Source organism: Pongo abelii, chromosome 10 (assembly GCF_028885655.2).
Source record: "Pongo abelii isolate AG06213 chromosome 10, NHGRI_mPonAbe1-v2.0_pri, whole genome shotgun sequence".
Taxonomy (NCBI): Eukaryota; Metazoa; Chordata; class Mammalia; order Primates; family Hominidae; genus Pongo; species Pongo abelii.
The window spans coordinates 53,151,243-53,223,331 of NC_071995.2; the positions used below are offsets into that span (position 1 = coordinate 53,151,243).

The 72,089-nt window shown below is 36.0% G+C and overlaps 3 protein-coding genes and 1 pseudogene across 3 annotated transcripts; 3 read left to right on the plus strand and 1 right to left on the minus strand.

The window, feature by feature from the left end:
* Positions 1–7,899: 7,899 nt before the first annotated feature.
* On the plus strand, positions 7,900–8,836 carry LOC112135834 (olfactory receptor 6C75). Its single transcript, XM_024257182.2, is given in 2 exon segments — positions 7,900–8,468; positions 8,470–8,836. Coding segments are annotated over 2 exon segments (936 nt in total).
* Positions 8,837–19,339: 10,503 nt separating this feature from the next.
* LOC112135864 (olfactory receptor 6C74-like) lies at positions 19,340–20,279 on the minus strand (annotated as a pseudogene).
* An 8,869-nt stretch (positions 20,280–29,148) lies between these two features.
* LOC100462639 (olfactory receptor 6C76-like) lies at positions 29,149–30,078 on the plus strand. Its single transcript, XM_002823365.3, has one exon. The coding sequence runs from the start codon at positions 29,149–29,151 to the stop codon at positions 30,076–30,078; it is 930 nt and encodes a 309-aa protein (XP_002823411.2).
* A 13,914-nt stretch (positions 30,079–43,992) lies between these two features.
* LOC100431551 (olfactory receptor 6C65) lies at positions 43,993–50,991 on the plus strand. Its single transcript, XM_063711971.1, is given in 4 exon segments — positions 43,993–44,779; positions 44,782–44,873; positions 50,936–50,966; positions 50,969–50,991. Coding segments are annotated over 4 exon segments (933 nt in total).
* The last annotated feature ends 21,098 nt before the right edge of the window (positions 50,992–72,089 follow it).

The window sequence follows — 72,089 nt, forward strand, 5'->3', positions numbered from 1 at the left end:
TGCTGAGAGATTTTGTCACCACCAGGCCTGCCTTACAGGAGCTCCTGAAGGAAGCACTAAATATGTAAAGGAACAACCAGTACCAGCCACTGCAAAAACATACCAAATTGTAAAGACCATCGACAGTATGAAGAAACTGCATCAACTAATGGGCAAACTAACCAGCTAGCATCATAATGACAGAATCAAATTTACACATAACAATATTAACCTTAAATGTAAATGGGCTAAATGCCCCAATTAAAAGACACAGACTGGCAAATTGGATAGAGTCAAGACCCATCAGTGTGCTATATTCAGGAGACCATCTCAAGTGCAAAGACACACATAGGCTCAAAATAAAGGGATGGAGGAATATTTACCAAGAAAATGGAAAGCAAAAAAAAGCAGGGGTTACAATCCTAGTCTCTGATAAAACAGACTTTAAACCAACAAAGATAAAAAAAGACAAAGAAGAGTATTACATAATGGTAAAGGGATCAATGCAATAGGAAGAGCTAACTATCCTAAATATATCCAATACAGGAGCACCCATATTCAAAAAGCAAGTTCTTAGAGACCTACAAAAAGACTTAGACTCCCAAGCAATAATAGTAGGAGACTTTAACACCCCACTGTCAATATTAGACAGATTAATGAGACAGAAAATTAATGAAGACATTCAGGACTTGAACTCAGCTCTGGACCAAGCCTACCTAATAGACATCTACAGAACTCTCCACCCCAAATCAACAGAATATACATTCTTCTCAGTACCACATCACACTTATTCTAAAATTGACCACATAATTGGAAATAAAACACTCCTCAGCAAATGCAAAAGAACGGAAATTATAACAAACGTCCGCCAGACCACTGTGCAATCAAATTAGAACTCAGGATTAAGAAACTCACTGAAAACCACACAACAACATGGAAACTGAACAACCTGCTCCTAAATGAATATTGGATAAATAACAAAATTAAGACAGTGATAAAGATGTTCTTTGAAACCAATGAGAACAAAGACAAAACGTACCAGAATCCATGGGACACATTCAAAGCAGTGTTTAGAGGGAAATTTATAGCAGTGAATGCCCACAAGAGAAAGCACGGAAGATCTAAAATCGACACCTAACATCAACATTAAAAGAACTAGAGAAGCAAGAGCAAACAAATTCAAAAGCTAGCAGAAGACAAGAAATAACTAAGATCAGAGCAGAATGGAGGGAGAGAGAGACAGGAAAAACCTTTCAAAAAATCAGTGAGTCCAGGAGCTGGTTTTTTGAAAAGATTGACAAAATAGATAGACTGCTAGTCTAGCTAATAAAGAAGAAAAGAGAGAAGAATCAAATAGATGCAATAAAAAATGATAAAGGGGATATCACCACTGTTCCCAAAGAAATACAAACTACCATCAGAGAATACTATAAACACCCCTACACAAATAAACTTAAAAATCTAGAAGAAATGGATAAATTCCTGGACACATACACCCTCCCAAGACTAAACCAGGAAAAAGTTGAATCCCTGAATAGACCAATAACAGGCTCTGAAATTGAGGCAATAATTAATACCTTACCAACAAAAAAAAGTCCAGGACCAGACGGATTTACAGCCAAATTCTACCAGAGGTACAAAGAGGAACTGGTACCATTCCTTCTGAAATTATTCTAAACAATAGAAATAGAAGGAATCCTCCCTAACTCATTTTATGAGGCCAGCATCATCCTGATACCAAAACCTGGCAGACACATAACAAAAAAAGAAAATTTCAGGTCAATATCCCTGATGAACATCAACGCGAAAATCCTCAGTGAAATACTGGCAAACTGAATCCAGCAGCACAACAAAAAGCTTATCCACCATGATCAAGTCAGCTTCATCCCTGGGATGCAAGGCTGGTTCAACATACACAAATCTATCAATGTAACCCATCACTTAAACAGAACCAATGACAAAAACCACATGATTATCTCAATAGATGCAGAAAGGCCCTCAACAAAATTCTACAGCCCTTCATGCTAAAAACTCTCAATAAATTAGGTACTGATGGGACATATCTCAAAATAATAAGAGCTATTTACGACAAATCCACAGCCAATATCATACTGAATGGGCAAAAACTGGAAGCATTCCCTTTGAAAACCTGCACAAGTTTCTGTCTCACCACTCCTATTCAACATGGTATTGAAAGTTCTGGACAAGGCAATCAGGCAAGAGAAAAAAATAAAGTGTATTCAAATAGGAAAAGAGGAAGTCAAATTGTCTGTATTTGCAGATGACATGATTGTATATTTAGAAAAACCCCATTGTCTCAGCCCAAAATCTCCTTAAGCTGATAAGCAACTTCAGCAAAGTCTCAGGATACAAAATCAATGTGCAAAAGTCACAAACATTCCTATACACCAATAACAGACAAATCATGAGTGAATTCCCATTCACAATTATTAAAAAGAGAATAAAATACCTAGGAACACAACTTACAAGGGATGTGAAGGACCTCTTCAAGGAGAACTACAAACCACTTCTCAAGGAAATAAGAGAGGACACAAACCAATTGGAAAACATTCCATGCTCACGGATAAGAAGAATCAATATCGTGAAAATGGCCATGCTACTCAAAGTAATTTATAGATTCAATGCTATCCCTATCAAGCTACCATGGAATTTCTTCACAGAATTGGAAAAAACTACTTTAAATTACATATGGAACCAAAAAAAAGTCCACATAGACAAGACAATCCTAAGCAAAAAGAACAAAGCTGGAGGCATCACCCTACCTGACTTCAAACTATACTACAAGGCTACAGTAACCAAAACAGCATGTTACTGGTACCAAAACAGATATATAGACCAATGGAACAGAACAGGGGCCTCAGAAATAATGCCACACATCTACAGTCATCTGATCTTTGACAAACCTGACAAAAACAAGCAATGGGAAAAGGATTCCCTATTTAATAAATGGTGTTGGGAAAGCTGGCTAGCAATATGCAGAATGCTGAAACTGGATCCCTTCCTCACACATTATACCAAAATTAACTCAAGATGAATTAAAGACTTAAATGTTAGACCTAAAACCATAAAAACCCTAGAAGAAAACCTAGGCAATACTATTCAGGACATAGGCATGGGCATAGACTTCATGACTTAAAACACCAAAAGCAATGATAACAAAAGCCAAAATAGACAAGGGGAATCCAATGAAACTAAGAGCTTCTGCACAGAAAAAACAACAACAACAACAACAACTAACATCAGAGTGAACAGGCAACCTACAGAATGGGAGAAAATTTTTGCAATCTATCCATCTGACAAAGGGCTAATATCCAGAATCTACAAAGAACTTAAACAAATTTACCAGAAATAAACAAACAACCATATCAAAAGATGGGCAAAGGATCTGAACAGACACTTCTCAAAAGGAGACATTTATGCAGCCAACAAACATATGACAAAAAATCTCATTATCATTGGTCATTAGAGAAATGCAAGTCAAAACCACAATGAGATACCATCTCACACCAGTTAGAATGGCGATCATTAAAAAGTCAGGAAACAACAGATGCTGCAGAGGATGTGGAGAAATAGGAATGCTCTTACACCGTTGGTGGGAGTGTAAACTAGTTCAACCATTGTGGAAGACAGTATGGTGATTCCTCAAGGATCTAGAACCAGAAATACCATTTGACCCAGCAATCCCATTACTGGGTATATATCCAGAGGATTATAAATCATTCTACTATAAAGACATATGAACATGTATGTTTATTGCGGAACTGTTCACAATAGCAAAGACTTGGAACCAACCCAAATGTCCATCAATGATAGACTGGATAAAGAAAATGTGGTACATAGACACCATGGAATACTATGCAGCCATTAAAAAGGATGAGTTCATATTCTTTGCAGGGACGTGGATGAAGCTGGAAACTATCATTCTCAGCAAACTAACACAGAAACAGAAAAACAAACACCACATGTTCTCACTCATAAGTGGGAGCTGAACAATGAGAACACATGGACACAGGGAGAGGAACATCACACAGCAGGGCCTGTCAGGGGGTGTGGGGCTAGGGAAGGGATAGCATTAGTAGAAATACCTAATGTAGATGACAGGTTGATGGGTGCAGCAAACCACCATGGCATGTGTATACCTATGTAAAAAACCTGCATGTTCTGCACATGTACCCTGAACTTAAAGTATACTTTAAAAAAAGACAGAAAAAAAGTGGGCAAAAGACAAAACATTTTATTTTTTAACTGATAAATAAAATTGTACATATTTATAGGTTACATAGTGATGGTTTGATACATATAATGTGTAGTGATAAGATCAGAGTAGTTAGAAAATTTGTCATCTCAGGCATTGATAATTTCTTTATGTTGGGAACACTTGTTTATTCATCTTTTAGAGACTAGGTCTCACTCTGTTACCCAGGCTGGAGGGCAGTGGCGTGATCACAGCTCACTGTAACCTTGAACTCCTGGGCTCAGGAAGTCCTTCTGCCTCAGCTTCCTGCGTAGCTGGAACTACAGGTGTGTACCACCACACCTGGCTAATTTTTTTAAAAAATGTTTTTAGAGACAGGGTCTCACAATATTGCTCAGACCGGTCTAAAACTCCTGGCCTCAAGGAATCCTCCTGCCTCTGCCTGCTGAGTTTCTGGGATTACAGGTGCAAACCACCATACCTGACTGCATTGGAAACATTCAATATCCTCTTTCTAGCTATTTGAAACTGTATAGTGTATTATTATTAACTATAGCCATCCTACCATAGTATAGAACACGAGAGCTTATTCCTCTTACCTAGCTGTAATTTTCTTGAGATATGAAAGTCCAGGGGAAGCAGCAGTGACCTATCCCCTGAAACAGAGGCAATGGGTAATACCAGAAGCAGCAGCTCCTGTGAGAACAGGTTCAAGATATCCTCTGACAGGACAGTAATGGACATAACCTCTGGACAAGGAGCACAGCAGGAAGAACTCAAAGGACCTGTGAGGATGCATGAAGTTAGCACCTCAAGGAAATTCATAAGTTACCCAAGGACATTAAAAGAGAGTACATTCCTATCTAGGGACATGGACATTTGAAGTCTTTAAGTATTTTTTTAATGAAGGTGCAACCTTATTTTATACTTACAAAAAAAATGTAGAAGTTTCACACTTTTCTACAAGAAGTAAAAATTATGCTAAGAGCTGTCTTTATCATCTCTGCATTTCACAACCTAAGGCTGAGCCCAACACATTACAAGCTTTAAAAGGTAAATATTGAATGAATAAATGGTAGTGATTATAATCACAATCTGGTTTTCTATGTTATCGTCAATGGAAAAATTTAAAACCTTAAACACAAGTCTGACATCTTTTATGATGTGGAATAATGGAGACCACTGGCCAATTCTAAAACATGAGAATGAATTCTTAACATTTCCCTAAAATAGAGAATCAACTCATTCACAGTTTAGTAGTTTACCATTTAAAGACTACGAATCTTTTTTACTTCATTATTTATTTTCTTCTATTACTGCAGTTTTAGATTATTATAAAAATGTAAATTCTTCTATATATTTTTCTGCTCTAATTTCAGGCTTCTGTGTCACCTAAATATTTCATTCCAAATTGTATACCAATTTGGACTATTATTTAGTGGTTGGTGTCATGAGAGCACCAATCTTCATGGTACCTTTTATTTGTTCATTTAACTAATCCCCCTGAATCCGTTGTAAATACAGTAGATAAAATCATGGCTAGCCTGAATAACATTGCTTCTGCACAGAAGATCATTTCTTCTTACCTGTCAAGCTTGGAAAGCCACTACATTAGCCTTCATTTCAACTAAAATTTATATCAAGATAATACTTTTTAAAGCAGCGATAGGTAGGATATCCTGAGACCTCAGATCCTTGGTGAAATTTGGGTTGATGTATAAAAATGTATTTATGTATGCCCTTCTTGTAAACGTTATAGAGAAGCTCTTGAAATTGTTATTATCAATATTTTGGATATTTTGTTACAAGACGATAGAGGAAAAACAGATTGCAAAAGCTCTTGAAAAATCCAAAAGCATTTATGTTTAAGCAATGAATAAACCTTTTGAAATAAGATACACTAAACCATTCATATTTACCATAAAAGTATGTTTTTTCGGGAATATAATTTTTGCTTTAATAGCTTATATGTTTTATATAAATTCAGTTATTCACATTATATATAAGTAAAATTAAACCACACAATTTAAATGAAATATATAAAGAAAAGATAATGTAAAGAATGTGATATCTTCTGTCCACTAAACACTTCTATATACCATTATCAGGGACATGTCTCTGGATGACTGAGTTGTCTTTACAATTCAGTCAATTATAAAAAGAAGATTATAAAAATTTGAACGAGAGTGGAGAAAGAGATGCTTTCTTTTTTTCTTTTCTTTTGAATAAGCATCTCTTTCTCCACCTTCATTCAAAAGAAAAAGAACAAAACAGATGAAGAGAAAAATAACAACAAAAAATTTTCAGACTACCATAGTATGCTGGCTATGAATTCTCACGAGCTTCATTTGAAAATGCCTTAATCTCAGAAGTTTTAATTTCTTTTTTCTTGTTTTCAGGGAATATACTGAAACATTTAGAAGACAGAGATTTATTCTGAAATATATAAAAATATAATGAAGGAAATACAGAAATTATTTATTTATAAGGTAACAACAGAATTTTTAAAATGTATTTGGTATCTATGTACTACAAAACCATTTTTCTCTATAAGCAAAAAGCAACAATGAGGTTTTTTTAAGTCCTTTTTTTTTCCCCCCGAGACGGAGTCTCCCTCTATTGCCCAGGCTGGAGTGTAGTGGCACAGTCTTGGCTCACTGCAATCTCCGCCTCCTGGGTTCAAGCAATTCTCCTGCCTCAGCCTCTGGAGTGGCTGGGACTACAGGCGTGCGTCACCATATCCGGCTAATTTTTTTGTATTTTTAGTAGAGACGGGGTTTCACCATATTGGCCAGGCTGTTCTCGAACTCCTGACCTCAGGTGATCCATCTGCCTCAGCCTCCCAAAGTGCTGGAATTACAGGCATGAGTCATTGCATCCTGCCTAAAGTTAATTTTTTTACATTTAGTTTCTTTTCCTTTTTTTTTTTTTTTTTTTTTTTTTGAGACGGAATTTCACTCTTGTTGCCCAGGCTGGAGTGCAATGATGCAATCTCAGCTCACTGCAACCTCCACCTCCCAGGTTCAAGCAATTCTCCTGCCTCAGCCTCCCAAGTAGCTGGGATTACAAGCCCCTGCCACCACACCCTGCTAATTTTTTGTATTTTTAGTAGAGACAGTTTCACTATGTTGGCCAGGCTGGTCTCGAACTCCTGATCTCAGGTGATCCATCTGCCTCAGCCTCCCAAAGTGCTGGGATTACAAGCATGAGCCACTGCACCCAACCTACAGTTAGTTTCATTGTGTATATTTAAGGTATATAACATAATCTTTCTATATGTGTATATATAGAGAAAGGATTACTATGTCCAAGCAAAACTATTCTATCCATCACATCCCATAGTTATCTTCTTATACATTATTAACTGCAGCCTTTGTGCTATACATTAGCTCTCTAGATTTATTCATCATACATAACTACAAATTTAAACCCTTTGAAGATATTGAATATATACATATGTATTAAATAGATAGATGCATCAGTGGATAGCTAGACACAATGGAATGTTATCCAGCCTCATAAAAGAAGGAGATACTGCCACACTGCCATTTGTGACATCACAGATGAACCTGGAAGGCATTATGGTCAATGGAAAGAGCCAGACAGAAAAAAAATACTAATTTTATTTACTGGTGTCATAGCTTTCTGGTTTCTTCACCTATTTTACAGCAAAAATACAGAATACTTTTCTAAAGAAAAAAATAATGAGAAATTCCACAGTAGTAACAGACTTTATTCTTCTTAGATTGACAAGTGACCCACAGTGGCAGGTTGTACTTTTCATATTTCTTCTTGTTACCTACGTGTTAAGTGTGACTGGGAACCTGATCATTATCACCCTCACCCTTTCAGATCCCCATCTGCAGACTCCCATGTATTTCTTCCTTCAGAACTTCTCATTCCTGGAAATTTCATTCATGTCTGTCTGCATTCCCAGATTCCTTGTCACCATTGTGACAGGAGACAGAACCATTTCTTATAATGGGTGTGTGGCTCAGCTATTTTTTTTCATCTTCTTGGGGGTGACAGAATTTTACCTTCTGGCTGCCATGTCCTGTGACCGCTGCGTGGCCATCTGCAAACCTCTTCATTACACAATCATCATGAGCACCAGAGTGTGTACCCTTCTTGTCTTTAGCTCCTGGCTTGCAGGGTTTCTGATCATCTTTCCACCAGTAATGCTTCTGCTGCAGTTGGATTTCTGTGCCTCCAATGTAATTGATCATTTTATCTGTGACTCTTCTCCAATGCTGCAGCTCTCTTGCACAAACACACTTTCTAGAACTCATGGCATTTTTTTTAGCTGTGGTAACATTGATGGTCACCTTGACATTAGTTATTCTCTCCTACACAAACATCATCTGGACGATTCTGAAAATTTCTTCTATGAGTCAAAGGAAAAAAGCCTTTTCCACTTGCTCCTCCCATATGATAGTTGTCTCCATCTCTTACGGTAGCTGCATCTTCATGTACATTAAGACTTCTGCCAGAGAAAGGGTGACTTTAAGCAAAGGAGTAGCTGTGCTCAATACCTCAGTGGCTCCTTTCTTGAATCCCTTCATATACACACTGAGAAATCAGCAAGTGAAGCAAGCCTTCAAGAGCATGGTCCAGAAGATGATCTTTTCTTTAAATAAATGAATGTGATTATGTAAAAAATGTACCCCCAAAGGCAAAGCCGAATGAAAAACTCTCTACCCTTCTCTACATAAACTCTTTCTAAACACCTTATTTCACACTTTTAGTTAGACATAGTTACATATCATCAACACTTCTTAATGAAATTAGCCTAAAAACCAAGATTTAACTCTTCTAAACTATATAGAAAGTGTTCAATCTCTCACCTATGTAACCAAATTTTAGGTAAATTAATAATCACTATTGTTTATTATATAAAGGCAAAATAGATTCTTAATTCATGCATAAAATAGAGGTAGCTATAAATTAAAAACTTACTAAAACCACATTCAACTATGAAATTAATTTTATATGAAATGTTTAAACTATGTATCTTAATTAATATATCTAAAATTTTTTCTTCAATGTCACCAGGAAAAACATGTTATAAAACTAAAAGCATCATTAAAATGTCTCCTTGTATTTGTCAATAAACTGTAGTTAAAATGTGTGTAAACATTAAATAAAAGTGTAAGACAAATGTGCAGAGATATTATCTCTGTTGTTTGAATTAAGGCTATATTACTTTTTGTCTTAGCTTTCCTAGAAAAAAAGAGCAAAGCATAATCAAAGAGTTGATATTATTTATCTTATATTTTCCTTTGATAATATTTCCTTAAAAATAGATTATTTAACAGAGAACTTTTCTGTTTCTGCCAATATTTTAAAAGAAAAACCATGATCTATAAAGACAATTCATATTTGTGTTCAGATTCCTTATATTGATACAAAATTGCCTTTCTACTGATATGATGAAGAAAATGACAAAGTAAGAGTCTACAATGGTGTGATACTGCCTTTTTATAAGGTATTTGGCAAATGATGACGTCAATTATTAATGTCTTGGTTTTTCCTTTTCTAGTAAACCTATAATATTTTATTTATCTTTCCATTGTCTCCTTCATAGGTTTCACTCCCCTCACCTATATCCAAGAAAATGACTTTTAGAGATATTTGAGAACTGTAAAAAATGTGTTCAAGCCCACTTCCTATAGTTAATGAGTCCCTCAACTCCCATGTATCATTAAGAAAATTGGTTGTTGAATCCAGCAGCACATCAAAAAGATAATTCACCATGATCAAGTGGGCTTTAAACCTGGATGCAAGGATGGTTCAACATACACAAATCAATAAATGTGATTCACCACATAAACAGAACTAAAAACAAAAACCATATGATCATCTCAATAGACACAGAAAAAACAGTCAATAAATCCAACATCCCTTTATGACAAAAACACTCAACAAACCACGCATTGAAGGAACATAGCCCAAAATAATAACAGCCGTCTATGACAGACCCACAGCCAATATCATAATAAATTAGCAAAAGTTGTACGCATTCTCCCTAAGAACTGGAACAAGACAAGGATGTCCCCTCTCAGCACTCCTATTCAACATAGTACTGGAAGCCCTAGCCAGAGCAATCAGGTGAGAGAGAAATGAAAGGCATCCAAATAGGAAAAGAGGAAGTCAAATTATCTCCGTTTACTGAAAATATAATCCTGTACCTAGAAAACTTTAAAGGTTCCTCCAAAAGACTCCTAGACCTGATAAACTACTTGAGTAAAGTTTCAGAATATAAAATCAACATAGAAAAATCAGTAGCATTTCTATACACCAATAACATTCAAGCTGAGAACCAAATAAAAAACACAATCTTGGCTGGGTGTGGTGGTTCATGCCTGAAATCTCAGCACTTTGGGAGGCCAAGCGGGGAGGATTGCTTGGGCCAGAAGTTTAAGACCAGCCTTGGCAACATGGTGAGACTCTGTCTACACAAAAAAATTTAAAAATTAGCTAAACATGGTAGCATACACCTGTGGTCCCAGCTACTCAAGAAGATGAGGTGGGAGAATTGCTTGGACCTTGGAGGTTGAGGCTGCAGTGAGCTCTCATCATGTCACTGCACTCCACCCTGGACAACAGAGTGAGACCCTGTCTCAAAAAAATAAATAAATAAAAGTTGTCCAAACATGGTGGCTCACGCCTGTAATCCCAGCACTTTGAGAGGCTGAGGCTGGTGGATCACTTGAGGCCAGGAGTTCAAGACCAGCCTGGACAATATAGCAAGACCCTATCTCTACTTAAAAATAAAAATAAAAATACAAGATGCCTGTAATTCCAGCACTTTGGGAGGCCAAGGCAGGCAAATTACTTGAGTACAAGAGTTCAAGACAAGTCTGAGCAACATGGTGAAACCCCAATCTCTACAAAAAATACAAAAATTAGCTGGGCTTGCTGGCATGCACCTGCAGTCCCAGCTACTTAAGAAGCTGAGGTGGAAGAATCGCTTGAGTACAGGAGATGGAGGCTACAGTGAGCCAAGATTGCACCACTGCACTCCAGCCTGGGTGATAGAGAGAAACTCTATCTCTATAAAATAAAACAAAATTAAAAAGTTATTTTAAAATTTCTAAAACAAGAAGAGAAAATTGGCTGTCTTGGGACAATAGCTATGAATCTGACTAGATACAGGATAAATGGATTTTAGTTTGATTCCTTGATTTTCAGCTTTGTCTGATAATACAGGTGAATGTAAAGAGCTCTACAGGTTTTTTAAGTCCATGACAAATACTTTCTTTTATAGATGTGAGCGTCCTTCAGCACTTGTCTATTTCTTACCATTGTGTTTTATGGAATGGCATACTTTTTTTAAAAAAGCAGATTCTAATATAATATCATCACAAAATGAAAATTACATGATAATTACATAATTATCTCATTATGAATTCTTTATTGTGGCAATTTGTAAAGAAGTGAGACATTGTAAGTTTGCTTTTATTAAGATTACAACAAGTAAGAAGAAATGCAAAAGTGAAAATCAGGAGTGTGGAAACAACATACAAACGTTAACTAAGTGAAGATAAAGTATATATACATATATAACTACATGATAGATAGATAAAGAGAGAGAGGGAAAGAGAGGGAAAGAAGAAGAAAAACTGGAAAATTAGAGAGTAAGGGAAAGTAGATTTTCTTAATCAACAAAAACTTATCTGAAGAAGTTGACTCTAATGTTCAATAAATGTAAACCCATGAAAATCACTATGAATCTTTCCTTATGTAGTATTATTATGCTGTAAGGTGAAATATTATTCACTATTATTTATTATTTATTTTTATATAAATATTATTTTATACATAAAATAGGTCAGGTATTTAGAGGTTTTTGATTAAAAGTTTATACTCGTATTTAATGTTCATATTGTACTATTCCAAAAAATACTTTTATTTTAACAATGTGAAAAATTACATTTGTATAATGCTCACAGAAAATATATCTGGGTCATAACCAGTTTTAAATTACATGGCAATTATTGTCACTTTATTTTTTTGAAGTTATAGAGATCATAAATAATTATTAAATTTCATTGGTAAAAAATCATCTTGGAAATTGATTCTAGCAAATAAATGGTTGTTAAGAATGAAAATGTCAATGTTACTGTAATTTGGAACTTCATTAATTCATATTCTCTTGGAATATTACTCAAGTCTTAAATATTAAAAATGCTCTCAACAGAGTAATAATCATTCATAAACCACTGATTCTCTTGGGATCATAATAACAGGTAATTATTGATAAATAAAAATGTTATAATCATTAACCATAAAAGTGATCATAAAATCTAAGTAAAATCATGCAATCAGACAATTTTAGTAAATGCTTTATTTTAGTATATATATATATATATACACACTCAGAAGGAAAGGTAAATTAAATTAATAGATAATTAGGATAGAAAAATAGGACACCAGTAATGTTTTATCTTGCATGACATTTCTGTCTTGATTTTAATTTGAATTTAATCAAGTACAGATGCTTGTATTTAGTTAAATTTCTTTAAGTAAGACTAGAGTAAATGTCTTAACATTTTTCTGATATTCCACATAATCATATTTTTATAAAAGACAAACCACATTTATCATTTGTTCAAAAACAATGTTATAACTCAGGAATGGTGGTGGTATTTTCGACTTGTTTGAAACTACTTTCTATATTATCTCTATGCCTTCATAAAAATTCAGTTATTTTCTTTGTGTCTAATTCACAAGATGCTAAGTGAAACCTTTAAATAGTCATTCAATAATTCTACCTTCAATCCCTCCTGAAATTGAAATCATTAATACAGATCACTCTATAAAAAGATAGATAGAAATAGGTAAAAAGACAGGGGAGGAATTGCCTCAGAGCACAGAAAGGTTATCAATTTTGCCATCAGTAAGGATTTTAGTTTGATATACAAATGAGATTATTAACAATTTAAAATAGTGTAGAGAAAATTGGACAAAGCAGTCTGTTTACTCTCTTTCTATGGCCAAAAATACTAATAGGCAAAGCTCCACATGAAAAGGGTTACTATCAAGAATGATGTATTATTTAGGAATCAGGTAAATAAATTTATAGCACATTCAATTACTTAAATTTCCCTCGTGTTATTTTTATAAGACATATTATTAAAAAGCATTAGATATATTTTTATTTTTGTTTTTTATTTATTTTTAAATTGACATAAAATTGTGCACATTTATTGTATAACATTATGTTTTGAAGTATACATACTTGTGAGATGTCTAACTCTAGTTAATTAACATATTCATTACCTCACATAGTTATTTTTTGTGGTGAGAACACTTTACATACACTCTCTTAGCACTTTTCAAGAAGACAACATATTGTTATTAACTGGAGTTGCCATGTCATACAACAGATTTCTTGAACTTATTCCTTCTTTTTGACCAACAACTACCCATCCAATCCAACTACTCCCAACCCCAACTACCCTAGATGCTGGTAACCACCATTCTGCTCTCTCCTTCTAGAGACCATTCTGGCCAGCATGGTGAAACACCATCTCTACTGAAACTGCAAAAATTAGCTGGTCATGGTGGCGATGGCAGGCACCTGCAGTCCCAGCTACTTGTCAGGCTGAGGCAGGAGAATCGCTTGAACCCAGGAGGTGGAGGTTGCAGTGAGCCGAGATTATGCCATTGCACTCCAGCCTGGGTTACAAGAGTGAAACTCCATCTCAAAAAAAAAAAAAAAAAAAAAAAATCTCATGTACTCCATAATTATATATCCCTACTATGTACCCACAAAAATTAAAAATTAAAAAAGAACTAATGAGGTTGAAGATAGGCTATTTGAAAATACACAGTTAGAAGAGAAAAGAGAATAAAAAGCAATGAAGCATGTCTACAAGATCTAGAAAATAACATCAAGAAGCCAAATCTAAGAGTTATGTTTTTTGACTTTTTAATAATAGTCATTCTGACTGGTGTGAGATGTTGTCTTATTATGGTTTTGGTTTGCAAGAAACTTATTTTTTCACAGTTCTGAAGGGTAGCAATCTGAAATCAAGGTGACAGCAGGGTCGTGCTTCTGAAGGCTCTAGGGAAAAATCCTTCATTCCCTTTTCTAGCTTTTGGTAGTAGAAAACAATTCTTGGCATTCCTTGGCTTGTAGCTCCATCACTATAATTTCTGCCTCCTTCTTCACATGTCTTTTCTCTGTGTGTCCATGTGTCCTCTTCTAAGGATACCAATCATACTGGAGGGATACCATTAAGGAGAAATACCTAATGTAGATGATGGGTTGATGGGTGCAGCAAATCACCATGGCACATGAATACCTATGTAACAAACCTCCACTTTCTGCACATGTATCCCTAAATTTAAAGAATAATAAAAAAAAGAAAGATACTACAAAACTTCATTCTTTGTCCCCACGTTCAGGGGATAAGTTGTTTTATTTTGTTTTGTTTTGTTTTGTTTTGTTTTTTAGTTAACAGCTGTTTTTTCTCCCTCAATAGGTTCTGATACTAGAAATAAAGTGATATTTGAGTATATTATGATGTATCTCTTAAAGTATAAAAGAAATGCATGTTGTGTGGTGAGCAGTGGTGGTGATTTATTGGATTTTCACAGATATAATACACACATACACAAATTTTTTGGGGAAAATATTTGTCATACACCCTGTTGATAATTCTGGTTTTTTAATTGATTCTTTTAGTTCAGAAGATCAAATGAATAAACAGAGAGGATACTGGAATATCTCACATGCACAAAACAATGATAATGGGAGTTATATACAATACTCTGCCTTTAGAGATTTGGCTGTAACAAAACAAAGTTTGAAATATAAAAGAAAAACGTAATATAAAACCTATAAAAAAAGAGAAGAAAGAAAATATGTGGAAAACAATTGTCATTCAATACACTCAAAAAACAAGAAAGAAAGAGGAAGGAAGGAGGGAAGGAAGGAAGAAGGGAAGGAGGGAAGCAGGGAGGGAGGGAGGGAGGGAGGAAGGAAAGATCAATCTTCAGTAGGCCAGCTCAAAATGTAAAGCCTACCTGTCTCCTGATTAAAGTCAAATTCTGGAGTATCACGTTTTATTATTTCATTTTCATTCTATTTCTGTATTTTGGGGTTTTTTGTTTGTTTGTTTGTTTGTTTGAGACCAAGTCTCATTCTCTCGCCCAGTCTGGAGTCCAGTGGCATTAATTTGGCTCACTGCAAGCTCCACCTCCTAGCAAGTGATTCCCCTGCCTCAGCCTCCTGGGTTGCTAGGATTACAGGCATGTACCACCATGCCTGAGTAATTTTTGTATTTTTAGTAGAGACGGGGATTCACCAGTTTGGCCAGGCTGGTCTCGAACTCCTGACCTCAAGTGATCTACCTGCCTCAGCCTCCCAAAGTGCTGAGATTACAGGCGTGAGCCACCGCGCATGGGCTATTTCACTCTATTTCTGACAACAGTTTTCCCTCTTAAAAATATCAAATTTATCAGTAAAACAAATTTTAAACAAAAAACTTATACACAACACTCACACAATGAGAAAGCTATTTCTGAAAATTCACAAATCCACAAGAAAGTTTGAAAGATCACTTGGTAATTTCAATGCCATTTTTAAAATTATGTAGTCATTAGGCTGGGTGCGATGGCTCACACTTGTAATCCCAGCACTTTGGGAGGCCGAGGTGGGCAGATCACCTGAGGTCAGGAATTGGAGAACAGGTTGGCCAACATGGTGAAAGCCCATCTCTACTAAAAATACAAAAAAATTAGCCAGGCTAGTTGGCACAAACCTGTAATCCCAGCTACCCGGGAGGCTGAGGTAGGAGAATCACTTGAACCCAGGAGGCAAAGGTTGCAGCGAGCCAGGATTGAGCCACTGTACTCTAGCCTGGGGGACAGAGTGAGACCCTGTCTCAAAAAGAAAAAAAAAAATGTAGTTGTTATTTTAAAGTAAAATATAAAGTCATGCAAAAAAGCAATCAAGTTATGACGATAGTAGTAAAAGTAAAAGAAATCAAGGGTATAAGAAAGGCTTAAAAGAAAGATAAAATAACAAAGCTCTATAGACATATAAACTGATAAATTTATAATGGAAAGATAAGTCAAATCTATAAAAATTCATAAATCTGATGTTGCAGCAAATCAAAGCTGTGATTAGACCAAAAAACATTAAAATTCAGAGTATTTTTAAATGACCAAAAATAATTTAGTGGAAATGTGGGAAACAAATAACAAGAGACCAAAATGTAGAACTTAAGTTTCACTTTAATAGAAAAAATAAGTGATACAAAGGTAGAGAAAACACAGATAACTACCTGGAAAAATGAATCATAAAAGCAAAATATAATTACAATTGGAGATAGAAAGACATATGTTAGAATAGATAGATAATAAATGGATGATAGACATAGATATACATAGAAATATCTTATGATCGACTATGATAAGCTATGTATAATAATTAAACACAAAATTAAAGATAAGTATTATTAAAATGAGTTGTAAAAGATAATTAAAAAGAAATATTGGTAACTTCCATTAAAATATAAACTGCAATCTTTTTAAATAGAGAACATGTCTTATTGTTTACATTAACAGAAAACATGAAACGATCCAAAAAAATTCTGACAAATATATTAAAATGTAATGTCAAACAATTATTTGAAGGGTTGGGGGAAGTGGGAATGATTAATGGTACAAAATTTGTTAGAAAGAATAAATAGGATTTAGTATTTGATAGTACAACAGGGTGACTACAGTCAGTAATAATTTAATTGTACATTTTAAAATAACTAAAACAGTACAGTTGGATTGTTCATAATACAAAGGATAAATGCTTGAGGCTATGGATACCCCATTTACCCTGATATTATTATTACACATTGTATGCCTGTATTAACATATTTCATCCCACAAATGTATGCATGTACTATGTACCCACAAAAATTAGAAATTAAAATTTTTTAAAAACAATTATTTTTAAAAAATTAAAGATACAATCATTCTAGAGTTGGCATTTATTTATTTAACAAATATAATTTAACATCACTTTGTACCAGATAGTGTGGTAGGCCTTGAAAATAGTGTGTTGAACAAAATAGAGCCTCTACTTTAACTGAGCTTATATTCTACATGTGAAACAAATAATAAATAATTTTTATTAATATAAGCCATAAAGACAAATTAATACAGATAAAGAGAGAATAATGAGGTTGCTCTATGAGAAATTAAATTTGAAAAGTAAAATGCCATGGTTTACTCAGATGGTTTAATTATATATATATGCCCCCTTTTATTATTGTGTCCAAACACATAAACTCACATATACTGAATAAAAGTGTCTCTTAAGAGAAAGTGGGCTCTTAAGACTAGAAGAATATTAACAATCATTCAGAGCAGAACATTTGGAACACAAAGGAAGAATTGCAAAACAAGAAAAGGGCATGTGTAAAGACACACTAGTGAGAGAACACGTAGCACATTACAAGATATAAAACAGTTCTGTATGAGTTAAGGTATATATTTTAAAAATCTCAAACGTAAAATTTAGCTGTGTTCCTAGAGTTATACAGAGCCAATCTTCTCTGCCTCCCAGGATGGCTTTTTAAATATTTTAAAATAGCTGTTTTTTCTGGAGGTTTTTTTTTTCAGATTAATGCCAATTGATAAAAACTCAATATTCCCTGAAAATTGCTTCATAGGATTTGAATTTTTAAATCTAGATACAAATTTAAGATCTAACATTTACTTGCTGTGTGACACTGAGATAGTCTACCTAGGATCTTTCAGTTAGTTTTCAACACAAGCTTTCCTTCCTAAATGAAAAAGGCTCCTTTCACTTACACTAGCATAGAGATTTGGAGATTTTTTTTGTTTTTTGCATTTCTCTTTTTTGCATCTAGATAATATACTTTATTTTTCTTTTTTATTATACTTTAAGTTTTGGGATACATGTGCAGAATGTACAGGTTTGTTACATAGGTATACACGTGCCATGGTGGTTTGCTGCACCCATCAACCTGTCATCTACACTAGGTATTTCTTTTAATGCTATCCCTCCCCTAGCCCCCCACCCCCGACAGGCCCCAGTGTGATGGTCTCCTCTCTGTGTCCATGTGTTCTTATTGTCAACTCCCACTTATTAGTGAGAACATGTGGTGTTTGGTTTTCTGTTCCTGTGTTAGTTTGCTGAGAATGATGGTTTCCAGCTTCATCCATGTCCCTGCAAAAGACATGAACTCATCCTTTTTATGGCTGCATAGTATTCCATGGTGTCTATATGCCACATTTTCTTTATCCAGTCTATCATTGATGGGCATTTGGGTTATATTATTAAGCCTGAAAATAAATACTCTTTTTTCTTTTGAGATGGAATTTTGCTCCTGTTGTGCAGGCTGGAGTGCAATGGCACCATCTCAGCTCACTGCAACCTCCGCCTCCTGGATTCAAGTGATTTTCCTGCCTCAGCCTCCCAAGTAGCTGGGATTACAGGCATGCACCACCACATTAGGCTAATTTTGTGTGTGTGTGTGTGTGTGTGTGTGTGTGTGTGTGTGTGTGTGTGTTTAGTAGAGACAGGGTTTCACCATGTTAGTCAGGCTGGTCCTGACCTCAGGTGATCCACCTGCCTCGGGCTCCCAAAGTGCTGGGATTACAGGCATGCACCACCGCACCTGGCCTAATAAATACTTGTATTTAAGTTCAGTATTATGTTTCTGGAAACATCACATACTTTAATAAAATGATAACATTATTTGGTTTTAAGAAGTAAATCTATCTTAGAGATTTATAAAATCAAATAAATCAGTATTGAAAGAGTTCACAAGTAATTTATATTCTGGGCACATTTATGCTAGAAAAACAGAGAGCTTTTAAATTTCCAAAACGAATTCATAGTGAAATATTTTTAGGGTGAGCAAAGTCAGATTATTAAGTTAAAAGAATGAAGTAATTCCAGCAACGCTTAAGAGAATGTCATGGATACAGAAAATACCATTGAAATGATAAAAAAAATTCAGGAATAGATAAAATGGCTCTTTATGGGTGACTTCAGTTACTGTCATAATATAAACATAAAATAAAAGGGTATGTCAAAAACCCAGCTGATTCAGGCTACAATTTTCAATAAGTTTGAGTGGCATTCTATTATAATACCCAAAACTATTATTTCAAAGTAGTAAGGATACACTTTTTTACTATATTCTTCAGGGCTTGTTTCACTTGCTTTTTTCTTAAGGTATATATAAAAAGATTTAATACAGGTGCAACTGAAGTACTGAGTATTGCTACTCCCTTGTTTAAAGCTACCCCTTCTTCTGCAGAAGGATTAATATACATGAAAATACAGCTGCCATAAGAGATGGAAACAACAATCATATGGGAGGAACAGGTAGAAAAAGCTTTCTTCCTCTGCTGGACAGAAGAAACCTTCAGAATAGATTTTATGATATTTGCGTAGGAGTACATTACCAGGACCAGTGTAATCAGGAGTGTGACAGTGGCTAAAATAAAGCTTAACAGTTCTATGACCTGTGTGTCTGTGTAGGAGAGTTTCAGAACAGGAGAATAGTCACAGAAAAAGTGGTCAATAATATTGGCATCACAGAATTCCAATCTCAGGCCCATGGTAAATCCAGGAAAGATTGTTAACAAACCAGCCTACCAAGAGGCAACAGCCATCTGGTTGCAGACTCTGTTGCTCATAATGGTTGCATAATGCAGGGGTTTGCAGATGGCCACATAGCGGTCATAGGACATGGCAGCCAGCAGAAAAAACTCTGATACACCCAAAAAAAATGACAAAAAATAATTGTGTCACACAAGCATCATAGGAAATAGTTTTATCCACAGTCACTATGCTGACTAGGAATCTAGGGATGCAGACAGATGTCAACGAGATTTCTAAAACAGAAAAATTCTGAAGGAAGAAATACATGGGTGTTTTGAGGTGAGAATCCAGCAAGGTGAGCAGGATAATGATTAGATTTCCAATGACACTCGATAAATATGTTAAAAATAGAAAAAGGAAAATTACAGTTTGCCAGTGTAAATCATCTGTCAGTCCTAGAAGAATGAAGGATGTCACCATTGTATGGTTTCTCATGATTAAATTCCTTCTGAATTTCATCAGACCTGGAAAAAAATAAATAATATATGTTAAAAAGGCTTCACTGAGCATAGGTTTAAAAGTGATATGAAGAGCCAAGTAACTCATTTGAGAAGCGTACACTTTTTTTCCTTCTATGATTTTAACAATTTTGCCTAGCGGTCAGAACCCCAGAATCTCTTTTCAGATCTTTTTTATTTTGAGAAAGAATGGTTTTATTATTTCCTGTTATAAGTATATGTACATTTTTCTAGTTTAAAGTTTTGTCTAAAATACCAAAATGTAACTCCTGCAATTTCACTCAATCCATAAGAAAACATCTTTCAGATTAGATTGGTTAATCCCCCGATTGTTAACATAATCTCAGGTTTTTTTCAGCTAGATATAGCTTTTCTGCACACTTCTACATCTTAAAGAGCTAATTAGAACTGAATTCTTGTAATTAATCTTTTTAAAATTGCTCTTTTCTGATCATATATTTCTGGCTAGTCTTTGTGTTGTTTGGTACAGCCAATGAAAACATTTTCAATGGAAAAAACATTCATGAATCTCAAAATTATGCAAATCTTGAAGTTAGCATGTAAATATGAAGGTAAAATTTTACATGGAATTTGAAATTTATTTACTCAATTGTTCAGTAAGCTTCAACTTCATAAGTAGCTTTATCAATGTAAAAAATATTTTATATTCAATACTGTTAAAGTAGTCAATCCTTTACTAAGTATGAAGGGATATATACATCCTAGTCAAATTTTTAATAAAGATAACTATAAATCATTGTTCATGATGCTATTCTAATAGACAAACTTAGAGACTCTTTTAAATACATATAGTGAACCTTTAATCAAGAGTTACATAAATATTTTCCTTATTTTTCTAATTCTGAATTTAATGGGTTTAATCTTATGGACACACATTCAGAATAACTTATGTAGCAATTGTGTACAAAAAACAACAAAATACTGAAAATACTTACTTTGCATAAATTTCACAAGGTTTTTGTTTGCTGAGGCATTGTGAAATTTTTCTTTTGTGTCATTAGCCAAAAATGTAATATTAAATGATTTTTCAAAAAAATATTTATTTCTTCCTAACCCATATTTTTTCTCTATTTTCTCACTCTCAACAGAGAGACCTGTTCACGCTAAAAGCCAGGGATATTTAAAAACATTTGTGGATCTTTCTCTTTGTCTCCCTCTCTTCCCTTCCTCCTTCCTTCTTTCCTTCCTTCCTTCCCTCCCTCCTTCCTTCTTTCTTTTCTTTTCCTCTCTCTCCAATCAGCTTACATGTGCCATTTCAAACACATTTTTCTGACTTTTCCTATAAATAAAATGAATAATGTCTGGATTCAGTCTAACTTAAAATCTGAAAATCTGATTTATTTATTAGAATCAAAATAGTATTTTTTTTTCAGTTTGTCTTTTAAGAACTCTGGTCACTACTTAGAGTTTCTCATTCTCTCTGGAATAAAAAAGGTTTTGTCTCCACAGTGCCATAGATTTATCTTTGTTCTTTAATAATGAGTATGTTTACTCAGAACTGATAAAGAGCTCTGGGGATTCTTTTGAAGAAGATACTAATTGGCTATTTTCTTCCTTAACTCTAAAAAGAAAAACAAAATCGCAAAGCTAATTAAAAGTCTTGTTATGGCATCTGTAGAAAAACCGGAAATGTTGATGTTAAAACGAAGTCTAATTCCTGTAGTGGGATTAAAAGATTGTATAAAGTACTTTAGCCTTTTCAAAGTGTCTGAACTAATACTGCTCCAAAGAAAGAAGAGACTGGAGCTTTTTCATTCTTTGTTCCAAAAGAAGAATCAATCTATCTAATGACATCTGTCTAATGACAACATTGTCTGTAACTTCTAATTCACTAAATCTTCACAAATTGACTCATATGCTTTTTTGAGTCAAATATACTTATTTCTTATTCTCTCTATACAACTTCATAGCATGAAATATGTATTATATACTAATATAACAACTAGGAAAACAATGGCATAATTAGAAAGTAATGAATAATAAAGAAGTCATTAATAAAACCCCTTTAGAAGAAAACGCATGTAGATTTTTGCCTACATGTCCCCTAAACCAAGGAGATGACTTACTAGGACATGAGATGTAATGTAAAATTATAGGAACATAAGAAGAGCAAATCTTTTATATTCATTCTTTATTAAGAAAACCAAATTAAAATTATAAAAATTGATGAAAGAACAAATTGAATTGGTAACCAAGAAGTTAGAGAGATTTTCTATAGATGGTAATATCAGTAACTGATTCAAATATATAGGAATGGTAAGGTATTTTCCTTGCAGAGGATTGGTTATGTTTTAGAAAATATCTAAAATGTAAGTATTAAATTAACAAGCAAAATGCTTCACTTTTTATGTATTAAATATATTCTCTTCACATGAACTTTGAAAACAGCAGAGGAAGATGGAATACTTATTAGAGTTCTATGAGGGAAGAAAATCTATTTTGAGGGATATGAAATAAAATAATTTTTAGATAATATGAATCTATTAAATCATGTATGATTGTGTAATTGATGAAGAAATATGTGAAAGATTATTGCTTTAATTTCTGGTGATGCTCCTGAAGTTTTTTTGCAGAAAGCAAGGTAGTCACTTTAGAAGAAAGCCAGAGGTGAAGCAGGGAGACATCTTACTTTTAAAGAAACAGATTACTGAAGAAACAGTGATGATTAGAGAGATTAAGATTCCAGAAAGAAAAAAAAAAATCTTCAGAGATAACATCAATATACATACAGGTGTTTTATTTATTATTTTTTTACACTGGGATTTTTTTGTTATATATGACTTTTTGTCAGAAATGAGAATTTTGGCTTGACCCTGGTAGAGAGCTGCTTTCTCAGGTCAGATACATCAAGAAAATTATTGATAGTAGAGCAGAGTAAGAGTGAAAAAATGGAAAAATTGATGGATTTGGAACAAATGGCCAATTGTACCATTAAAGACCCTTGCTCAATTTTAAAGCTGTGTAGATTTGGAAGCTAAATACTTAAGCAGATCCAGCAGGTTTCTTCTCAAGATGTTTGCCAAATTTTGAGGATGAATAGAACAGAAGTTTGAAGAGATAATTTCTGCATTTCTAAAATGCCCAGACTCTTAGTGGTAGGAAGACATATATGTCACCTCCCGCCCCAAGGTAATAACTGGAATCTTGAAAGAACCACACACTAGGTACTGAATTAAGCCAAAGGTACATTGAATCTATCTATATAAGTCCAGCTTCAGTTCAAAATCTAGCTTAATTCCAGTTCAGGTTAAGTTGTTCTCCAGAGAAGTCATTTTAGAGGCCTACCCCTAGGTCTGTTCCTTGCTGAGAAAAAGAATTCAGCGATATTTCTCCTATTTGCTTTTGAAAGAAGCGAAATATGGCTCTGTTCCACCCGTCCCACAGGCAGCCAGACTTTAAGATTATCTCCCTTGTTCCCTGAACATCACTGTGATCCTGTTCTTTTTTCAAGGTGCCCAGATTTCATATTGTTTAAACAATTTGTGCAGTTAATGCAATCATCACAGGGTCCTGAGGCGACTTTCATCCTCAGCTTACAAAGATGACGGGATTAAGAGATTAAAGTAAAGACAGGCATAGGAAATCACAAGAGTATTGATTGGGGAAGTGATAAGTGTCCATGAAATCTTCACAATTTATGTTCAGAGACTGCAGTAAAGACAGGTGTAAGAAATTATGAAAGTATTAATTTGGGGAACTAATAAATGTCCATGAAATCGTCACAATTTATGTTTTTCTGCCATAGTTTCAGCCTGTCCCTCCGTTCAGGGTCCCTGACTTCCTGCAACACTCAAGGCAATAAAAAAATTCATAAAATAATTAAAATATTGAGATTGCAATAGATTTGAAATATATAGAGAGGGATCAATAAACTTAGTAGAATTAAACAATATACTATCTAAATTGAAGAATGCAGTAAATCACTTTAATAGCTAAAAGTATACATTTGAAGATAGGCATGAATAATAAATATCCAAAATAAAGAGAGAAAATAAGAACATGGAGAATAAGATACATGTGGAACCATGATCAAAAGTTCTAGTACATGTAATTTGGCATCCCAGAAGAAAGGGAGAAAGAATATAGGGGGGAGCAATATTCAAAACAATAATTGCAAAGAGTGTCCTAAAGTGCTAAAAGACATCAATCCAAAGATTCAAGAATCTCAGTGAACCCCAAGTGAAAAATCACATTCAGTGATATCTTCATTGGTACCCACTGAAAATCAATATAGACAAAATCATTGTGAGTTCAAAACCCTAGATATGAATTTTTGTATTTCTTCAGCTAGTAACTAAATGTACTTTTGCTAAAGTCTGAGCCAATGCCATAAGGGAAATATAATAACTAATAGAAGAATGATGCATAAATACCACATATGGTAGTCACTTCTGCTATTTATCAATATCCCTTTCTTCTCAATTAAGATTCAGAAAGGAAAGGGAAAATATCACCAGGGTAAATTTCACACAAGAAATATTTAATTCGGGTTGGAAAATGTGAAAGGGGGAAAAAAAAAAAGAAGGAACACTGAGGTCACCCAGAGATAAAAACTATCCCATGAAGGATGAGTTTTGAAAAAAAGGCAGTATAATGTATAACTTCTGAGGATAGATCATAAGGGGCATTGATACTTTTGCCTTGGTCTCTTGAATTATCTGTTCTGGGGAAAGAGCTGGATTTCCAGAACTCAGGATCTTAGAGTAGGCGCTAAATGGAATTGGTGCTCTTATGAGGCTGTAATACTGCATGGACTCCTTCAGTTGCTAGGAACTCCTTGCAAAGCCCCCACATATTTCATACTCCTGTCTCTGAAAAGGGGGCGCTGTCTGTTACTGCTTACACATCTGAAGGCCATGATGTAGCCAGTTCTTGGAATGAAGAAATAAGCTGATCCCTGGGGCTAATTGCCTCTATAAAGTCTACTGCCACCGTTAGGACCATCAGACAGATACTCAGACTCCTCCCCGCACACACACAAAAAGGGAAAAAATAAATTCTCTCACTTTCTCCCACTTCTGATTTTGCTGTAGTGCCTCTTATTCGCAGTGCATATTAGGAAATCTGATGGTGAAAGAGACTGTAGTTTGCAGTACTGATCCCTGATATTACAGAGCTAAATAATAAATGTTGGGTTTGGAGCTGAAAAATAATCAATAAAAATTACATTTTCTGACATTTAGTATTATTTCTTTATATCATTATTATAGATATGTCTATTTGACTATTTCAGGCCATGAAATGTAAGTAGAAATCCCGTGTCACTTATTAATGGCAGTATATAATGGCCTCTATGTTTATTTTCTACCTTATTTTCCTCCTGACTATTGTTGATTATGTTTAAATTAGATTAACTTGGGTCCTGAATGGAGCAAGATGTAGAATAGAGTCTTTAGCTGGCCTTCACTTGATATGTGTTGGGAATGAGAAATAATTTTGTTTTAAGCCATTGAATTTTTTTTACATAAACCAGTAACATAGTTGTTTACTATCATTATCAAGTATGCACTGTACATAATTGTATGTGCTATACTTTCATCCAACTGACAGTGCAATAGATTTGTTTATACCAGCATCACCATAAACACATGAGTAATGCATTGTGGTACAACATTACAGCGATGTTGCACCACATACAATGAATGTGGTTCAACAGTGATGATGGCGACATCCCTGGGTGACAGGAAAATTTCAGCTCCATTATAATATGGTTGGAACCATCATCATATATGCAGTCCATCATTGACATAGTTATGCAGTGCAGGACTTTTATACATACACACACACACACACACACACACACACACACACACAGTTATACTTATCTTAGCTATTGTATTTTTTAAAATATGTTTTTCTTTTTCTTTTCTTTTCTCTTTTTTTTTTTTTTTTGAGACAGAAACTCACTCTGTTGTCCAGGCTAGAATGCAGTGGTGAGATCTTGGCTCACTGCAGCCTCCGCCTTCTGGGTTCAAGCAATTACCTTGCCTCAGCCACCTCAGTAGGTGGGATTGAAGGTGTGCACCATCATGCCCAGCTAAGTTTTGTATTTTCAGTAGAGACAATATTGACAATATAAAATTCAAAATAATTCTAATACTGTTATTTCCTCACTGCTGTTGTTTTCATTATAGACCTCTCTAACATTTAATGATTAAAAATAATAATTTCCAAAGGAAGCCTAATTAAAATTATTCAACATAACCTCAGTGTGCATTCATCACTACCGTCTCTCTCCAGAGACATTTTAACTCTGTTTTACGGCAACAGTCTTCTGTGAATATTTTGAAGAAGAAAGAAAAAAGCTGCTATAAACAGCCTGTGTTGGAGAGAATACTTTATCTTTTCTTTCTTTTTTTTTTTTTTTTTTCTTTTTTTTTTTTCTTTTATTGTAATTATTATTATTATTATTATTATTATACTTTAGGTTTTATGGTACATGTGCCCAATGTGCAGTAAGTTACATATGTATACATGTGCCATGCTGGTGCACTGCACCCACCAACTCGTCATCTAGCATTAGGTATATCTCCCAATGTTATCCCTCCCCCCTCCCCCCAACCCACAACAGTCCCTGAAGTGTGATGTTCCCCTTCCTGTGTCCATGTGTTCTCATTGTTCAATTCCCACCTATGAGTGAGAATACTTTAAAAAAACAAGTTTTCCTGAGGGAAGGTGAGGAAAGGAAAAAAAATAATAACAGATCTTTTTTTTCACAAGAGTTACTCAGAGTCACTTAAAATATTATATTAGAAAGTTTTCCTAGTATCCAGGGTCAGGGCATTGTTATTGTCATGGAAATTTTGGGGAGAAAAAAGAGATACTGAATGCCTAGCCTTTGGAGAGTCCTTTTACGTTTCAAGGATGCTCCATCCCAACCATTTTCATTCATATGCCATGCAGCTCATCTTTTCCACTGGTGCTGTTTTTGGATTCTTTCTTGTGATTTGAACCCTCTCCTTCTGATGATCTAAGAACTTCACTTAATTAACAAGTAAAATATACAACTTCATCATCTCTGTTTACCAATTTCCCTGTAAGTATTGTCCTGATTCTAACAAGGATCCACATTTCTTTCCTTCCTTCCTTCCTTCCCTCCTTCCCTCCCTCCCTCCCTCCTTCCTTCCTTTCTTCCTTCCTTCCTTCCTCTTTTTGTTTTTGAGAGTCTCATTGATTGACACTCCAGGAAAGCTTGATCTTTCCTGGAGTGTCAGCAGAGTCTGCATCTGGTTTGGTCTGAATCCCTCTGCTGTAACCAGACCCAAACTGCCCATTTTGCTACTGCCCTTTTTCACTTCCACGGCCTCTAGCTTTACTACTAACAACAAACTAGTACCAGAGACACTGTTACTCAGTGAGTTTCAGACTTTCAGACTTTTGCCACTGATTGAGACACCCAGATTTTTCACCGTATTGTCAGCCCTTTCCTGGATCTCCAGCTGCAGGACCTTTTGGATACTTTACCGTAGTCTGGTTGTAGCACCTCTTAACAGCAACTGGGTTATGTCACCTATCGGGTCCTCTCCCACTTCTGGAAGAGAAAGCAGAATTTTCAGCTGGACTTGTTCCTACATTATGTTCCATCCCACTGTGCATAACCTGGTTCATCTTTCCAAATTCCATCTCCTCATTATATAAGTATGTTATTATGTAAGAAAATTCAAGAGAAAAACGAGTTGAGAAGCTTATGAAATGTTCCCAAAGTAAAGCATCAACCACTGATGCCAGTTAAAGTAAAGCCACATAGCATTTGGGTTTTAGCAGTTAAACTGCTACCACATGGAATTATATTATTATAAGTGTATTTTCAATTACTTGCCTCATTTTTTGCATTTTTCTGATTAATTTACAACTTAGATGACTTAACTTTGGCTGTTAGAATATCTTCTATAGAATATCATTTAATTCAGAAAGAAAAAACTTCGGAAAGTTTTCAAAACTTTGAAAAATTCTGCTTGTATTTTAGGATTATAGAAATATTAGTTTGATGGTCCTGATTTATTTATAAATTATTGATTCTCTATATAGACGACTGAAATCAAATATCTTGAAATATTATGGAAAATAACTTCTAAAAATACTTCAAAATGTTTTATTTTCAGACCATCAGGGCATGTGATCTTTGGTATAGTATCTTAATAACCATAAAAGAATATTTTACATTTTAATGTTTTTTATGTTTCTAGTTTTCATGTACATACAATCAAATTTTTTTTTCTTTTTGAGATAGAGTCTTGCTGTGTCACCCAGGCTGAAGTGCAGTGGTGCAATCTTGGTTCACTGCAACCTCCGTCTCCTGGGTTCAAGCAATTTTCCTGCCTCAGCCTCTCGAGTAGCTGGGATTACAGGCACCTACCACCATGACCAGCTAATTTTTATATTTTTACTAGAAACAGGGCTTCACCATGTTGACCAGGCTTGTCTCGAACTCCTGGCTGCAAGTGATCTGCCTGCCTCAGCCTTCCATAGTGCTGAGATTACAGGTGTGAGCCACCGTACATGGCCAATCAATTTTTTAAGAGAAAGTAAAACACATTTGGTAAGCATATTTTTCTTATACAGATGTATTTATTAAACCTATCAGGTAACACACTCAATATTAAATAGCCGGTGACCAACAAGGCAAGTACCAGACATAGATTTTTTTGTCATGGTTAATACATATGTTTATAATTCAGTATAACTTGGTTGGCTGATTTTTCTTTTGGTTTATTATAGGCCTTATATGTTTCCTAACCCAGCAGATGTGATAAAATGTAACCCTGAACTCACTAAATCATTGTTTCTTGTTTTCCTTTAGACTTGGTAGCAGTCAACAATAAGAAATGAAAAATTATACTTCTGTGAAACAGTTCATTCTTCTGGGATTAACAGATGACCCAAAGCTAAATGTTTTGATTTTTATATTTCTATTTTTTACATATATACTGAGTATAACTGGGAACCTGACAATTATTACTCTTACTCTGATAGACGTGCACCTCAAAATACCCATGTACTTTTTCCTTAGGAATTTCTCTTTTCTAGAAATCTCATTCACAACAGTTTGTATTCCTAGGTTTCTGGTCAGCATCATAACAGGGGATATGACCATTTCTTATAATTCTTGCATGGCCCAGGTGTTTTTCTTTATACTCCTTGGTTCAACAGAATTTTTCCTTTTGACTGCTATGTCCTATGACCGTTATGTTGCTATCTGTAAGCCACTGCACTACACAACAATAATGAACAGCAGAGTCTGCATCCAGCTTGTAATTAGCTCTTGGCTAGCTGGATTTCTCATTATCTTTCCACCTGTAATCATGGGGCTTCAACTGGATTTCTGTGACTCCAACATCATTGATCACTTTACCTGTGATTCCTCTCCTATGCTACTGATCTCCTGCACAGACACAGTGTTTCTAGAGTTCATGGGATTTTTCCTGGCCATATTCACTCTCATGGTAACCTTAACATTAGTGATTCTTTCCTATGTATTCATCCTTAAGACAATTCTGAGAATTCCTTCTGCTGAACAAAGGAAAAAGGCCTTTTCCACTTGTTCTTCACACATGATTGTTGTCTCCATTTCTTATGGAAGCTGCATTTTCATGTATGTCAAAACATCAGCAAAAGAAGGAGTGGCTTTGACCAAGGGTATAGCAGTGCTCAATACCTCTGTTGCCCCAGTGTTAAATCCTTTTATTTACTCCCTAAGGAACAAGCAGGTAAAACACTCCTTTCAGAATTTGATCAAAAAAATGTTTTTCAAATAAATTTTAGTCACAAAGAAATGTATAGCCTGAACTTGAAATGAAAACTTATCTGTAACATAATACTGACATTGTTCTATATCTCCATCCAATACCGTTAATATATTCAACTATTTTTCCTTCAGGATTTATTCTTCTATCCCATTTTGACCTCACTTGGCTTGATAACCCATTTATATTTACATGCTGTGAACATTTAGGTACTGTTTTATTTGTTTTTTTGTTTGTTTGTTTTTTGTTGTTTGTTGTTTGTTTTTTGAGATGGAGGTTCACACTGTTGCTCGGGCTGGAGTGCAATGGTGCCATCTCGGCTCACTGCAACCTCTGCGTCTTGGATTCAAGTGATTCTCTTGCCTCAGCCTCCTGAGGAGCTGGGACTACAGGCTCCTGCCACCACGCCCAGCTAATTTTTTGTATTTTTAGTGGAGACAGGGTTTCGCTATGTTGGCCAGGCTGCAGAATTTAGCTTTAAACAATCGTTGAAAGACTTTCCCTTTGATCCCAAGAAAAAAATTTTTTTAAAAAGTTACCATCATATTCTCACTCATAGGTGGGAATTGAACAATGAGAACACATGGACACAGGAAGGGGAACATCACACTCTGGGGACTGTTGTGGGGTGGGGGGAGGGGGGGAGGGATAGCTTTAGGAGATATACCTAATGCTAAATGACGAGTTAATGGGTGCAGCACACCAGCATGGCACATGTATACATCTGTAACTAACCTGCACATTGTGCACATGTACCGTAAAACTTAAAGTATAATAATAATAAAATAAAATTTAAAAAAATAATAATAATAATCAGTAACCTAAAAAAAAAAAGTTACCATCAAGCAATTCTGAAAAATTATTTATCTCATTGCATTAGCACAATGTACTAAAATAAATTCTTCTGTGAGTTAAAGTCTCCTACCTCTAGTATATTTATATTTCTCCTTTTATCTCCTTTGGTTTTTGCATTATAAATGTTTACATATGCTATTTGGTACATTGGCATTCTATATCTTCAATGTGAATTCCATTATTTAATATTATAAAATATCTTGCTCAATGTCTTTTCTTGGCTCAAATTCCAAAATTACCTCAAGTCCGATTCTGATATTTCTGTTAGGCCCCAATACTCTCACCACAAATCACCCTTAATGAACTACACTGATGATAGCCCATTTCTTTCTGTTAATTTGCTGATGCTGGGCCTGGAGTTTACCTGCAGCTCCTTTGAAAAGAATCTGGCTTGCCTTTCTCTCTTTTGATTTTACTAGCCCTTTAAACCCCTGTGCTTTCTATCTCCCAAGTGGTTCTTAAAACTTCTAGTATACTAATGATACCCTCGATTGTATTTATATGGTTACATTCTTTTAAAAAAGTTTTGATATTTTTATGGACAATGGAGAGTATGGGATTAAGTATGTTTACACTGCCTGAACCTTGATATAAACTTTTCCTATAAGAGGTTCTTAATTATAGTTATACACTTGTAAGAATAAAAATTTGTTTAGTATTTATCAATTTGCTTTTTTCCTGTCTTCTTCCACAAGCAATGCATGAACACATGAAATCATTTAAGTTACTATCGGATCACTTTTCCTTAATATGTATTCAAATTCCTAGTTTTTGGGTTCTCTTTTCTCCCCCATTTAAAAAATGAGTTATTCAAACAAGTATTTGTAGAAAAAAGGTTACACATAATCAAAAGCAGGTGAATGAAAACTAACACATTCAATCTGAGAAAGAGTATGAATGTCTAAATGTCTAAAATAGCCATATGATATTTGCATCTGTGAATCTGAGCAAAATGATTTACATCATCTGCTTATAGGAAGTGTTTTGTTAAATTCATAATAAGTTTTGTTAGAATTGGTAAGAATACTGGACTCCTTTAGGCATCATAGAGCTAAATATTCCAGCTAATCAAAAATTATGTTTTTATTTCTCTTTGCTTTACAAAGCTTTTTATTTTTCTGGTAGCTGCTTAGCAGATTCTATGCAAATCTGAATTTGCGTTGCATCTATTGATGCAGATATGGCTCAAGCAATGTGATGCTCAATAAAGGCCAGATCCTTCAGTGCATGTGGGCAGAGAGAAAGGATATGCTGCGTAATAACAACCAGTCCTCCAAAAAATAAAAACCTGCTGTAATTATAAATTTTAGTGTCAATTCTATATACCCAGTTGATTTTCATGCAATATTTCATTGACTTTTACCAAACTTATGTTCATAAGCAATTTATTTTTGCAACTCAACCACAGTTTGACAAATGGAATTGTATTTCAATCTGTGAACTCTTTTTCTATAAGTTTACTGTCATTTAATCTGAGAATTAGTGAGTTTTGAATTATTATATTAATTTTAAATATAATTTATTTAATTACAAGTTTTTATAATTTATATTAGAATTATGTATGACCTTTTAAAATAACTGCCTGCCAAGAGTCCTAAAAACTAAATGTTACGGGATCTTTAGAGTGTCACTTTTCTGGCTGGAAACCTCTGTGGCTGGTGGCACTTTTGCCTGAGTTCTTGCCCCACGTCCAGGAAGAATGAGCTACGCATACAAGTGAAGGGTGAACAAGATGAAGAGCTTTACTTAGTGATAGAACAGCTCAGAGGAGACCAGCAGGGGGCAGCTCCTCTCTGTAGGCAGGTTGTCTCATCCACAGTTCAGCTCTCAGCAGAGAGGAGGCCCTGAATTGGGTGGTTCCTCTCTGCCCTCAGGTCGTCTAGTGGTCTCTGCAGCTCTCAGCAGAGTGGGTAGCTCCTCTCTGCAGCTGGTCCTCTAGTCATCTCCAGCTATCAGCAGAGAGGGTAGTTTCTCACTTCAACCAGTCCTCTGGCCATCCTCTCCATCCTCTGCCTCGTTCTGGCTGAGCCCAGGGCTTTTATGGAACCCAGAGGAGAGGAAGTACATGCAGATTGGTCCATGGGCAGCCATCAGCAGCAGAAAAGGCACCACAAGTTCCCACTCCAGTCTGCGGTCTACAGGACTGGCAGCCCGGTGCCCAGCCTTCAGGCCATCCCTGGACTGAAGGTGGGGCCTTACAGGGGCACCACTCCCTTCCTCCCAGGAACCTGTCTGCCTACAGTAGCTATCCATGTCACCCAGGCTACTGGCACCAAGGGGCACCTGCAAGCCAGCACCCAGCCACCCTCACCACCCTCTCAGCTTCTCCTCTTGTGCTCGTCTGCACCCAAAGTCCAGAGGGGGCCCAGTCCACTGGGGACTGGCATGTCAGCAGTGCCCCAAGCGTGAGCACACCCAGCCAGACTGTGACAGTGCCTGGGTCGGCCCCAACACCACTCCGAGATCTGAGCAGGCATCGGGAGTGGGGAGAGGAGAGGCAGCAGGAGCAGGCACCTCCGAGCCTGCAAAGGCAAAGGGAGCCTTCTCAGGCCGCCCAAGAATGCAGGGATTGCTGGACCTGCAGCCCGAGTTTGGGCGGCTACAGCCGTTCTGAGGGACCGTGCTCCTGCCTGCTCCATGGAGCCAGAGTTCCAGGTCTACAGCCCGGGTTTAGGCGGGCACCCGGGAAGCTCCTTCCCCAACTCAGAATGGACGGGACTGTCACTTGTCCCGGACTCCCGCCGGCTCCACTGAGCGTGCAGCCCGCTGTGGCACCTCCCTGCTGTAGCCGGCTTGAGGACAGCAGCTGCTGCCATCATAAACACTGTGGCATTATCCTGTACACTCAAAATTCAGAATAAAAAGGGCTATATTAGATCATTGACTAAAAAGTGTACCCATTCTACACCTCAATTTATTTTTTGTTCACTATACACATCAAACCAATTTTCCATCTTTCTTTATATCATGCTACTACTAAATGTACACTTTAAAGTAGTATTTTGATCTGCAAGTAACCATCTTCCTATAATAAATAATTTTATAACAACCTCTTTATTAAAGCATACTTACAATGTTTACTCAAGTTCTTGGCTTTAATCGTGGCTAATTAAATATTATATACTTTGAACTTAAAGTAGCTGTTATACTTTAACAATTTTTTCTTCATATGACATCTGTATTGTTTAATTATATACCTTTAATAATTTTGTTGTAACTTTATTTTACAACTTTGTCTCCCAAAGAAACATTAAACATCTTAAAATCTTTAAGAAGTGTCTAGCGTCCTATGACCATTAAATAATCTTAGTTCTAATTTAATTTAAAATACTTATATGTTTGATGGAGTTCTTGGATTAAATATCGACTAAATATGTCTCACAATAACTAGTGTAAAAGGGATATTATAGATGTCTTTTTATATCGAAGCAGAGGATAATAAATTGACATTTGTGGGAAAATTGTTAGCTGGAGATACGAAGAAGGGATTGTGAAATTTAACAAATAATGTAGCCTTCTAACAGTATTCCAGAAGATGTAAAAACTGCAAGCAGCTAGCTTTATCATGATGGTGTTCCTATAATCCAAGAGTGAGCTCAATACATAATAAATATTTTAAAAGTTATCTAATAAGCAGTAATGATTTTTATTATACTCATATTTTCTACATTTTCAATCAGTGGAAAAATAAAAAATCTTAAAGACAATCTTGACATTTGATTTAGTGTAATGAGAACCTTGGCCTAAGTCTGGAACATCACAATGAATTTTTGACATTTTCCTTAAGTTTAAAGATAAACCTACTTGTTCACAGCATAGTCTGTCATTTAGATACTGCCAATATCTAGTACTCCACTATTAAGTTTCTTCTCATTGTAAAGTTATAAGATATTTATATATCTGTAAATCTTCCTATATCTTCTGCTGTGTTTTTAGGCCACTATTTCCTAAATATTCTATTATAAAATCTGTGCTAGTTCAGACTATTACTTAGCTCCCAGTGTCTTGAGAACACTAATCTCCTTTTGTTTATTCATTCAATAAATCCCGAGGTAGTAATATTATTATTCAAGCCAGCCATTAGTCTGTTTCCTCCATTCAGAGGAATTTTAATAGGAACATTAATAGAAGAAGCTAGCCATTATTGTTTCCTCCATTTAGAGGAATATTAATAGGAATATTAATAGAATAAGCAAGCCATTATTCTGTTTCCTCCATTTAGAGGAAACAGAGCTTAAATAATAAGCTTTGCAGGCTATCCTCCATCTAGAGGAAACAGAATAATGGCTAGCTTGAATAATAATATTACCACCCCCAAAGTATGATCTTGAGTATCAGGCTTGGGGAGTTGTGTTACCTTCACCTCTACTTCAACTATAATTTATTTCATTTTAAATGTCAGGATAATACTTCCTTAAGTAGAAATAGGTAGAGTATCCAATGACTTCAGACCCTTAGATAAATTTGACTGGATGTGCAGAAATGGGTAAATATATACCCTTTTTGTGAACATGGTAGAGGTACTCCTGGGATTTTTATCTTCTAACCATATATTGAATATTTGGTTATAAATACAAGGAAAAAGAAGCAGAACAATATGCAGAGGTTTTTTGAAAAATCTTGATGCTTTAATTTAAGTAAATTTAAAAAGCAACTAGAAATGACATTTTGACTAATCCAGTCATGTTTACCTTAAAAGTATGTACATTCTTAATGGTTATTTCAGGAATATAATTTTTCTGCTTAATAGTATATGCTTATGCTTTATACAAGTAATCTCAATTATGTACAATATTAAGTATTAGCACATTTAAACCACACAATTATGACATTTCATAATATCAAAATATATACATAGCAGGAAAATTTAAAAACCATTATATTCCTGTAGTTTGAAGCAACAAGTTTCAAGTTTCTTCTTTACTGCATGGGTTGCGACTCATGGTACTGAATGACATTTTGTGTTCTTGTGGAGATATCCTATACAGTTGTTTGCAATATAATCAATATCAGAAAAACATGTAATTATTTTTGCACCAGATTCAAAACAATTTGATGCATTTTAACACAGTAGATATACCTTATGTATTTAGTTTTACACAATGTGAATTTTACATGTGGTGGTCAGTATCCATAATATAAAGGCAAAAGACCAAAAGAAACTGCAACTGTGGGTTCACAAAGAACATGGATAATAGGAAGGGCAAATATCTCCCTCTTAGGAATCTTGTAGGTAAAAATTGGTGAAAAATATATTCACATAATAAATTATCTAATCCTGAGAAAATATTCCATTTGAAAGTGATAAAGTCTCTAATGAATACCGGAACCAGATGAGACTTTACAAACTCAGAAAAGCTGTCTGGACCTTTAGGTACTTTAAATAATTATGCTAAGTGGCAGCACATTTAAGCTTTTGTGGAAAATAACTAAACTTGAACAAAGAAGTAAAGCATCATAACATCAAGGATGATATCAGAAGAAAAAAAATGAAGGAAAAACAATCTTGCCTCATCTAAAATGTATCTTGAGTATTGAACTAATTTATCACCACTGGAGAAAAGAATACACGGTAATGTGAAGACATGCTATATTGGTCTAGAAATGGGATTAATAAAACACTTGCAGCTTAGTAAAATACAGTTAGAATTAAATAAAAGTACTACTTTGCATAATGAACAGTAGCTTTATGATAGGTGGCTGGTAAATAAAAACATGTTCAAGAAGAGTACATTTTACAATCTTATAGGAGATTATCATAGATGATTAACTAAACTAGAATGTCTTTCATTACAACATTACAATTAGAGTAAAAACCACTTCCAGACATTAAATATCTCTGCAAACCATTATTAGGGACAGACTACTCTACCAGATTAATGAGTGTGCTGACTTTTTTAATTCTAAAATTTTAAATAGGGAAGGTGAAATACATGCTTATTTAAAAGTTTTTAAAAATTAAAAATATCAAAGGAAAGCAAAATAAAATATCAAAAAGTATTGAAATGAGTATCAAAGTATTGAAAAATGCTGGTAAATGAACTCTCAGAATGTTACTTGAAAAGATTCAATCTAAGAGGTTTAATTTTATTTTCAGGAAGTATGTTGAACATTCAGAAGAGAGATATTTGTATTGTAATATATGAGAATCTAATGAAAGAAATATACAAATAATGAATTAATATGTGAGATAATAAATAACAAAATTGTTTAAAAATATTGTGGGTCTATGTACCACAAAATCATTTTATTGTAAAAGAAAAGATAACAATGATGTTCTTAAAATGTGTGTTTGTGTGCGTGTGTGTGTAAGTTTCTTTACTGGTGTTATAGCTTTCTTATTTCTTCATTTATTTTATAGCTAAAATAAAGAGTAACATAATAAAGAGAGAAAGTAATAAGTAATAAGAAATTGCAAGGCAGTAATAGAATTTATTCTTCTTAGATTGACAAGTGACCCACAGTGGCAGGTTGTGCTTTTCATATTGCTTGCTACCTATGTGCTAAGTGGGACTGGGAATCTGATCTTTATCACTCTCTCCCCATTTCAGATCCCCATCTGCAGACTCCCATGTATTTCTTCCTTCAGAACTTCTCATTCCTGGAAATATCATTCATGTCTGTCTGCATTCCCAGATTCCTTGTCACCGTCATGACTGGAGACATAACAATTTCTATAATGGTTGTGTGTCTCAGCCATTTTTTTCATCTTCTTGGGGATGACTGAATTTTACCTTCTGGCTGCCATGTTCTTTGACTGCATTTTACCTTCTGGCTGCCATGTTCTTTGACTGCTACATGACTTCTAAAAAGTTTTCTATAAATGAAGAGATAAATTATTTATATGTTAGTTTTCCTTTATTGCCAAACCTGTGATACTGCCTTCATCTTTTCATTGTCTCTTTCACAGTTTCAACATCTTCCCCCATCCAAGCAAATGACTTTTGGAGGCTTTGGGAACTGCAAAAAAAAGAGTTCAGGCTTATTACCTCTAGTTATTGAGTCCCTCAAAATCAATGTGTCGTTAATAAAATTAATTATCGGGACTCAGTAGCTGTGAGTCTGACTAGGTATAAGGTACGTGGATTTGATATTGGCACCTTGATTTTCAGCCTGGTCTGATTATCTTGATTAATGTAAATGACTGTAGAAAATCTAATTCCCTGGCAAATAGTTTTCATTATTGTTCAAAGAAGAGGCTGTCTTTAACAATCACATACTTCTTACCATTGTGCTTTCATGGAATGACTTACATGTTTTTTCAAATTCTAATATAATACCAACAGAAAACTAAAATTATGATTATTTTGTTTACAAATTCCTTATTATAACACACAATTTACAAAGAAAATGAAACAATGCAAGTCTTTTTGTAAAACTATAATACAAACATATTATATATGACATATGCCTTATATATACACATATGTATATATGTCTTACATATGATATATACATTCTATATATGTATATGTATACATCATTATATATGTATATATACACATGTGTATATATGTATATATAATGTGTATATCATGTATAATTAATAGTTATAGATATCTATAGATAGATATAGATACTAATAGATATCAGGCAAATAACAGAGGAAAATTCTATCCTCTTGGTCAAAATTTATCTGATGAAGTTGATTATAATAGTTAATAAGTGGAATTAAATGAAAATCAGTATAAATCTTTCCAGAGCAAAATTTTTAGAAAATGTATTCACTTCCAAGTGCTAGTAAAGCAAAGTACTAGAAATCCGCTGGCTTTAGACATTTTATTTTAATGTGTTTCATGGTATATTTCCCTGAATTTAGTCTACCTGGAATTCATTAAGCTTCTCGGGTATGTAGATTCACATCTTTCCTCAAATTTGGAAAGTTTAAAAATTATTTCTTCAAATACTCTTTTTGACCCTTTCTCTCTTTCTCTTTTGCTTCTGGGTCTTCCATAATGCAAATTTTAGTATACTTGATGGTGTTCCAGAAGTCTCACTGGCTCTATTCATTTTTCATTATTCTTTTTTTATTCTGTTCCTCTGACTAGATAACTTCAATTGTCGTATCTTTAAGATTGCTGATTCTTTTTCTGCTTGCTAAAATCTGCTATTGAAGCCTTCTGTGGATTTCTCATGTCAGCTATTGCATTTTTCAGCATCGTTATTTTTATTTGGCTCATTTTTATAATTTTTATTACTTTACTGATATGCTCTTCATTCATCATTCTCCTGTTTTCTTTAAGTTCTTTGTCCATGGTCTGCTTGAGGTCTTTGAATATATTCAAGACAGGTGAGGTGAAGTCTTCGCTTAGTATGTCCAATGTCTACAAATTCTCAGAGTCAGTTTCTATCAATTTCTTTCTTTTACCTAATGTCCCTCACGGCACCCCCACTAAAGTAAATGTGTCATTCTTTCCTATTTCTTGTAAGCCTTGTCACTTTTTAAATTGAATATTTTGAATATTACAATGTGACCACAAGGGAAATCAGATTCTTCCCTCTTGCTAAGTTTTGCTATTATTGCTTGTTGAGGGCTGGATTAATCCATTTGTTTACTGCCCTTACTAAACTATTTTCGCTAAGACTGTATTATTTCCTAGTTTGTTATCTTAATAGCAAGCCAGTGACGGTGCAGGGATTTCTTTAAATGCCAGGAGCCAAAGAATGAGAGAGAGAGAACTCTCTGATCTTTGCAACTTGTCTCTGGGACGGGTCACTCCTTCAATGTTAAGTAAGGCTGCCTAAAACCCTGCTTTAACCTTCACCTCCTACTTGCATGAAGCTCACGGATCAGCCAGAGGTGCGAGCTTCAGGCCCTATGAGATAGCCATTCCTACTTGAGGAGGATGAAGCAGAGGTTAGCCTATTCACCAGTCCATCAGGGAAGCCCAAACTGGTGAAAGTGCATAACCAAAAATGCACAATGCAGTATTTTTTTATTATACTTTAAGTTCTGGGATGCATGTGCTGAACGTGCAGGTTTGTTATATAGGTATACACGTGCCATGGTGGTTTGCTGCACCCATCAACCCATCATCTACATTAGGTACTTCTAATGCTATCCCTCCCCTAGCCCCAGTGTGTGATGTTCCCCTCCCTATGTCCATGTGTTCTCATTACAATGCAGTATTTTAAGAACAAGTTTTGTGTTAGCCCCCTTACATCAGCAAGCCACACCAGGAAAGCAGGTTTTTGTCCCATGGCTGCCATTTTGCTGGGAAATGGGGGATATTAGGTAGGTAAATGCAATACTACAATGTTTTCTTACCAAAATGTAGCTACCTTTTTCTTCATTAAGCGCTCCTCTTGTTGCTTTGTTTTTTATTAGATTCCAGAGTTCCAAAAAATTAACTTCTCTCAGTTTTGCCAGCTTAATGTCTTCTTCAGCGGAGAGACTGACTGATTATTTAACTTCCCAATCTGTTATTTTCTGTCACCCAAAGCAGAACTTTTTAATTTTCATGATGGCCAATTCAGCCTTTTTTTTTTAATTGTTCGTGAAGCAGTGACCTTTAAATAATGGACAAAAATACTCTTTCCAAGTGGATGTTTTACACAGATTTGTTCTGTATGTTTTCTTTAAAGTGAGCTTTTTAAAAAACAAGAAAATAAACGAGAAGAAAACAAAACATAAAATTTAGTTGAATATTACTGAGTATATACACTGCTCAAAGGTCAGGTATTATGTGGCTGATATTGTTATAAGAATTAGACAGCTTCTCCAGGTAGACTCAGGCTATTAGGTTTCATCTAGTCTTAACCACTGTCTGATAATCTGAGAGTGTTGCTTACCATAATTATGACTTCCATCCCCACACATATTTCCTGTTATTCAAGGTAACATGTACTGTTTTAGCTTTGACATCATGGTAAAGCATGGACCTTACGATCTGGCATTCCCACACCACCATTAAATGAAGCTTGGAATGCATTATGCTAATGAACTAACTAAAATTACACCATAAAATGCTAAATCTTGGGTCATACATTTTATCTGTTCTCTCTAAATCCACAAATGCTAGGCATTTGAGACATCTGTAATATTTTACTAAGTCATTCAACTAAAAATGCTTGGTTTTCTCCACAGAGAAAATTATTTCTTTACCTTTGCTTGTGCTATAGAATCTTCAGATTGGGATTTCGTTTAAGCCCCAATTACTGTACATTCCAACCTCTTAATTCATGCTTTCTTATAGAAATCTACTAGAGAGCCAACGTGAATCTCTTTTTAGTTGAAATAATAATCAGAAGGATAATTTTAAAAATTAGTCAAGAGATTATTATTTCATCTTTCCCTTTGTGTCTTGCAAAGTTTAACATTATATGCAAAATTCTATATTCTTCCAATATTTAATGTCTCCCAAGAGAACCCAATTACAATGTTGCCAAAATTAATAGAGTTGTGAATACACTAGTTTTTCTGTCTCCAGGGAGGGTCTTATTATATTTCCCTCAAAAACAACCTCCGCTCTAACATTATATCTTAAAACATACAAAATGTGCCTTTCTATTTCTTTTGGAGAAAAAGCTGTTTGGAAAGCCTGTATCACTGAGCAATGTCAGAGAAAATATGAAACAGTTGACATTTAAATGCAAAAAAAAATTTCAAAATATGCCAACTGCATTTTCTCATACTCACCGAGAGTGGCTTTTGGATTGAGAAATAGATGGTTTATAACAAGGGGGAATCTGGAAAAAAATCTTCAAAATTTTAATAATTGAGCAGCTGTACAAAAATGAATTAGTTTGATAAAAGGTGTAAAACTGACCCTTTTCTAGCTAAAACATTACATTTCTCTTATAGATAATGAGAAAACTAATTAGATTTAAACTATTATTTGAATCTATCAAGGACTAACATAAGTGAGTATATTTCTTCTTTTTTTCATGTTGTTAATTTATCTTCCTAAATCATAGCACTCTTGACAGCTACTCTTTTTAAAATGTAACATGAAGGCATTTTGTCAATTCTTTTTTTTTGTTTGTTTGTTTTTATTATCAATGCTTGTATTGTTTTCTCTCTCCGAGTCTTTTTGTTTTTTGGTATGCATTACATTTATCTAAACTTACTGAAATTAACACCATCATCATTACTTCCTTTTCTGAGAGCACAGTTATTTAGCATGGATGTTTTCTTAATCCTGAGAAGTCTCACCCTGTATCTTTTGCATGTTACCTGGTATACCTGCTCTAATCAAAGATGATGAAAAAAATGTCCTAGAACAATCTTAGCAGATAAATTGAGAAATTGTCTGATCATATTTTGTTACGTTAACATGTGGCCAGCCAGGTAGCTAGCTGCTTAATCAAGAGCATCACTAGCATCCTAGCCCCTCTGTTTGAAGGAACTCCTTATATTTTGTGCAGGGAATCACAGGGTCCCCACAGCATGATTTTCAACTGGTCGCCAGATATCCTTGAAGCATCAAATATGCCCATGTGAATTTGAAATTTAAAGACGATCCCGTCAAGACCATGAAAATAACTTTGTGTTGTATGACAGAAAAGTACCTCACAATATTCAATAGCCAAGTACCTAGCCAGGAACCTTTGACACCAGATTTTACATCAAATGATCTATAAAAATGAGAGAGATGTCACAAGAGAACAAAACCTCATGGATGCAGTTTAAACTTCAACATAGATCTCTGAGTCTTTTTAAATTTGTCACAGCTTAGTTCAGAAGCATAAAAATACCTGCTTCAGGAAGGAGTTAGACAGCATTTTCTTAGATAAACCTCAGCTGGTATGACTTATTGCAGGGATGCCAGACCCAGGATGCATGACCCCATTTCAATGTCATCTTTACCCTTCCTGATACCTCGCACTTTGACTCTGTTCATTAAATCAGATTGCTCTCATGGTTCACTCAAAATTTGTCAAGATGGTTTCTCTGTTCCTAGTACTGGTAGCAACAGATCATGCTTAGCAATTCATATTCGGGATGTTGTTTATGTACTTCACTAAAATTCCTCTTTTGTTGGCATAGACCACTACAGGTACCTGTATCAATCAAAATGGACTAATTCAGAATAATTGATGCATGCATGCAGAGTTTGGCCCATAGAACTAAAACAAACACTGGATTGATTGACTATATTTAAAAAGTCCAATTGGAATTTTATACTGTGATCTGGTTCATTAATAAAGGTCGGCATTGTGTTTATGTCAACTTCAATCACAAAGGAGCTAAGAGGCTCAGTTTTGCCTACAGCAAGAGGAGATGGAGTTCAATTAATTTCCCATAAATATAGTATTTTCTGTGTTTTTGTTTGTTTTTGCTATGAAAAGAAATCAAGGCTCATTTTTTAAATTGAAATAACTCAAAATCTTTTCTTTTTTTTTTTTTTTTTTTTTTGAGATGGAGTCTCGCTCTACTGCCCAGGCTGGAGTGCAATGGCGTGATCTGGGCTCACTGTAAACTCCACCTCCTGGGTTCACGCCATTCTCCTGCCTCAGCCTCCCGAGTAGCTGGGATTACAGGCACACACCACCACGCCCGGCTAATTTTTCTATTTTTTTTAGTAGAGACGGGGTTTCACTATGTTGGTCAGGCTGGTCTCGAACTCCTGACCTCACGATCAGCCTGCCTCGGCCCCCCAAAGTGCTGGGATTACAGGCATGAGCCACTGTGTCTGGCCAAAAGTCTGTTTTCTAATGACAATATTAGCATTTGTATTTTATGGCCTTTAAGTTTTCAAAATTACTATGAATTCTGATAACTTATTCAATATTCCACAAACAGAACAAAGCAAGCAAAATATTTATTATTATTTAACTATAAAAAACCTTTCTGTACATTAAGTAATCAAAACTATACAGCAGACAATTATCAAATATAAAATTTAAATGTTTTTTAAAGTAATAAAACACAAATTAATCTTTTCACTACTAAATAAATTCTGTCATGAACTTGCAATTCTAATGGATATTCTGCCACTTCTTGTTGAATGGGTCTATTGAAGTTCTTGATGCAGAATAAGAGCAATCCTAGTGTATTTGAAATCAAATCATGTATTGACTTTCACTCTTCTTTTTATCTACAGACCTATCAGAATTCAGAACTAAGCCATGCCAAATATGACATCAATTAGAGAATTCATTCTTCTGGGATTTACGGATGACCCAGAGTTACAAGTTGTGATATTCTTCTTTATGTTGATCACATACTTATTGAGTGTAAGTGGAAACATGGCCATCATTATGTTAACACTGTCAAATATTCATTTGAAAACTCCTATGTACTTCTTCCTCAGGAATTTCTCTTTCTTAGAAATTTCATTTACAACAGTCTGCATTCCTAGATTTCTGATCAACATTGCTACAGGAGACACAACCATTTCCTATAATGCTTGCATGGCCCAAGTATTTTTTTTAATTCTTCTGGGATCAACAGAATTTTTTCTTCTGGCTGGCATGTCTTATGATCGCTATGTGGCTATCTGCAAACCTCTACGTTACACAACCATCATGAGTAACAAAGTCTGTAATTGGCTTGTAATCAGCTGCTGGCTGGCTGGTTTTCTCATTATTTTTCCCCCCATGATTGTGGGCCTCCAACTGGATTTTTGTGACTCCAACACTATTGACCATTTCATCAGTGACTCTTCCCCTATGCTGCTGATTGCTTGCACAGACACACAGTTTCTAGAGCTTATGGCATTTTTGCTAGCAGTATTCACACTCATGGTAATTTTGGCCTTGGTGGTTCTCTCCTACACACTCATCCTTAAAACAATTCTGAAGATTCCCTCTGTCCAGCAAAGGAAAAAGGCTTTTTCAACTTGTTCCTCCCATATGATTGTGGTTTCTATTTCTTATGGGAGTTGCATTTTTATGTATGTAAAAACATCTGCAAAAGAGGTGTGGCTTTGAGCAAAGGTGTAACAGTACTTAATACCTCTATTGCTCCTATGTTGAATCCCTTTACTTATACCTTAAGAAACCAGCAGGTAGGGGGGAGGAGCCAAGATGGCCGAATAGGAACAGCTCCGGTCTACAGCTCCCAGCACAAGCGACGCGGAAGACAGGTGATTTCTGCATTTCCATCTGAGGTACCGTGTTCATCTCACTAGGGAGTGCCAGACAGTGGGCGCAGGTCAGTGGGTGAGTGCACCGTGCGCCAGCCAAAGCAGGAGCGAGGCATTGCCTCACTCGGGAAGCACAAGGGGTCAGGGAGTTCCCTTTCCAGGGGTGACAGACGGCACCTGGAAAATCGGGCCACTCCCACCCGAATACTGTGCTTTTCCGATGGGCTTAGGAAACGGTGCCCCAGGAGAGTATAGCCCCCACCTGGCTCAGAGGGTCCTACGCCCACAGAGTCTTGCTGATTGCTAGCACAGCAGTCTGAGATCAAACAGCAAGTCCGCAGCGAGGCTGGGGGAGGGGCGCCCGCCATTGCCCAGGCTCGCTTAGGTAAACAAAGCAGCCGGGAAGCTTGAACTGGGTGGAGCCCACCACAGCTCAAGGAGGCCTGCCTGCCTCTATAGGCTCCACCTCTGGGGGCAGGGCACAGACAAACAAAAAGACAGCAGTAACCTCTGCAGACTTAAATGTCCCTGTCTGACAGCTTTGAGGGGAGCAGTGGTTCTCCCAGCACGCAGCTAGAGATCTGAGAACGGTCTGACTGCCTCCTCAAGTGGGTCCCTGACGCCTGACCCCCGAGCAGCCTAACTGGGAGGCACCCCCCAGCAGGGGCAGACTGACACCTTACACGGCCGGCCAGGTACTGCAACAGACCTGCAGCTGAGGGTCCTGTCTGTTAGAAGGAAAACTAACAGAAAGGACATCCACACCAAAGACCCATCTGTACATCACCATCATCAAAGACCAAAAGTAGATAAAACCACAAAGATGGGGAAAAAACAGAGCAGAAAAACTGGAAACTCTAAAAAGCAGAGTACCTCTCCTCCTCCAAAGGAACGCAGTTCCTCACCAGCAATGGAACAAAGCTGGACGGAGAATGAATTTGACGAGCTGAGAGAAGAAGGCTTCAGATGATCAAATTACTCCGAGCTACGGGAGGATATTCAAACCAAAGGCAAAGAAGTTGAAAACTTTGAAAAAAATTTAGAAGAATGTATAACTAGAATAACCAATACAGAGAAGTGCTTAAAGGAGCTGATGGAGCTGAAAACCAAGGCTCGAGAACTACGTGAAGAATGCAGAAGCCTCAGGAGCTGATGCAATCAAATGGAAGAAAGGGTATCAGCCCTGGAAGATGAAATGAATGAAATGAAGCAAGAAGGGAAGTTTAGAGAAAAAAGAATAAAAAGAAATGAGCAAAGCCTCCAAGAAATGTGGGACTATGTGAAAAGACCAAATCTACGTCTGATTGGTGTACCTGAAAGTGACGGGGAGAATGGAACCAAGTTGGAAAACACTCTGCAGGATATTATCCAGGAGAACTTCCCCAATCTAGCAAGGCAGGCCAACATTCAGATTCAGGAAATACAGAGAATGCCACAAAGATACTCCTCGAGAAGAGCAACTCCAAGACACATAATTGTCAGATTCACCAAAGTTGAAATGAAGGAAAAAATGTTAAGGGCAGCCAGAGAGAAAGGTCGGGTCACCATCAAAGGGAAGCCCATCAGACTAACAGCGGATCTCTCGGCAGAAACCCTACAAGCCAGAAGAGAGTGGGGGCCAATATTCAACATTCTTAAAGAAAAGAATTTTCAACCCAGAATTTCATATCCTGCCAAACTAAGCTTCATAAGTGAAGGAGAAATAAAATACTTTACAGACAAGCAAATGCTGAGAGATTTTGTCACCACCAGGCCTGCCCTAAAAGAGCTCCTGAAGGAAGCACTAAACATGGAAAGGCATAACCGGTACCAGCCACTGCAAAATCATACCGAAATGTAAAGACCATCGAGACTAGGAAGAGACTGCATCAACTAATGAGCAAAATAACCAGCTAACATCATAATGACAGGATCAGATTCACACATAACAATATTAACTTTAAATGTAAATGGACTAAATGCTCCAATTAAAAGACACAGACTGGCAAATTGGATAAAGACTCAAGACCCATCAGTGTGCTGAATTCAGGAAACCCATCTCACGTGCAGAGACACACATAGGCTCAAAATAAAAGGATGGAGGAAGATCTACCAAGAAAATGGAAAACAAAAAAAGGCAGGGGTTGCAATCCTAGTCTCTGATAAAAGAGACTTTAAACCAACAAAGATCAAAAGAGACAAAGAAGGCCATTACATAATGGTAAAGGGATTAATTCAACAAGAAGAGCTAACTATCCTAAATATATATGCACCCAATACAGGAGCACCCAGATTCATAAAGCAAGTCCTGAGTGACCTACAAAGAGACTTAGACTCCCACACATTAATAATGGGAGACTTTAACACCCCACTGTCAACATTAGACAGATCAATAAGACAGAAAGTCAACAAGGATACCCAGGAATTGAACTCAGCTCTGCATCAAGCGGACCTAATAGACATCTACAGAACTCTCCACCCCAAATCAACAGAATATACATTTTTTTCAGCACCACACCACACCTATACCAAAATTGACCATATACTTGGAAGTAAAGCTCTCCTCAATAAATGTAAAAGAACAGAAATTATAACAAACTATCTCTCAGATCACAGGGCAATCAAGCTACAACTCAGGATTAAGAATCTCACTCAAAACCGTTCAACTACATGGAAACTGAACAACCTGCTCCTGAATGACTACTGGGTACATAACAAAATGAAGGCAGAAATAAAGATGTTCTTTGAAACCAACGAGAACCAAGACACGACATACCAGAATCTCTGGGATGCATTCAAAGCAGTGTGTAGAGGGAAATTTATAGCACTAAATGCTCACAAGAGAAAGCAGGAAAGATCCAAAATTGACACCCTAACATCACAATTAAAAGAACTAGAAAAGCAAGAGCAAACACATTCAAAAGCTAGCAGAAGGCAAGAAATAACTAAAATCAGAGCAGAACTGAAGGAAATAGAGACACAAAAAACCCTTCAAAAAATCAATGAATCCAGGAGCTCGTTTTTTGAAAGGATCAACAAAATTGATAGACCGCTAGCAAGACTAATAAAGAAAAAAAGAGAGAAGAATCAAATAGATGCAATAAAAAATGATAAAGGGGATATCACCACCAATCCCACAGAAATACAAACTACCATCAGAGAATATTACAAACACCTCTACGCAAATAAACTAGAAAATCTAGAAGAAATGGATAAATTCCTCCACACATACACCCTCCCAAGACTAAACCAGGAAGCAGTTGAATCTCTGAATAGACCAATAACAGGAGCTGAAATTGTGGCAATAATCAATAGCTTACCAACCAAAAAAAGTCCAGGACCAGATGGGTTCACAGCCGAATTCTACCAGAGGTACAAGGAGGAGCTGGTACCATTCCTTCTGAAACTATTCCAATCAATAGAAAAAGAGGGAATCTTCCCTAACTCATTTTATGAGGCCAGCATCATCCTGATACCAAAGCCTGGCAGAGACACAACAAAAAAAGAGAATTTTAGATCAATATCCTTGATGAACATTGATGCAAAAATCCTCAATAAAATACTGGCAAACAGAATCCAGCAGCACATCAAAAAGCTTATCCACCATGATCAAGTGGGCTTCATCCCTGGGATGCAAGGCTGGTTCAATATATGCAAATCAATAAATATAATCCAGCATATAAACAGAACCAAAGTCAAAAACCACATGATTATCTCAATAGATGCAGAAAAGGCCTTTGACAAAATTCAACAACCCTTCATGCTAAAAACTCTCAATAAATTAGGTATTGATGGGTCGTATCTCAAAATAATAAGAGCTATTTATGACAAACGCACAGCCAATATCATACTGAATGGGCAAAAACTGGAAGCATTCCCTTTGAAAACTGGCACAAGACAGGGATGCCCTCTCTCACCACTTCTATTCAACATAGTGTTGGAAGTTCTGGCCAGGGCAATTAGGCAAGAGAAGGAAATCAAGGGTATTCAATTAGGAAAAGAGGAAGTCAAATTGTCCCTGTTTGCAGATGACATGATTGTATATCTAGAAAACTCCATTGTCTCAGCCCAAAATCTCCTTAAGCTGATAAGCAACTTCAGCAAAGTCTCAGGATACAAAATCAATGTACAAAAATCACAAGCATTCTTATACATCAATAACAGACAAACAGAGAGCCAAATCATGAGTGAACTCCCATTCACAATTGCTTCAAAGAGAATAAAATACCTAGGAATCCAACTTACAAGGGATGTGAAGGACCTCTTCAAGGAGAACTACAAACCACTGCTCAAGGAAATAAAAGAGGATACAAACAAATGGAAGAACATTCCATGCTCATGGGTAGGAAGAATCAATATCATGAAAATGGCCATCCTTCCCAAGGTAATTTACAGATTCAATGCCATCCCCATCAAGTTACCAATGACTTTCTTCACAGAATTGGAAAAAACTACTTTAAAGTTCATATGGAACCAAAAAAGAGCCCGCATCGCCAAGTCAATCCTAAGCCAAAAGAATAAAGCTGGAGGCATCACGCTACCTGACTTCAAACTTTACTACAAGGCTACAGTAACCAAAACAGCATGGTACTGGTACCAAAACAGAGATATGGATCAATGGAACAGAACAGAGCCATCAGAAATAATGCCACATATCTACAACTATCTGATCTTTGACAAACCTGACAAAAACAAGAAATGGGGAAAGGGTTCCCTATTTAATAAATGGTGCTGGGAAAACTGGCTAGCCATATGTAGAAAGCTGAAACTGGATCCCTTCCTTACACCTTATACAAAAATCAATTCAAGATGGATTAAAGACTTAAATGTTAGACCTAAAACCATCAAAACCCTAGAAGAAAACCTAGGCAATACCATTCAGGACATAGGCATGGGCAAGGACTTCATGTCTAAAACACCAAAAGCAATGGCAAGAAAAGCCAAAATTGACAAATGGGATCTAATTAAACTAAAGAGCTTCTGCACAGCAAAGGAAACTACCATCAGAGTGAACAGGCAACCTACAAAATGGGAGAAAATTTTCGCAACCTACTCATCTGACAAAGGGCTAATATCCAGAATCTACAATGAACTAAAACAAATTTACAAGAAAAAAACAAACAACGCCATCAAAAAGTGGGTGAAGGACATGAACAGACACTTCTCAAAAGAAGACATTTATGCAGCCAAAAAACACATGAAAAAATGCTCACCATCACTGGCCATCAGAGAAATGCAAATCAAAACCACATTTAGATACCATCTCACACCAGTTAGAATGGCAATCATTAAAAAGTCAGGAAACAACAGGTGCTGGAGAGGATGTGGAGAAATAGGAACACTTTTACACTGTTGGTGGGACTGTAAACTAGTTCAACCCTTGTGGAAGTCAGTGTGGCGATTCCTCAGGGATCTAGAAGTAGAAATTCCATTTGACCCAGCCATCCCATTACTGGGTATATACCCAAAGGACTATAAATCATGCTGCTATAAAGACACAAGCACACGTATGTTTATTGCGGCATTATTCACAATAGCAAAGACTTGGAACCAACCCAAATGTCCAACAATGATAGACTGGATTAAGAAAATGTGGCACATATACACCATGGAATACTATGCAGCCATAAAAAATGATGAGTTCACGTCCTTTGTAGGGACATGGATGAAATTGGAAATCATCATTCTCAGTAAACTATCGCAAGAACAAAAAACCAAACACCGCATATTCTCACTCATAGGTGGGAATTGAACATTGAGAACACATGGACACAGGAAGGGGAACATCACACTTCGGGGACTGTTGTGGGGTGGGGGGAGGGGGGAGGGATAGCATTGGGAGATATACCTAATGCTAGATGACGAGTTGGTGGGTACAGTGCACCAGCATGGCACATGTATACATATGTAACTTACCTGCATGTTGTGCACATGTACCATAGAGCCTAAAGTATAATAATAATAATAATAATAATAAAAAGAAAAAAAAAAAAAGAAACCAGCAGGTAAAACAGACCCTTAGGGAATTCACCAAAAAAAATTATCATTGAACAAGCAATAATGATAACTAAATCTGTGGCTGAACCACAGATAAACCAATAAAAACACAAATCATCTTTCTATGTAATAGCTATACACAAAGGAACACACATGCAAAGATTCGCACCATTGTAGAGCTTACCTCTAGTGATAAAACACACATATGAAACAATCAACATAATAGAAAATTACCTAGTACTTTAGTAAGGGACAAATGCTATTTAAAAAAATAGAAGAAATATGGTATAGAAAGTAATATAGCGGGTAGAATTCAAATTAAATAGCTTGGTCAAAGATTTCATGGTCATCTTAAAGCTTCTTTTATTTTTTTCTATATTCAAGCACATTTTTCTGTATTCTTTATATATATATTTTTTATTATACTTTAAGTTCTAGGGTACATGTGCACAATGTGCAGGTTTGTTCTTAATCTTTTCCTTTTTTTCTGTAATTTTTTCATCTTATCATATCTATTTTATATTTATCAAGCATATCAAGATTGTGAGGTGTGACTATTAAATAAATTTGGTCTTTGCTTTAAAAAGACATATAGCAAGGTCTAAATAGCCTATTCCAATCCTACCTGAAAATAAATCATTTTATAAAAAATTAACAGCAACCCACAATTAATGAATGGATTAGCACCTAATTTCAATGTTGAGAAAACTGTGCTTTGTAGTCCCATATTCTGTTGAACCTGATATTCAGAATCTGTACATGGAAAAACAGCTGAGAAACAATAATCTTCTGTGAAAATGGGCTATTTCAAGCCATCCAAGTTTTGCCAACTCTGCTTCATCAGAAAGATTTATTTGTGTCTTTCCAGATTTCACATGTTCTGTTAAGTGAAAATGAAAGTGTGAGAGACTGGAGCTGTTGGTGAGAACAATCTCCAATAAAGTGCTGCAAGCGGAGATATTAGAAATGATTGCTTTTACACTAAAGGCAGTGACTTTACATTTTGTGATATATTATCATAACAATTCACCATCAAATAGATGAAGGTAGGAGGTCATAAAAATACAATCCATGAAGTTACTGAAAATTAATGCAGGTTTGATACACACCGCTTTAGCATGCACATAATGATCAGAGAACATAATTTTATTGATGCCCAAATAAATAAGAATAGTTCAAAGACAAATCATAGACCTATGCAGTTTCCAAATAGTCAGCATAAATAGTGCACACAATTTAATTAGTAGGAATAAAAATATGTTAAATAAATATGAAATTCAGAGCCTTGAAAATTAAAAATTTAGTTTGAGGAAAACCAAATATATATATATTTAATTTTATAAATTAATATAAAATAGCAAGATTGATACATAAACTAATTACTTATAAATTCTAATCTTATATAAGATATGAGACGACCTTAAATTTATAAGGTTATAATATTTTTAATACTAATAAAACCATAAAAGTGTGTAATTATGTGATACTAAGGTAATAATGGTACTATGTGCAATTACATAAAAACATTACTTTTAAGGAAAAGTATTAACTAGAAAATATTTATAAAGCAGCAAATAAACTGAATATACATTTTAACTATGAAAGAAATTACTAAAAGATAAAACGTTCTAAGAGCTACGCCTCTGAAACATTTCCAAGATTTTAATATTATTTTATTCTAAATTTTAGAAGTATAAAACATTCATTTAAAGTATATATTCTTGTAAATAGTGGTAGACTATAAAATGGTTGAAAAAAAGATTCACTTAGTAATATACAAAACATCCATGACATATATGCATGTTCCGTGTATAAAATCCTACTATAATGGAGCAATACTATAAAAAAGATACTAGTATAAGATAGGAAACATAAGGAAATTTGATTAGGAAAATTTGAGATATAATGTATCACTTTATCTTTTAAATAGACCCAATGAAAAAAATTTATCAGATCTTAAATTATACTACTATTTACCCACAAATCATCAACAAAAAATTTTAAAATCTCTTAGTTGATACAGATATGAAAATAATTATGTTAAAGCCATAAGGAAAACACATAGTAAATGAGCAATTAAACTTTTACTCAAATGTGAAACTAATATAATTTGTATTCATGACAACAAAATAATAATGCACAGCCCCCACTTTGTATTATAGAGACGTTTGTCCTAGATGCATTTAACCAATGCTAAAACATACAAAGCAGAAGCAAAATTCATAATATTCAAAATGAGAAGACAGATATAATATTGTTTCAGATAGTTTTTACAAATATTCCCCAGAAAAGTTTTTAAATTACTGGAAACCGATCATAAAAAATTGAAGAAGTAAAAAATAAATGGAAAGATATCACGTGTTCATGGATTCAAAAAATTAATATTGTTAAAATGTCTATACTATCCAATTGAACTACATATTCAATGTAATCCCTATCAAAATTCTAATGGCATTTCCGTAGAAATAGAAAAAAAATCAATGCTATAATTGGTAAAGAACCACAAAATCCCAAATAGCCAAACCAACCATGAGAAAGAAAAAACAAAGCTGGAGGCACCACACTTTTATGATTTCAAACTATATCACACAGTCATAACAATCAAAACAGTATGGCACTGGAATATAAAACAGACACATAGAACAATGTGACAAATTAGAAAGCAAATTTTTTTTTAGAAAAAAAATCACATTTGATCAGATTCCAAGAATAGAAATGAGGAAATGATAGTCTCTTCGATAAATGGTATTGGAGAAACTGAATATCCATGTGCAAAAGAGTGAAATTGAACCCTTACCTCACACTGTATACAAAACTTAATCCAAAATGGCTTAAAGACTTAAATGCAGTACCTAAAACCATAAAACGCCTAGAAGAAATCATAGGGAGAAAGTTTCTTGACATTAGTCTTTGCAATGATTTTTTGGATATGACACCAAAAGCTCAGGCAACAAAGGCAAAATTAAACAAGTGGGACTACACCAAACTGAAAGTTTCTGTAGTGGAATGAAACAATCAACAAAATAAAAAGAAAACCTCCTATGGGCTGGGAAAAAAAAATAATTCTGTTAAAAGGTTAACAATCCAAAATATATAAGTAACAAATATAACTCAATAGAAAAAAAATCCAATTTTAAAAATGAGCAAAAAACCTGAATAAATATTTTTTTTCCAGAGAAGACATACAAATGGGCAAAAAGCATATGAAAACATTCTCAACATCACTAATCATCAGGGAAATGCAAATAAAAATCACAATAAGATAGCACCTCACACCTGTTAGAGTGGGTAGCCTCAAAAAGATAAGAGATTAAGTGTTGATGAGGGAGTGGAGAAAAGGGAACAGCCATATGTAAATTGGTACAGTCACATGGAAAACAGTTTGTAGGTTTCTCAAAATATTAAAAATAGAATTACCACACAGTTCATCTGTGAGTATATATTTATATATTTATGAGTATATATTCATAGGAAATGAAATCAGCATTGAAGAGATATCTACACGCCCATGTCCATTGCAGCATTGTTCACCAAGGCAAGATATGAAGATAATCTAAGTGATAAGTGACAGATGAATAAAGAAAATGTAATATGTATGCATATACATATATGTTTACACACACAACACACAGACGCATAAAGGGATATTATTCAGTCATAAAGAAGAAATCCCTGCCATTTGTGAAAGCATGGATGAAATTATGTTAGCAATGCTTTGTCTGAATTCGATAGGTTATGAAATGATGTGTTTTCATTTTTATTTGTGATTTCTCCTTTGACCCGTTGGTGGTTTAAGAGTATGCTGTTTAATTTCTATATATTTGCAAATTTTTCAATTTTTTTCCTCATATGGGTTTCAAGTATTATTCCATAGTGATTAGAAAAGATGCTTTGCACAAGTTCAATATTTTCAAACTTACTAATGCTGATGTCATAAAATGGATTAGGAGATTTTCCTTCTCTTCTTTTTTTTTGGAAAAGTATGAGAAGGATTGGTTTTAATTCTTTAAATGTTAGCAGAATTCACAGGTGAAGCTAGCAGATCTCTGATTCTTCTTTGCAGGGAGGTTTTTGATTACAGAGTCAAGCTCCTGACTAGTTACGGGTCTGTTCAGATTTTCTATTTCTTCATGATTCAGTCTTGGTGGGTTGTATCTTTCTAGGAACTTGTCCATTCATCTAGGTTATTTAATTTGTTTACACCTATAAATTTATATCTTAGCATTGCTTACACTATATTCATAAGATTTGATATGTTATTGGATTTTGTTGTTGTTTTTCGTTGTTTGTTTTTTTGAGATGGAGTCTCACTCTGTCACCCAGGCTGAAGTGCAGTGGCACAATCTCGGCTCACTGCAACCTCTGCCTCCCAGGTTCAAGCAATTCTCCTGCCTCAGCCTCCTCAGTAGCTGGGGCTACAGGTGTGCATTACCATGCCTGGTGAATTTTTGTATTTTTAGTAGAGACACGGTTTTGCCATTTTGGCCAGGCTTGTCACAAACTCCTGACCTCAGGTGAGTTGCCAACCTCAGCCTCCCAAAGTGGTATGTTTTTATACTCATTTTTCTCAAAATATTTTCTAATTTCCCTGTGGTTCTTTTTTTGGCCTCTTGGTCATTTAAAAATGTGTTGCTTACTTTCTGTATATTTGTGCAGAAAATTTTTTAGTCATCACTCTGTTACTGATCTTTAATTTTACATCATTATAGGAAAACTACATTATATATGTATACTTCTTAAAAAAAAAAAAACACTACCGAGACTATTTTGTGGCCTTACATGTGTTCTATCCTGTAGAATATCCTGTGAACTTGAGAAGAACATATATTCTGATGTTGTTGGGTCAAATATTCTGTATATCTCTGTTCATTCTAGCCCATTCCTCTCTTTCCTTATCTTCTCTCTAGTTGTTATATCCATTACTGAAAGTGGAGAATTGATTTCTACAACTATTATTTTTGAACTATGTGATCCCCCTCCCAATTTTGTAAATCTTTGCTTCATATATATTGAATACATTGTTAAGTGAGTAAATGTTTGTAATTTTTCTATCTTCTTCGAGATGAAAACTTTTATTAATATATAATGCACTTTATCTCTTATAATATTGTTACATTTAAATAGTATTTCATCTAATATTACAGGTAATCCAGTCCCATTTGGTTACTATTTGAATGGAACATCTTTTCCATACATTCACTTTCAACATATTTATATATTTGAATCTAAGGAGAGTCTCAGGAAGACAGCACATAGTTGGATCTTTTAAAATCCTTTCTGCAATTATCTCTTTTGATTGGAGAGCTTAATCTGTTTTGAATTTAAAGTAATTATTATAAGAGATGTGCTTCTGCTTCTTGCTGTTTTGCTATTTGGTGTTTACATCGCCTATAGTTGGCCCTTCATTTCCACCATCATTGTCTTTTTTTGTGTTTAGTTGATTTTTTGTAATGACATATTTTCACATTTTATTCATGTCTGTGTATATTATATAGACATTTTCTTGGTGTTCATCATGGGAATTATATTTAACACCCTAAAATTACTAGAACCGAATTTAAATTTATTCACATTTAACTTTAATACTATAAAAGAGTCTGTTCCTATAAATCTCCCTTTCCCCTTTTGGTAATTGATATCACAGATTTCATTGCTGTGCACTGTGTGCCAAATATCATAGAACAATAGTTTTATGCATTTTATATTCATTCTTTTATAATTAAAATTGGAATTATAAAACAAAATTAAAATAATAGTAACTTTTATAGTTGTCCATGTATTTACCTTTATCAAAGACTTTTATTTCTTCATATGGAGTGCTGTTACTGTCCAGTGTCCTTTCATTTCTACCTGAAGAACTTACTGTAATATTTCTTTTTTTTTTTTTTTTTTTTTTTTAGGTCATACTAATTTTATTAGATTTTTTTCTTTTTCTTTTTTTTTCTTTTATTGTAATTATTATTATTATTATTATTATTATTATACTTTAGGTTTTATGGTACATGTGCCCAATGTGCAGGTAAGTTACATATGTATACATGTGCCATGCTGGTGTGCTGCACCCACCAACTCATCATCTAGCATTAGGTATATTTCCCAATGTTATCCCTCCCCCCTCCCCTCAACCCACAACAGTCCCTGAAGTGTGATGTTCCCCTTCCTGTGTCCATGTGTTCTCATTGTTCAATTCCCACCCATGAGTGAGAATATGCGGTGTTTGGTTTTTTGTTCTTGCGATAGTTTACTGAGAATGATGATTTCCAATTTCATCCATGTCCCTACAAAGGACATGAACTCATCATTTTTTATGGCTGCATAGTATTCCATGGTGTAGATGTGCCACACTTTCTTAATCCAGTCTATCATTGTTGGACATTTGGGTTGGTTCCAAGTCCTTGCTATTGTGAATAATGCGGCAATAAACATACGTGTGCATGTGTCTTTATAGCAGCACGATCTATAGTCCTTTGGGTATATACCCAGTAATGGGATGGCTGGGTCGAATGGAATTTCTAGTTCTAGATCCCTGAGGAATCGCCACACTGACTTCCACAAGGGTTGAACTAGTTTACAGTCCCACCAACAGTGTAAAAGTGTTCCTATTTCTCCACATCCTCTCCAGCACCTGTTGTTTCCTGACTTTTTAATGATCGCCATTCTAACTGGTGTGAGATGGTGTCTCATTGTGGTTTTGATTTGCATTTCTCTGATGGCCAGTGATGGTGAGCATTTTTTCATGTGTCTTTTGGCTGCATAAATGTCTTCTTTTGAGAAGTGTCTGTTCATGACCTTCGCCCACTTTTTGATGGGGTTGTTTGTTTTTTTCTTGTAAATTTGTTGGAGTTCATTGTAGATTCTGGATATTAGCCCTTTGTCAGATGAGTAGGTTGCGAAAATTTTCTCCCATTTTGTAGGTTGCCTGTTCACTCTGATGGTAGTTTCCTTTGCTGTGCAGAAGCTCTTTAGTTTAATTAGATCCCATTTGTCAATTTTGGCTTTTCTTGCCATTGCTTTTGGTGTTTTAGACATGAAGTCCTTGCCCATGCCTATGTCCTGAATGGTATTGCCTAGGTTTTCTTCTAGGGTTTTTATGGTTTTAGGTCTAACATTTAAGTCTTTAATCCATCTTGAATTGATTTTTGTATAAGGTGTAAGGAAGGGATCCAGTTTCAGCTTTCTACATATGGCTAGCCAGTTTTCCCAGCACCATTTATTAAATAGGGAATCCTTTCCCCATTTCTTGTTTTTCTCAGGTTTGTCAAAGATCAGATGGTTGTAGATATGTGGCATTATTTCTGACGGCTCTGTTCTGTTCCATTGATCTATATCTCTGTTTTGGTACCAGTACCATGCTGTTTTGGTTACTGTAGCCTTGTAGTATAGTTTGAAGTCAGGTAGCGTGATGCCTCCAGCTTTGTTCTTTTGGCTTAGGATTGACTTGGCGATGCGGGCTCTTTTTTGGTTCCATATGAACTTTAAAGTAGTTTTTTCCAATTCTGTGAAGAAAGTCATTGGTAGCTTGATGGGTATGGCATTGAATCTGTAAATTACCTTGGGAAGGATGGCCATTTTCATGATATTGATTCTTCCTACCCATGAGCATGGAATGTTCTTCCATTTGTTTGTATCCTCTTTTATTTCCTTGAGCAGTGGTTTGTAGTTCTCCTTGAAGAGGTCTTTCACATCCCTTGTAAGTTGGATTCCTAGGTATTTTATTCTCTTTGCAGCAACTGTGAATGGGAGTTCACTCATGATTTGGCTGTCTGTTTGTCTGTTGTTGATGTATAAGAATGCTTGTGATTTTTGCACATTGATTTTGTATCCTGAGACTTTGCTGAAGTTGCTTATCAGCTTAAGGAGATTTTGGGCTGAGACAATGGGGTTTTCTAGATATACTATCATGTCATCTGCAAACAGGGACAATTTGACTTCCTCTTTTCCTAATTGAATACCCTTGATTTCCTTCTCCTGCTTAATTGCCCTGGCCAGAACTTCCAACACTATGTTGAATAGAAGTGGCGAGAGAGGGCATCCCTGTCTTGTGCCAGTTTTCAAAGGGAATGCTTCCAGTTTTTGCCCATTCAGTATGATATTGGCTGTGGGTTTGTCATAAATAGCTCTTATTATTTTGAGATACGTCCCATCAATTCCTAATTTATTGAGAGTTTTTAGCATGAAGGGTTGTTGAATTTTGTCAAAGGCCTTTTCTGCATCTATTGAGATAATCATGTGGTTTTTGTCTTTGGTTCTGTTTATATGCTGGATTACATTTATTGATTTGCGTATATTGAACCAGCCTTGCATCCCAGGGATGAAGCCCACTTGATCATGGTGGATAAGCTTTTTGATGTGCTGCTGGATTCTGTTTGCCAGTATTTTATTGAGGATTTTTGCATCAATGTTCATCAAGGATATTGGTCTAAAATTCTCTTTTTTTGTTGTGTCTCTGCCAGGCTTTGGTATCAGGATGATGCTGGCCTCATAAAATGAGTTAGGGAGGATTCCCTCTTTTTCTATTGATTGGAATAGTTTCAGAAGGAATGGCACCAGCTCCCCCTTGTACCTCTGGTAGAATTCGGCTGTGAACCCATCTGGTCCTGGACTTTTTTTGGTTGGTAAGCTATTGATTATTGCCATAATTTCAGCTCCTGTTATTGGTCTATTCAGAGATTGAACTTCTTCTTGGTTTAGTCTTGGGAGGGTGTATGTGTTGAGGAATTTATCCATTTCTTCTAGATTTTCTAGTTTATTTGCATAGAGGTGTTTGTAATATTCTCTGATGGTAGTTTGTATTTCTGTGGGATCGGTGGTGATATCCCCTTTATCATTTTTTATTGCATCTATTTGATTCTTCTCTCTTTTTTTCTTTATTAATCTTGCTAGCGGTCTATTAATTTTGTTGATCCTTTCAAAAAACCAGCTCCTGGATTCATTGATTTTTTGAAGGGTTTTTTGTGTCTCTATTTCCTTCAGTTCTGCTCTGATTTTAGTTATTTCTTGCCTTCTGCTAGCTTTTGAATGTGTTTGCTCTTGCTTTTCTAGTTCTTTTAATTGTGATGTTAGGGTGTCAATTTTGGATCTTTCCTGCTTTCTCTTGTGGGCATTTAGTGCTATAAATTTCCCTCTACACACTGCTTTGAATGCATCCCAGAGATTCTGGTATGTTGTGTCTTGGTTCTCGTTGGTTTCAAAGAACATCTTTATTTCTGCCTTCATTTCGTTATGTACCCAGTAGTCATTCAGGAGCAGGTTGTTCAGTTTCCACGTAGTTGAGCGGTTTTGAGTGAGATTCTTAATCCTGAGTTCTAGCTTGATTGCACTGTGATCTGAGAGAAAGTTTGTTACAATTTCTGTTCTTTTACATTTATTGAGGAGAGCTTTACTTCCAAGGATATGGTCAATTTTGGAATAGGTGTGGTGTGGTGCTGAAAAAAATGTATATTCTGTTGATTTGGGGTGGAGAGTTCTGTAGATGTCTATTAGGTCTGCTTGGTGCAGAGCTGAGTTCAATTCCTGGGTATCCTTGTTGACTTTCTGTCTCGTTGATCTGTCTAATGTTGACAGTGGGGTATTAAAGTCTCCCATTATTAATGTGTGGGAGTCTAAGTCTCTTTGTAGGTCACTCAGGACTTGCTTTATGAATCTGGGTGCTCCTGTATTGGGTGCATATATATTTAGGATAGTTAGCTCTTCTTGTTGAATTAATCCCTTTACCATTATGTAATGGCCTTCTTTGTCTCCTTTGATCTTTGTTGGTTTAAAGTCTGTTTTATCAGAGACTAGGATTGCAACCCCTGCCTTTTTTTGTTTTCCATTTGCTTGGTAGATCTTCCTCCATCCTTTTATTTTGAGCCTATGTGTGTCTCTGCACGTGAGATGGGTTTCCTGAATACAGCACACTGATGGGTCTTGAGTCTTTATCCAATTTGCCAGTCTGTGTCTTTTAATTGGACCATTTAGTCCATTTACATTTAAAGTTAATATTGTTATGTGTGAATTTGATCCTGTCATTATGATGTTAGCTCGATGTTTTGCTCGTTAGTTGATGCAGTCTCTTCCTAGTCTCGATGGTCTTTACATTTCGGTATGATTTTGCAGTGGCTGGTACCGGTTGTGCCTTTCCATGTTTAGCGCTTCCTTCAAGAGCTCTTTTAGGGCAGGCCTGGTGGTGACAAAATCTCTCAGCATTTGCTTGTCTGTAAAGTATTTTATTTCTCCTTCACTTATGAAGCTTAGTTTGGCAGGATATGAAATTCTGGGTTGAAAATTCTTTTCTTTAAGAATGTTGAATATTGGCCCCCACTCTCTTCTGGCTTGTAGGGTTTCTGCCGAGAGATCCGCTGTTAGTCTGATGGGCTTCCCTTTGATGGTAACCCAACCTTTCTCTCTGGCTGCCCTTAACATTTTTTCCTTCATTTCAACTTTGGTGAATCTGACAATTATGTGTCTTGGAGTTGCTCTTCTTGAAGAGTATCTTTGTGGCGTTCTCTGTATTTCCTGAATCTGAATGTTGGCCTGCCTTGCTAGATTGGGGAAGTTCTCCTGGATAATATCCTGCAGAGTGTTTTCTAACTTGTTTCCATTCTCCCCATCACTTTCAGGTACACCAATCAGACGTAGATTTGGTCTTTTCACATAGTCCCACATTTCTTGGAGGCTTTGCTCGTTTCTTTTTATTCTTTTTTCTCTAAACTTCCCTTCTCGCTTCATTTCATTCATTTCATCTTCCAGGGCTGATACCCTTTCTTCCATTTGATCGCATCGGCTCCTGAGGCTTCTGCATTCCTCACGTAGTTCTCGAGCCTTGGTTTTCAGCTCCATCAGCTCCTTTAAGCACTTCTCTGTATTGGTTATTCTAGTTATACATTCTTCTAAATTTTTTTCAAAGTTTTCAACTTCTTTGCCTTTGGATTGAATATCCTCCCGTAGCTCAGAGTAATTTGATCGTCTGAAGCCTTCTTCTCTCAGCTCGTCAAAGTCATTCTCCGTCCAGCTTTGTTCCGTTGCCGGTGAGGAACTGCGTTCCTTTGGAGGAGGAGAGGTACTCTGGTTTTTAGAGTTTCCAGTTTTTCTGCTCTGTTTTTTCCCCATCTTTGTGGTTTTATCTACTTTTGGTCTTTGATGATGGTGATGTACAGATGGGTTTTTGGTGTGGATGTCCTTTCTGTTAGTTTTCCTTCTAACAGACAGGACCCTCAGCTGCAGGTCTGTTGGAGTACCTGGCCGGCCGTGTGAGGTGTCAGTCTGCCCCTGCTGGGGGGTGCCTCCCAGTTAGGCTGCTCGGGGGTCAGGGGTCAGGGACCCACTTGAGGAGGCAGTCAGCCCGTTCTCAGATCTCCAGCTGCGTGCTGGGAGAACCACTGCTCTCCTCACAGCTGTCAGACAGGGACATTTAAGTCTGCAGAGGTTACTGCTGTCTTTTTGTTTGTCTGTGCCCTGCCCCCAGAGGTGGAGCCTACAGAGGCAGGCAGGCCTCCTTGAGCTGTGGTGGGCTCCACCCAGTTCAAGCTTCCAGGCTGCTTTGTTTACCTAAGCGAGCCTGGGCAATGGCGGGCGCCCCCTCCCCCAGCCTCGCTGCCGACTTGCTGCTTGATCTCAGACTGCTGTGCTAGCAATCAGCAAGACTCCGTGGGCGTAGGACCCTCTGAGCCAGGTGCGGGCTATATACTCTCCTGGGGCACCGTTTCCTAAGCCCGTTGGAAAAGCACAGTATTCGGGTGGGAGTGGCCCGATTTTCCAGGTGCCGTCTGTCACCTCTGGAAGGGGAACTCCCTGACCTCTTGCGCTTCCCGAGTGAGGCAATGCCTCGCCCCTGCTTCGGCTGGTGCACGGTGCGCTCACCCACTGACCTGCGCCCACTGTCTGGCACTCCCTAGTGAGATGAACACGGTACCTCAGATGGAAATGCAGAAATCACCCGTCTTCTGCGTTGCTCGCGCTGGGAGCTGTAGACCGGAGCTGTTCCTATTCGGCCATCTTGGCTCCTCTTGTAATATTTCTTAAAGGGCAGTTCTAGTAGTAACGAACTTCCCTAGCTTTTATCTGGGAAAAATCTTAATTTCTCCCTAATTTTTGAAGAACAGTTGAGCCAGATATAGGATTTATAATTGCCAATACTTTTTTTCCTTTTAACACTTTGAATATAGTCATGTGTGACTCAAAGATGAGGATACATTCTAGGAAATATGACATTAGGTAATTTTGTCATTGTGCAAACATTATCAAGTATATTTACACAAACTTAGATGATATAGCCTACTACATACCTAGGCTATCTATATGATATAGTCTATTGTTCCTAGGCTACAAACCTGTACTGTTACTGTGCTGAACAGTATGTTACTGTAGCATGGGCAGTCATAACACAATGGTAAGGGTTTGCATACTTAAACATATAAAAGGTAGAGCATTGTGCTACAATGTTGCTACAATGTTCACTAGGCAATAGGAATGTCTCAGCTCCATTTTAATCTTATGGGACAGTCATCATTTGTGCAGTCTGCCATTTATCAAAATGTTATCATATGGTGTATGACTGTACATCAACCTACTCCCTATTGCTTTCATGGGTTCTAATAAGAAATGGAGTGATAGTCTAATTGAGTATAACTTGTATGTGATGAGTCATTTATCTCTTGCTGCTCTCAAGATTTTCTCATTTTTGGCTTTCAATTGTTTGATTAAAAATATGTCTTGATGTGGGTCTCTTAGAGATTATCCAACTTAGAGTTTATATAGCTTCTTGGATTTGTAGTTTCATGACTTAAACTTGGGAAATTTCTATCCATTTTTTTTTAATATTATTTCTTCCCTATTTTTTTCCCAGCTCTCCATGTGGGATAAACACAATGCTCTTGTTGGCCTGCTTGATAGTGCTTCACAGATTCTTTGGTACCTGTTCACTGACTTCATTGTTTTCCTCATACTTCATAATTTCAATTGCTCTATTTTTAGGTTCTCTGATTCATTTGTCTGCTTGCACAAATTTGCTTTTGAATCCTTCTAGGTTGTTTGTATTTCTGTTGTAATTTATGGCTCCAGAATTTTGATTTGGCTTCTTTTACTATTTCAGTTTCTTTGGTTATGTATTTTATTTTGTTCATGTATTGTTTTCTTGTCTTTGTCCATGTCTGTCTTCAGTTTTTGGAACATCTTCAAGGGAGTTGACTAATTAATTTATTTTTAACATAAGAAAAGTATGCAAATTTTATTTGGTGTTAAAATTTTAATTTTTATGTGTGCATAAAGGTCTTCATAGAAAAAAATAATACTTGAAGAAAGGCTAGACCCAAAAGCCTATATACCATTATAATAAAAATAGATAAATTGTGGAGTTGTAACAAAAAATAGAAAAAAGAGTATGGCCTGGGAGCAGTAAATTGTGGGAATGTGATTAGGAAATGTATAGGGGAAACTAATGAAAAGACAGGGGTCAATTTAGTAAAATTTGATCTTACACATTCTCTCAGTGTTACCTCCCCATCTCTGGTGATAAGAGTGTTCTCCTCTCCTGTTACAGGAAGAGCATCTTTCTCAGAGGAAATTCATACCCTGCTTTTAGGTAGAAAGTGGAAGGCCAAAGAGCTCTTCCTGCATCTACTGTTTTCTCAATTGCCTTTAACTCAAAATAATCAATATGCTAAAGTGTCATATTTGGGGATAGCATGTTCTGATCCCCTTATAATCTTATTTTGTATTGTTTTTCTTCTTTTTTGTAAGATAAAGACATATATTTATTTAGTCCCCTGGCTTTATTATTTCATTTAGATAAATATAGGACTTTTAACTTTTAGGTTCAGGGGTACACGTACAGGTTTATTATACAGGTAAATTGAATGTTATGGGGGCTTGGTGTACAGATTATTTCATTACCCAGGTAATAAGCGTAGTACCTGATAAGTAGTTTTTTGATCCTCATTCTCCTTCAACCTTCCACCCTCAAGTAGGCCTGGTGGCTGTTGTTTTCTTCTTTGTGTCCATATATGCTCAAAATTTAGCTCCCACTTATAAGTGAGATCACATAGTATTTGGTTTTCTGCAACATAAGCATTGTAGATGTCTATGCTACTATGAATAGCGCTTCAGTGAACATATGCATGCATGTGTCTTTATGGTAGAATGATTTATATTCCTTTGAGTATATATCCAATAATGGGATTGCTGGGTCAAATGGTAATTCTAAGTTCTTTTAGAAATTGCCACACTGCTTTCCACAATGCTTGAACTAATTAACATTCCCACCAACCATGTATAAGTGTTTCCTTTTCTCCACAACCTCACCAGCATCAGTTATTTTCTAATATTTTAATAGGAGTCATTCTGACTGGTGTGAGATGATATCTCACCGTGGTTTGGAATTGCATTTCTCCAGTGATGCTGAGCATTTTTTCATATGCTTGTTGGCCACATGTATGTCTTCTTTTGAAAAGTATCTGTTCATGTCCTTTGCCCACTTTTTAATGGGGTTGTTTGTTTTTTGTAGTAAGTTTGTTTAAGTTTCTTACAGATGCTGGATATTAGACCTGCTTAGTTTGTGAGAATTTTCTCCCACTCTATAGGCTGTCTGTTAACTCTACTGATAGTTTCTTTTGCTATGCAGAAGCTCTTTGGTTTAATTAGGTCCCATTTGTCAATTTTTACTTTTGTTGCAATTTCTTTTGGCATCTTTGTCATGAAATCTTTGCTAAGTCCTGTATCCAGAATGATATTTCCTAGATTTTCCAGGGTTTTTATAGTTTTAGGTATTATATTTAAGTCTTTAATCTATCTTGAGTTGATTTTTGTATATGGTGTAAGGAAGGGAGCTAGTTTCAATCTTCCACATATGGCTAGCCAGTTATCCCAGCACCATTTATTAAATATTGAGTTCTCTCCCCATTGCATATTTTTGTCAATTATGTTGAAGGTCAGATGGTTGCAGGTATGCAGCCTCATTTCTGTGCTGTCTATTTTGTTTCATTGGTCTATGTATCTGTTTTTGTACCAGTACCATGCTATTTTGGTTACTGTAGACTTGCAGTATAGTTTGAAGCCAGGTAATGTGATGCCTCCAGCTTTATTCTTTTTGCTTAGGATTGCCTGGGCTATTCAGACTCTTTTTTAGTTCCATGTGAATTTTAAAATAGGTTTGTTGTAATTCTATGAAGAATGTCATTGATAGTTTGATAGTAATAGCATTGAATCTATAAATTGCTTTCAGAAGTATGGTCATTTAAAAATATTGATTCTTTCTATCCATTAATATGGAATGGTTTTCCATTTATTTGTGTCATCTGATTTCTTTGAGCAGTGGTTTGTAATTCTCATTGTAGAGGTCTTTCACCTCCTTGGTGGGCTATATTCCTAGGTACTTTATTCTTTTTGTGGCTATTTTGAATGGGATTGTGTTTTTAATTTTGCTTTCTGCTTGAATATTATTGGTTTATAGAAAGGTTACTGATTTTGTATATTGCATTTGTATCCTGAAATTTTGCTCAGGTTGTTTATCAGCTGAAGGAACTTTTGGGAAGAGATTATGGCATTTCCTATGTATGGAATCATATCATTTACAAACAGAGATAGTTCGACTTCCTCTCTTCCTATTTGGATGTCTTTTATTTCTTTCTCTTGCCTGATTGCTCTGGCTAGGTCTTCCAGTACTATGTGGAATAGAAGCAATGAAAGAAGGCATCCTTATCTTGTTCCTATTTTCAAGGGAATGCTTCCAGCTTTTGCCCATTTAGCATAATATTGGCTGTTGGTTTTTCACAGAGGGCTGTTGTTATTTTGGAGTACGTGTGTTCATTGCTTAGTTTGTTATGGGATTGTAAAGTATAGAGAAGTTGATTTTTATCAAAAGCCTTTTCTGCATCTATTGAGATGATCATGTGGTTTTTGTTTTTAGTTCTGCTCAAACTAAATCACATTAATTGTGGTGAATCACATTAATTGATTTGTGTATGTCAAACCAATTTTGCATCCCAGGAGTAAAGCCTACTTGATCGTAGTGGATTAGCTTTTCGATATGCTGCTGGATTTGATTTACTAGTATTTTGTTTTGTGTTTATCCATCTATGTTAATCAAGGATATTGACCTGAAGTTTTCTTTTTTTTTTTTTTTTTGTTATCTCTGGTAGGTTTTGGTATCAGGATGATGCTGGCCTCATAGAATAAGTTAGAGAGGAGTCCTTCCTACTCAATTATTTGGAATAGTTTCAGCAGGAATACTAACAGCTCTTTCTTACACATTTGGTAAAATTCAGCTGTGAATCTCTCTGTTCCTGGTTGGTAGTCTTTTTATTACTGATTCAATTTCAGAGCTCAATGTTTTTCTCTTCAGGGATTCAATTTCTTCCTGGTTCATTCTTTGGAGGTTGTATGTGTCCAGGAATTTATCCAGTTCTTCTAGTTTTTCAAGCTTGTGCACATAGAGATGTTCATAATAGTCTCTGATGGGTTTTTGTATTTCTGTAGGGTCAGTAGTAGTGTCCCTTTTGTCATTTCTGATTGTGTTTCTTTGGATCTTCTCTCTCTTTTACATTAGTGTAGCTAGTGGTCTATCTTATTAATTTGTTCAAAAAACCAGCTCCTGGAGTCATTGATCTTTTGTATGGATTTTCATGTCTCAATTTCCTTCAGTTTAGCAATGGTTTTAGTTATTTTTTTTCTGCTAGCCTTGGGATTAGGGTTGGTTTGTTCTTTCTCTAGTTTCTCTATTTGTGATGCTTAGGTTGTTAATTTGAAATCTTTCTAACTTTTCGATATGGTCGTTTAGTGCTATAAAGTTCCCTATTAACACTGCATTGACTGTGTCCCAGAGATTCTGGTATGTTGTGTCTTTTTTCTTATTATTTTCTGAGAATTTCTTTATTTCTGCCTTAATTTCGTTATTTACCCAGAAGTCACTTAGGAGCAGTTTGTTTAATTTCCATGTAATTTTATGGTTTTGAGTGGTTTTCTTAGTATTTATTTCTATTTTACTGCACTGTGGTCTGAAAGCATGTTTGGTATGATTTTTTTTAATTTATTGAGGATTGTTTTAGACCTGATGTGTGGTCATTTTTGGAGTATGTGCCATGTGCAGGTGAGAAGAATGTATATTCTGTTCTTTTGGGATAGTGAGTTCTGTAGATGTTTATCAGGTCCATTTGGTCAAATGCTGAGTTTAATACTATCAGTGGGGTGTTAAAGTCTCCCACCATTATTGGTTGGTTATCTAAGTCTCTTCATGAGTCTCTAACAACTTGCTTTATGAATCTGGGTGCTCCTGTGTTGGGTATATATATATATATATATATTCATGATAGTTAGGTCGTCTTGTTGAATTGAGCCCTTTACTATTGTGTAATGCCCTTCTTTTAATTTTTTTATCTTGATTTAGAGTCTGTTTTGTCTGAAATTAGAATAGCAACCTTTGCCTTTTTATGTTTTCCATTTGCTTGTTAGATTTTTCTTCATCCCTTTATTTTGAGTCTATGGGTGTCATTGCATGTGAGATGGGTATCTTGAAGATAGTAAACCATTGGGTTTTCATTGAGGCATTTAGCCCATTTACATTCAAGGTTAGTATTGATACATGCAGATTTGATCCCATCATCATGTTGTTAGCTGGTTATCATGCAGAGTTGTTTGTATGGTTGCATTATGGTGTCACTGGTCCAGGTACTTAAGTGTGATGCCAGTGATGGTCTTTCTTCTGTAGTTGCCAGTAATGGTCTTTTCCATAGTTAGCACTCCCTTCAGGACTTCTTCCAAGGCAGGTCTGATGTTGATGAATTCCCTCTGCATTTGCTTGTCTGAAAGAGTCTTATTTCTCTTTCATTTATTAAGGTTAGTTTGGCTGGATATGAAATTCTTGTTTGTAAATCCTTTTCTTTAAGAGTTCTGAATATAGGCCTCTAATCTCTTCTGGCTTGTAGAGTTTCTGCTGACAGGTCTGCTGTTAGCCTGATATAATTCCCTTTGTATATTACCTGCCTCTTCCTAGCTGCCTTTAACATTTTTCTCTCAGTTTGACCTTGAAGAATCTAATAACTATGTGTCTTGGGGTTATCTTCTCATGTAGTATTTCACAGAGGTTCTCTGCATTTCCTGAATTTGAATGTTGGTCTCTGTAGTGAGGTTGGGGAAATTTTCATGGATAATATTCTGAAATATGTTTTCCAAGTTGCTAGGTTTCTCTCCCTCTCTTTCATGGATGCCAACGAGTCATAGATTTGGTCTCTTTACGTAATCCCATATTTCTCATAGGTTTTGTTTATTCTTCTTTATTGTTTTTCCTTAATTTCTCTCTGACTTAGTCATTTTGGAAAGCCAGTCTTCAAGCTCTGATATTCTTTACTCAGTTTGTTCAATTTTCATGTTAATACTTGCAATTGCATTATGAAATTCTTCTAGTGTGTTTTTCAGCTCTATCAGATAAGTTTGATTCTTTCTTATAATGTCCATTTAGCTATCACCTTTTGTATTGTTTTCCTGTAATCCTTAGATATCTTGGATTGAGTCTCAAGTATCTCCTGTATTTTAATGATCTTCATTCCTTTCCACAGTCTGAATTTTATTTCTGACATTTCAGCCATTTCATCCTGGTTAAGAATCACTACTGGAAATATTATTATGGTTGTTTGGAGGTAAGATGATACTCTGGCTTTTTGAGTTGCCACAGTTTTTGTGCTGGTTCTTTCTCATTTGTGTGGGCTGATGTTTCTTTAATCTTTGAAGTTAGTATTCTTTGGATGGTTTGCTTTGCTTTTTTCACGTTTGATGCCCTTGGGAGTTTGATTATGGTATAAGGTGAACTCGGTTGACTGGCTTTGATTCTAGTCTGCTCCTGGGTTGTGGAAGAGCCCCCTCTGATTACTGTCTCTGTGCTCACATTCGTTTTGTTGGGTGTTCTAGTCAATGGGACTCACTCAGGCAGCACCTGCAGTTGGCATATGTATTAGTCCATTCTCACACTGCTATGAAGACATACCTGAGACTGGGTAATTTATAAAGGAAAGAGGTTTAATTAAGTCACATTTCCACATGGCTGGAGAAGCCTCAGGACACTTACAATCATAGTGGAAGGTGAGAGAGAAGCATGTCTTACATGGTGGAAAATGAGAGAGTTGCAAACAAAAGCAGGGAAAACTGCCTTATAAAACCATCAGATCTCATGAGAACTCACTGGCTATCATGAGAACATCATAGGGGAAACCACCCTAATGATCCAATTACCTCCACCTGTTTTCTCCCTTGACATGTGGGGGTTATGGGAACTATGGGGATTATAATTTAAGATGAGATTTGGGTGGGAACATAAGGCCTAACCATATGAAAACACAAGCCATGTCCTTGCCAGTGTGGCCCTAATCTGCTGTCCATGTATTTCCCAGGGAAACATGGTGCTGGGCCTGCCTGCAGAGTTTGGGGGAAATGGGACCACTGGGTTGGAAGTTCTAGTGGGTGTGGTCTATCTGGCTAGAAGAGGCAGAGGAGGGTGGAGTTGCCCACCCTGATACTTGAGTGTTTGCACAGCAACAGTAGGCTATGCCCTTCTGCAAATTCAGGCAGAAGTAGGACTGCTGGGCTGGTAGCTCTAGCTCCCCACCATAGGCCCAATAGAAGCCACACTTGTGGTACTTGGGAGCAGTAAGATTTCCAGACTTTCATTGTCAGATGGGGCTTGCTGCCAGCTTCCAGCCCAGTGGTCTTGCTTTGGCCTGAACTGGGCTAGCCATTCCACCCACCCCCACCACTGGTAGCCAGGCAAGCAATACTTGCTGGAGCTTCCAGCCCAGCGATCCCATGTTTGTGTAAACTCAGCTGGAGGGCACAACCTCCTGTTGTCCTGGGAAACACCCAAACACCATAGCACATGACTTCACCTGCCCCTGCCACTGGTAGCTAGGCAGACAATGTTAGCAAGAGTTTCTGGGCCAGTGGGTCCATTTCTGTGTGAACTCAGTTGGAGGGCATAGCTTCCTATTGCCTGGGGAAACAGCCGGATGGCTGAGTGGTAACCAGGTAATCCTACCACCAGTAACCAGGTGGGCAGTGCCTGCTAGTTTCTGGCCCAGTGGTCCTGCCTCTGTGTGAACTCAACTACAGAGCACATCTTCCTGTTGTCCTGGGAAACAGTCAGATGGCAGAGCATGTGACCCCATCTGCCACTACTACTGGTGGGCAGGTTGGCAACATCTACTAGAGCTTCCAGCCCAGAGGCCCTGCTTCTGCGTGAACTCAATGGAAGTATACCATTAGCTCTGCTGGGTCTCCAGCTTGTCAACTGCAGCTCTTAGAACTTTTTGGCATCCACAATTGTGTCAACAAATTTCTTATAATAAATAAATAAATCTATTTATCTATCTATCTGTCATCTATCTATCTACCTATCTACTCATCCATCCATCCTATTGGTTGTTTCTCTAGAGAAGCCTGACTAATACAACTGTCTTTTCTCTAATGTCTCTTTTTTCCTAATAGGTGTAGACACACATATTTATATTGAACACATTAACTCATACTAAGTAAAGACTTAGATCCCACGACATTCATGAACATGGGCTATTTTAGGTTCTTATTAAGGGATTGACAATTGAGGATGATAAAAAATACATATATTTAATACTATGAGATGACATAATGAGTTTTTACCTATTATTTCAAGTAAATTATTACTTATTTAGATAAGGAAATAACCAATAACTCTTGGAATTTGAATGTAACATGTGAAGCTTGGCTGAGTTCTGCATTTACTTACACATTATCACTTATGTGAATGAGGAATTTGTTGTGTTCTTGATGTGGACTACAAAAAGATACCAAATGGGATATTAAGGACTTGACTTTTATATTCCAAATTTTTATCACTGAGCATTAAACAGATGTACTTATTATAAACAAAGTAGAAAGAAAGAATTATAATCACAGTTTACTCTGGTACAAAGGCAAAAATGCATATCACAGTAAACTATAGATCTTTTTAAAAGTTTGCACTACAGCAAGGCCACCACCGAATATAAAACAGTAATTCCAGTGAAATTCACAGCAAACTTACGTCTACTTTACTGTGTAGTAGATTTACCTCTATACCAATTTCTTTCTTTCCCTGTGTACTTTTCCTTATAAATTCTCTCTATTTTATTTCCTAACATAATGGCCTTCTTTTGAGCACAGGCTTCCCAGTCAAGAAATGTCTTA

Coding starts and splice junctions, on each gene's coding strand:
- LOC100462639 (XM_002823365.3), top strand. CDS start 29,149: ATGAAAAATTATACTTCTGTGAAACAGTTCATTCTTCTGGGATTAACA.